The following is a 72,089-nucleotide window of genomic DNA, read 5'->3' as shown; positions in this document are numbered from 1 at the left end:
AGGAGTCTTAGCTGGGTCTTCCTTGTAGGTTCCTGGGAGTTTTGCTTGCAACAGGTTTCTACTAGACCCAGAAATGTCTCCTTACTAGTAATTTCTTTCAGTACTCTCCCCCAAACCTGATTCTTCGTGTTCCCATCCCCACTGCCTCCAGGACACCCACAAGATCACTTCTATTTCCCCATACCAGGGAACACCCCTAAAATAGTCTTCTTTATATAACTACTCAGGGTCTGTGAATTGCAGAATTATTATTATTTTTTTTACTTGACAGCTAATATCCACTTATATGTGAGTATATATTATGTTTGTCTTTCTGGGTCTGGGTTGCCTGATCAGGTTGATTTTTTTTATAGTTCCACTCAAAACCCCTTCCATCTAAATTCACCCCATTTCTGGCTCTCCTTTTAAAACAAACAGTCTTTTAAGGGATAATAATAACAAAATAAAATAAAATATATCACATACATTTAACCTTAAAAACAGTAATTTTAATTCAATATTCAAATGATATTACATACAAAAATATATACTTATGTGTGTTGTATACATGCATAGGTATATATTTATATACGCATATATTGGACTCATATAAATTTATATATGTTGGGGTGATTTAAGTGCATTTTTGTAAAAATATGTGAATATATATTCACATATATATACACAATTTTGGAGAACCAGAAATGATTTATAATCTTTCTGAATATGGCAGAATCTAGAAAAATCTGGTAGATGAGCATCTGAGAATTGCTATAGATAATTATATTAACTAATATAGGAAGATCCATGTTAACTGTAGTTGGGATCCTTCTCTGAAAGGTATAATGGACAGAGAGAGAGAGAGAGAGAGAGAGAGAGAGAGAGAGAGAGAGAGAGAGAGAGAGAGAGATGAGCACTTACATACAGCATTTAGCCTCCTCTGCTGCTCTGTTGCCACCATGACTATCTGACATGATGAAATCTACCCTTGAACTGTGAGATAAAGTCAGAGTATTCTATCACAACCACCCAACCACCGGACAAGGAACTGAGAGACACAAAGAAACAGAGAGGCATCTAGACGGAGACTTATCTTTCCCTTTCAAGTGGACCCACCTTTAAGAGGCCAATAATGTATACATGATTTTCACATTTTTTGAAATACCCAAATCATGCTATTACTATAGATTCATGGCAATAATATCACACATATAATGTTTGTATGTATGTATATATATATGTGTGTGTGTGTGTGTGTGTGTGTGTGTGTGTGTGTGTGTGTGTGTTTAACCATATATGTATCATCATCTTATTTATTTTGATACACCATAAATTTCCCTCTATGTGTATAATTTTTGGCAGCTATTTTTGTATCTCATAAATATGCCATGATTCTCATCTTTGTACAGATTCATATAGTTGACTAAATGTATTTTTGAAGAATAATTCATGAATTGGAAACAACTGAGCTAATGTGTAAACATCAATATTTAGTTGTAGGCTTGCATCTAAATTTCTTTTGTGATGAATCAACTTCAGTTCAATCTTCAAGTAGGTGGAAATATCCATAAACTACAAAGAAATCAAAACTAACACTTTCTGTTCTTATAGGGTGAAAAAGCTGGTTCCAGGATGCCACTGCTCACTGTTCCTAAATAGCCCTCAATAAGGGTGTGATATGATATTTTAGTAAGGGTTTTTAATGCTTATGATAAAACTCTATGGCCAAAAGCATCTTGAGAAGGAAAGGTTTTATCTTACCATACAATTCTCCTGTCACACTCTATTGCGGGCACAAATCAGAGCACAGCCTCAAGGCAGAAGTCATCGGGAGGCAGGTACTGAAGAAGTAGTCCAAGACAAATGCTGCTAACCAGCTTATAACTCTCCATGGTTTCGCCAGACCTGTTTCTTTTAAAACACAGGACCAGTTTCTCAGGGTTGGTCCTACTCTGTTTGCTGAGACCTCCCTCATCAATCATTAACAGAGCTTCCACAGACTTGCTCACAGGCCAATCTGATGGAACAACTTTACTATCAATGCTCCTCTTCTCAGATAGCTATGGCTTTTACTAAGTGAACAAAGCAGACCAGAACATCTAACCATGAGGACTGTACCTTTCTTGTGATTTAATTGACATGTACTCAGGAATAAATAAGTGTCCTCACAGATTATTGTGTTTGTATCATTGCTAGTTATTTGTTCTTGAATTGTGATTTGTTTCAATAGGGTTGTGTATTTCTCCATTATACACTTGCTTCACTTCTTCGACCAGAAAGTAAAGTTGTCATTTACTCTTTTGCTATCGACATTTGGCCCAGTGCTTATTGATTATTCCTTTTTTGCCATTGATTATTCTTTTACTAATTTTACAAGTTTTATTTATATTATGTGGTATTTATTATTTTTATAAAATCTAATATGACAGTGCATTCTTTTAGGTGTACAATTTAATGAAAATGACCAATGAAAACACAGATAAATGCATTAATGCCCTGTATGTCAAATTTCTTACCTGTAACCTAGGAGTGAGTACCAAGGAGGCAATTCTGACCTGTTCCAGGAGTAGAAACTCTTTATAAACACGTCTCTTTTAGTCCACTTCAGCTTGGATATTTTTCGGAGAGTCAAGGCTTACAGGAAAAAAGTTCACTCAGAGAAATAATCCTCCATTCAGGAGCAGTTTACTTGAGAACAAGCCTTCAGTTGTATCCTATTTCTATTTCTTGACAAATACATTGGTGTGTGGAAATTTCTGAGCAAAAAGGCTGCATTCTTTGCTCAATGAAATCAGAGCTCAATTAATGATTCCAATAATGGGAATCTTCTACCCTAATAAAAGAATATCTAATAAATGAATTTTATCATAATTAACTCAGATTTTTATTTTATTATTAAATAAAATCTCACCATGTATTTCTTCTGTAATGTTTCTGAATTGCTTTCCTATCCATTTTAATATTCATCTATTTCATAAAACAAAGGTAAGGGCAAGTATAAAATAAGTTATTTGCAAATCCTGATTTCCTAGCCTATTTCCTTGCTATTGATAACAAATAAGAAGATTGCCAATCTTCTATTTATCTCCAGGTTTCTATCTATGTCTTCACAAATCTGGTCCATTCACTTGTAATCTACAATCAATTTGTGATTCATTTGCTCTCTAACACTGAAAATATATATTTGCTTAATGCCAGTTAGGGCCCAGGTAAACTGATTATATCCTTATTGGTGATAGAAAACATATTTAAAGCAAGAGTATTAAAGAGTATCAAACAGCAAAGCATACATCCTGGAAGGTTAAGGAGTCCTAGTTATAAAAAAAAAAAATCCTATTTTTTTTTTTATAATAGCTAACCTAAAATGTTGTTTTATGTTTAAATCTTTCTTTCTGTTGTCATTCCCCTTTGTGATTGCTGCTGAGGGTCACCCTGGGGCTGTACTTAGAGAAGATGGGCCAAGGGGTACAAGGAATATGAGAAAATAAGGAAATACTGGTCTTTTCTGTGTTCACTCCATTTTCTAACTGTAAATTGACAGGCCTGCAGATCTAGTTACACAAACTATGACTGAACTTTTCTTCTTTCTCTTTCATCTTCTTCAGCCTCTCTGTCCCTATTCCAGCCAATGAGAAGCAAATTCTAACTCCCTGGACATACAGAAGGGTGAGGGGTGAAAGCAAACAGTGCATACCTTACAAAGGCTGGAAGAGGAAGGCAGGGGAATACTGCCTCAAAGGGAGAAGCTGAGGAAAAATACTGAGGAAGAAAAGGAGAAAACTGAAAGAGTAGGAGGAATTTTGAGGACCAGGGGAAAAGCATTAGAATTGGCTCTTTGTTACACTTAAAGACAAGTGTATCCAAAGTCTTATACTTGTGAATTTTAATAGTAGCTATAAATCTAACTTAGAAGTCATTTATTAGGTTCAGGAATTCCTCTTAAAATATCATTTTGTTTGTTTCCATTAAAACTGAGGTCAGTTTTAACAGAACTTTAAAGGATAATTCCACGGCAGGTAAGCTGTACATCATAGGATCTTTCCACAGGAGGAAACTGGAAAAGAGAAAAGGGGGGGGGGGAGGCAAGCCATTTCAGTTAAAGGAGTAAAAAGGTCAGTTAAATGTTGATAAGGAAAGTGAAGCAGATAAAGCAGAAATAAGGCCAAATCTCAGTGTTAGGGAAAGCACCCTTAATGCACAGCTGGAATGAAGATAGGAAAGTTCCAGGGGTTTTGTTTGTGTGTTTGTTTTTGTTTCAGAAAAGTAGGAATGGCGTTGAAGTTGCAAAGCTATGGGCTTGTTAACTACAATGCTTCCCTCAGCATGGGTGTCCTGGGAAAGAAAAATGCAAGATCTCATTAAGGAGATAATTATTTCACCCATCTCTTTAGCATGGCCTAAGATGAACCAGCTTTAAAATGTTATTTTTTTTAAAAAAAATAAAAGTTGTCCAGGCAGTGTTTGCACAGTTTTATTCAAGAATCAGCTTAGCAACAGTGGTCATTTTTTGTTCCAAAGCATGTAACAGAGAAGGAAGTGGCTGGACACCTGGGCTCCATAGAGGGGTTATTTTGTCTCCACTCCCAAGATCCCAATACTAAGAGATACTTAGGCAACAAATTGGATGTGTTTCTATTTCAGGATTTTTATGGTGACACAATGGCCAAAATAATTGAACATTTTCAACATTGGGCCAAGAAAAATCATAAAAATTACTTAAGGCATGCCAGTACCTATCCACATCTTGCTGAATCTCAATAATTATTATGATTAACTATAATTAGGTTGAATAATGGCCTTTATTGAACTAACATGATTCCACGTGAACATTCAACTAATTCCTCTTAAAGACTGTCAAGACTGTTAGTAGAGAATGAAAAGGAAATCTATATAGTAGCTCATAATTATACCACCACCTTTCTTTGTAATTCTGTCACAAATTTAAATTGCAGAGTTTTGCTTTCCAGGGTCAGTGCCAATTTACTAATCTCTGCTTTGTGCATATGTATTACTATAGAGTTCATATCCCACCTGCTTCCATTATTGGAACAGCTTAGACACAGCTGAAGAAATACAGGTATTTTGATGCTGAGCTAAAGGTCAAGCTCATGGAAAACCCAAAGTCCCGGGCACCATTTACCCATCTTTAAAACAATTCGACAAAAGAAATCAGTTATCATTATTAATAAAAGGAGGGCAAACCTGAGAAATGAGATTTTAATGATTTTTAGATTATTCTTTATTGATGTTTACTTTCTTTTACAGACTAATAGTTTATGATGATTGTTCCTTTCAACAGACAATAAGCACTGAAAAGATCATCACTGGCTGTGAAGCGTATGTTGCACTTCCTTCCAGGGACAATGTCTAAAAGGAAATGTAGATGCACAAATTTATAATGTGTGTCAATATTTTTAAAAAGGAAATATAAGTATAAAAATGACCCTATTGACCATTGTGTATTCTCCTCCACACACATACAAATAAATACACGTGTCTATACATCTATATGTCTATCTATCTATCTATCTATCTATCTATCTATCTATCTATCTATCATCTATCCATCTACTTACCATCTATCTATAGTGTTCTTCATATCACCCACTGAGATGGTCATATAGTGAAACTTCATTTAACTTCCTCTCATCTTTGCCAGAGATACTGTACTAAATTTTCTGACTATCATTGAAGTCATTTTTGTTAGCCAAATGTCATATACTATGTTTCATCAAAGAAATTCAATGTAGTTTGAAACATGAAGAAAAAATCTATTAAGCTTTTATTTTTCATTAATTTACTGAACTCTAATTTTAAGCTTGTAAGTTAAACTTAAAATGCCTTTGTTTTTACTGTTTTGTTTTAGCTTTGGGACAAAGTTATTAGAGTTTAATGGAAAAACTCTCAAGGAAGACATGTTACAAATTGCAGTAGCTTTTCAGAGGTAAAGAATAAAGAAAAGGAACATCCCGCGCTGTTTGAGTTGCCAACATAGGGTCTGTAATATGAATGTAGTAGCCCCATGGTGAAAGCAAGGAGTGGGGAGTGTTTTTTTTTATAATGTGAGGAAACCCACAGTATCAAAAAAAGGCATTATTAAGCTCTGGCCAGAATTTAAAGAAATAAACATAGCAAAGAAAAAGAAAAGGTGTGTCTTAGGACTCTGAAGTGTAGGCAGAACCAACTGAACCTTATGGATGCTTGATGTATAGAAATTGCACTCCAGGGTAGGACTTTTGGTATGGGAAAGTATAGTACTTTCTTAAAAGCATAATTTATCCCTCCTATCTCTTCAGCATAGATGAGACAAGGAGTTATACTATAACCCTTTAATATAGCTCCTCAGGTGATGGTAACTCCCAAACATAAATCTGCATTCATTGCTACTTCATAACTTTAATTTTGCTACTGTTGTAAATTGCAATGTAAATATTTTTGAAGATAGAAATTTGATAAAGAGGTTGCAGCCCATAGTTTGAGAACTGTTGGCATAACCATGAGAGTCCTCCTTCTTAGTATCCTCTGTCTTCCTGAGGACTGGTCCAATAGCCAGGTCATTAACCTTTTCTTATTAAAATACTAGGTCTCCATGCAAGTCTGAGACTCCACTTATTTACCAGGAGTTTTCCACTCACAAAAAAACATGTAGCATTCCAATAATTCAAGAACCGCTTTTCAGACTGGAGTCACCAGAACACTCGTGGTATGTCTCCGACAAGGGTAAGGTCCTCAAGAAGGCCAAAGATATGCATGGCTTTCAGTGAAGAAAGAAACTGATTGTTTTTCATCTGGATATTTTTACCTTAATTGTACTAATTTCTGCTTCCTGTTCATATCCCTCTCCTCTCTGAAAAGGTAGTCATTGTTGCCTTTATGAAATTATGGTAATAGCCAGTCTGGCTTTTTCAAGTTGAGTTAAATATCATATGTGGCCATTGTGGTATTCTTCCATTCTGCTTGTCTAACATCCTTAAGTCACACAAATTGTTTTATCTATATAACTGTGCAATATATATGAAAAAGTAAGTCTTCAATTAATATCTGGAAACAGGCGATGTAGAAGTAAAGACAAAAGTTGTTAACATCATAAGTCTAAGTCAAAGAAGCAGAAGAAGTCATATTGGAATTTTTTTTAGTATTCAAATGAGAGTCCATTAGAATTGATAGTCTCACAATAATGCCCATCCATTTTTTCCTTTCATTTTCTTCTTCTTTCTTCTTCTTCTTCTCCTCCTCCTTCTTTGCCTTCTTTCTGAATGTAGTTCTAAAGGGACACTTTGGTTTTGCAAACGGCAAAATAACATTCCTTTTATTTTCCTCAACCACACAATACAGACCACCACAAATGGTGGTGGAACATCTAGAAGGTTAGTTTGTCAGATTAGCTACTTTATCATCCTAAGATGAAGCTCAGGAACAAGCCAAGTACTTCTAAGCAAACTTTCAATAGATATACAACTGTTACCAAGTGCAGATCAAAATCTTCACTGGCTTAAGTGATGTTTCATACTAGCGTATTAAAGTTCCTTTGAAGAACATTCCTGCTTTGGGTCTCATCTTTTTCTTTCCATGATGCTAATTGAGCTGGGAAGGGGTTCTACAATAAGAGCTTTGCTTTGGACTGCTCTGGACAGCAATGTTAGCTTGGAGTTCAGCCTTGCAGAACACTGTAGAACTACACTGTAGTATACATGTCTCAAAAAGAAAAACAAAACAAAACACAAATCATCATAGCAAAAACACTTGCTCTCTTCCCTTTTACAAGTCAGCACTTCTCTGTTTTTTTTTTGTAGTGATAGATTTCTCACACCAACTTCCACCCTGCTTATCCAATTTAATCCCTTAATTACTTCCACAGATAAGACTTTGAATAATTTTCCCATATGGGAATGTGCTTTTCAAGATGTATAAACAAACATACCAAAGCCCTCATGAAACTATACCATCTTTGGGGTGGGGGTGAGGTGTTAACTGTGTTAAAATAAATAAGTAGAAAGGGTTAAAAAGGGGAAACATTCTAATAGAATGCATTTACAAATAAATAGAGCCTGAAATATTTCAGATAATGATCAGATATTATTATACACATATAGTCAATACTCTTATAAATATATGTACTTTTGAGCTTAAGTCATCATTTCTACATAAGTAAACTGTAGTTTGGAGAATGGGATACAGTCAGAGTTTTTCATTACAGACATGGAAGCAGTGTTCAGGAGTCATAAAACCACTTGTTATTGCAAAATGGCACAAAGTACCTCAAGCGAAAAGGGAATGACCAAAACTGTCACTAAAAATTGCACGTTTCATTACCACAGGCTCTATCATTGATCTTTGCCTCCTACTACCTTGCCAGTCCTCCCTATTTTACAAGTAACCTTCAGTTCCTTATCTGGACACAAACTGCCTGGATGCAGGAAGACAAGCAGAAATTGACAAATCTCACAAAGTGATAATCTATCAGGATGTTTTAAAGTCTTTCAAGATTCTGTTTCATTTACTCTGGACAAACCGGGCCACAGGAGAGATACATTGCTGGATGAATTTGTTTCACCCCACGTGAGACACAATAGCTCATAAGTGAATTGACTGCTGAGAGAAAAATGTAAAACAATCTATTGTAATTCAATCATATTTGATAATACAAAACTAAAACACAAGTTAATGAGACTAGGGATATAATTTTTTCTAAAAAAATTAAGTGTAGCAATTTGGATAATCTCCTTTAAAATATTCTTATGATCTAGAAATCATAATGACGTTATATGGCATAAGTAAAGTCTATACTCCACAATTCAGATAACAATACCTTCAGATATGGAAAATAAATAAATGAGAGTAGAGAAAATAGTATCACTTGTATGATCTAATATAATATAAGTAAATGAAAAACAAAGGAAATTTCCACTAGGCTCTAATACCCATAGTGTAAACTCAGTAAGAGGCAGTTCAGGGTGCAATATTGAAGGAGACACAATGTAGGGCTTTGGGAGTATATAGAACAAGTCTTTTTTGAACTAATGATTCTCACTCAAATTCAGATACATGCTGGATGTGCATCGATTAAGTGATCATATAGCAGTCAGGAATGCTGTGAATTAAATATGCAATGAGTTTCGACAAGCTTCTAATTTCCAAGTAATTTGTCAGTCATTTTGAGGGGTTCTTTATTATAAACAAACCTGACTTAGGAAAGTATAAGAAGAAATGTACCATGGAGTCTGAAAGCCAAAGTTCAGAGGTTAAAATCTGCTTCCTACTTCAGAAGCCAAGATTGAATATAAAGCATGTAAACTCAATATAATGCAAACTCATGAGAGTAATATATTTTATTTTGAAAGTGGATGCTAAAATTGCAGACGTTGAATTAAGGGAAAAAGCAACATACAAACAGGAGTATCTGAAAATAATTTAAATGGGAATAAAAGGCAAAGCAATAAGAAGATAAACTTTGTAATAAGTGCACATCCAGGTTTGAGTCATTAGATTCATACTAGAGTGCCATGTGGAATAAAAACAAAGGTCAGAACAGCCAGGGTCCAGTCTACTTATGGCTGATCAACATGTCATTGTGCTTATTTACCAGACTCTGCTTGTCAACTCATCCTTTTGTGTATATCTTAGCTCACCCAATAACTTGAGTATAATAATAATTAGTAATGAGGGAATACATGTGTATGCTCCAGTGTCTTCTTGAGATAATTATTTCGTTCCCCTTGGACACCAAACCAGCAGTAGTTTAGCTATATTACATTATAGTTGCATTTTTAGTTTTAGTGTAGTATCAATGTTTTTTTTTTCATATTTTATGTAACTTTCATAATTTAACTACCAAGAAGAGTTCCTCCTTTAACATATCTTCACCTGCATTTTGTGTGCTTATAAAAGCAATTTGAGTAAAACTGATATAATATGTCATTGTAATTTTCATTTTAATTTTCCCTAATATCTGCTAACATTAAACATTTTCTCTTATAGGTGGGTATTTGAATGTCTGCTCTGAAAAAAGGTTATACAGCTTGCTCATTTAACCATTTTCAAATAAGTTATTACTCAAACATATAAAAAATATTATCTTGTCATTGGTACCAATATAGGTGAGATTAGAAGACATTTAGCTTAATGAAACATATACAAAAATAAATACTGTCATACTTCCTCATTTATAAAAACTATTAATATTAGTAAAACAGAAAGTGTAAGATGAGGCATGATAAATATTTGAATAATTGGTACCAAATACAGTTATAGAAGTGACTAGTTCTTGTGTTATACAGGATATACACTGTAATAGGATATATTTCAAAATATTTTTAAAGGAGGGGAATAAATTTTCACATTATCCAGAAATGTAAGTACTTGAGTGGGTGAAAAATCTCAATTGCTATATTTCATTCAATTGTTGGACACAAGCCAATTTCTTACACAATATACTTCATGAGTGTGTAAGTAACCTAAATAAACTTTCTAGTACCTACACCATAGTGGGTAAAATGGTTTGCTCTGTTGTCACACCAGTGCTTGGCAAAACCTGATCATGCTCCTCAAAAAATCCACACATCTATGAAATATGAATTTTGTTTCTGAGGAACATTGCCTTTGAAAGTATAAATTAAAATTTCAGAATAAGAAAGAAGCATGGATGACCATGCATGGAATATTCTTATTTGTGTTCTCTAGCTCACAGCCGACTGGCTTATAACTCTAATCCTAGATACACAGGAGACAAATCAGCGTATGATAAAAATAATGGGAATAAATTTTGTCATCATCTCTCAGTCTTTTCCACAGGGGAGAAAAAAAGAATAATATTTTACAACTGTCTCTGGCCTCTTTTCAAATAAAAAGTAGTTTTAGAGTAAGTGAAAAACATTAACACTGAATTATTATTAAAAGGAAAGAGGAAAACTCTAAGGACCTCATCTCTAGTCAAAAACTTCAGGCAACTGGGGGAGGGTGAAGTAAAACTTAACTATTCCCCGGAAAGAATGCCCTAATTGGATTTTCAATAACAATTTGACACCTCTGAAGTCCTATACATACCTGTAGCATTACATGGACTGAACATGAGATTATATATACATATATATATATGTGTATAATATATGTTATATATTATATACAATGCTATAATATATTTTATATATATAAAATCTCTGACTTAGAACATTAAATGGACTTCGAAACACACACACGCATATATATTGGATTTCAAAGAAAAAAAAAGAGTCCATGAATTTGAAAAAGAGCAAGGAGCAAGGAGGGATATATGGAAGTGGTTGTAGAAAGGACGGGGAAATATTGCATTTATTATGTTACCAAAGATTTATTATACAAAGTAAATACTGTATTTCATGTGATTTTTTTCCTAAAGGAAATATCTAATCAAATCTTGATAAAATACTGATGAACAGAAGAAAGAAGTAAAATTACAAATTGTTGAAGAGAATTGAAAGCAACCTTCTCAGCACAAAAATGGAAATTTTTATCTTGATCAGGCAGAATTTACATTTCCATAGTTTATTAATACTCTGATCAGAGGTGAAAAAGAGCATAGAGGTTGAAAACAACATATACCTGTGCCACTACCACAGTCTTGAACAGATGAAAAGAATACTCGAGTATAAAACACCTTAACTGGCCTTTGCCCATGGAAAAAGGAGGCTGGAAGATATGGAGGGAAGTCACAGAGGTTCACTTGTAAAGTCTCATCACCTTATCTGGGAATGTTTATGGCCACTGTCTGTTTCAAACATTTTCTTTGCTGAAATGCAATTTGTCTCTGTTATCTTGCAGCTTTCCTTGAAGTTTGCTTTGGAGTTATAGCAGGCACCAAACAGTGTTTTGTGGAATTCCGAAGAAGTCTGTTCCCATGTTTTGGATGAAAATTCATGGACAAACTGACCGAAAACTGGGAAAGCAGGTACCCTTAGGCTAGCCGTACTGGGTAGGAGGTAAATACTTAAATATATAAACTAATACCTTCGTTTTTTTATATAAAATTGTTTGTTTTACTTTCCAAGCAAAGGAACTTCTCTGTTATGTGGGATGGCTAGGAAATAGACTGCTCTTTATAATACAATATGGTCCTAGCACTGTAACTTGAGTCATGTCTTCTTATGTTTTGAGACAACACAGGTTCAGGTTCAGGGCTTTAATTCTCTTGCCCAAAGTAACATAATAACTGATTTATGTCTTGTTTTCTGAAAATACAATTATATACATTTCTTCCTGGTTTTCCAAAGAAAGATTCATGTGCTACATTTATGCTGATAACCACAAATATTACTTTTTAGCATTTTGTTGTTTAATAAAAATGTCAATTTATTTTCTATACATTTATTTGAATATTTACCCATTGTTGCCTCAAGAGAACAATAATAACATTTTCATGTTAAAAGAAAAAACTATGGCTTGGAGCTACATCGACATTTTTCTCAATTAGTCAGGGAAATGTGTGCTTGCTGCTGTTATGAGGGAGGGCAGAGGGTTTTCTCATCTGAATCACTAATCTAAACAGTAGAGGTGTTAATCAGAATTGTATCCAGTCAGTGGCAAAGGTTAAAGTCTGCTTGAAGCCATGAAAATAATTTAAATTAAAAAAATGGAACTTGGACTCACTGTTTGCTCTATAGACTTTCAAGTCGAAAGCACAAAGTATTTATTTAAGAATGTTAGTGAGTTATCAAAATGCAAAGCAAAAATATGATATTTAGGTAGAAAAGGTCAGATTTACAAAAAAAGTAGGTGTCAAAAACTTGAAATGTCAGGATAATGTAGAAAGCTATGAAGTAATTTTACAAACTTACTGTTTGATTGATTGAAAGTGTTTCTGAGGAATTTGCAAAGCAGCACACTTGGAGGAATCTCCTGTGGAAGGCGTTATTGATAAGTTTTCTATAGGGAGGGAGTCTGAGTGTTTGCTAAAGGTGTGGATTTTCACAGCAAAGGTTACTTCGTTGTTAATTTTGTGGTTTGGGAGTAATGTGTCATCTGTGGAATCTTTAATGCAAAGTCAACACTATGATCATTTGTGAAAAACATCTACAGCATCAGTCTTTTAAAAGTAAAATAGTTTGAAACCAGATTAGACTGGCTACACAGGGTGTGGTTTTTAAGAGAAAAAGGAAAAAATGATACAAACAAGAAAAGAAATATTTTCAAGAGCCAAGCATTCACGTAAATTCTAAATAATTTTGTTGTATAACTTGGTCTGTGATTGCCCATGAAACGACTAAGCCATTTTGGTTTGTCATCGTCTGAAGAAACTGTTAAGTCTTGAACTACAGTTTTAAGTGGTCTCCTTTGGGGCTTACAGAATCACAATATATTGCATGTGGATTTTGTGATGTTTAAAATTTGATATCTCAGTCTCAGTCCACTATCTGTTATTTTATAAACAGATACTCAGATAATATAAGGGAACATTAAAAGGATGGGCAAACTGAGAGGGTCATCAAGTCAAAGGAAAATTATTCTGTAAATCAAATCAAATCTATTCTCAGGACCAGATGGTTTCATTGCAGAATTATACCAGAACTTCCAAGGAGACCTAATACCTATACTCCTTAATGTATTTCACAATATAGAAACAGAAGAGTCATTGCCAAATTCCTTTTATGAAGCTACAGTTACCCTGATACCAAAACCACACAAAGACTCAACCAAGAAAGAGAATTACAGGCCTATCTCACTCATGAATATTGATGCAAAAATTCTCAACAAAATTCTGGCAAACCGAATCCAAGAACACATTAGAAAAATTATCCATTATGATCAAGTAGGCTTCATCCCAGAGATGCAGGGCTGGTTCAACATACGCAAATCTATCAATGTAATCCACCATATAAATAAACTGAAAGAAAAAAACCATATGATCATTTCATTAGATGCTGAAAAAGCATTTGACAAAATTCAACACCCCTTTATGATAAAGGTCTTGGAGAGATTAGGGATACAAGGGTCATACCTAAATATAATAAAGCTATTTACAGCAAACTGACAGCTAACATTAAATTAAATGGAGAGAAACTCAAAGCCATCCCACTTAAATCAGGAACCCGACAAGGATGTACACTCTCTTCATACCTCTTCAATATAGTGCTTGAAGTTCTAGCAATAGCAATAAGACAACATAAGGGGATCAAGGGGATTCGTATTGGAAAGGAAGAAATTAAGCTTTCGTTATTTGCAGATGATATGATAGTATACATAAGCAACCCCAAAAACTCTCCCAAAGAACTCCTACAGCTGATAAACACCTTTAGTAATGTGGCAGGATACAAGATCAACTCCAAAAAATCAGGGGCCTTCCTATACACTAAGGATAAGGAAACAGAGAGGGAAATCAGAGAAGCATCACCTTTCACGATAGCCACAAATAACATAAAATATCTTGGGGTAACTCTGACCAAGGAAGTGAAAGATCTATATGCCAAGAACTTTAAGTCTTTGAAGATAGAAATTGAAGAGGACACCAGAAAATGGAAGGATCTCCCTTGCTCTTGGATTGGGAGGATCAACATAGTAAAAATGTCAATTCTACCAAAAGCAATCTATAGATTCAATGCAGTCCCCATCAAAACCCCATCAAAATTCTTCACAGATCTGGTGAAGACAATAATCAACTTTATATGGAAAAACAAAAAACCTAGGACAGCCAGAACAATCTTATACAATAAAGGATCATCTGGAGGCATTACCATCCCTGACTTCAAATACTATTACAGAGCTACAGTATTAAAAACAGCTTGGTATTGGCATAAAAACAGAGAAGTCGACCAATGGAATTGAATAGAAGACGCTGACATTAACCCACAAACATGTGAACACCTGATTTTCGATAAAGGAGCTAAAAGTATACAATGGAAAAAAGAGAGCATCTTCAACAAATTGTGCTGGCAGAACTGGTTGTCAACCTGTAGAAGAATGAAAATAGATCCATATCTATCGCCATGCACAAAACTCAAGTCCAAATGGATTAAAGACCTCTATATCAGGCCGAACACACTGAAACTGATAGAAGAGAAAGTGGGAAGTACTCTACAACAGATGGGCACAGGAGACCACTTCCTATGTATAACCCCAGCAGCACAGACATTAAGGGCCTCATTGAATAAATGGGACCTCCTGAGACTGAGAATCTTCTGTAAAGCAAAGGACACTGTCACTAAGACAGAAAGGCAACCCACTGACTGGGAGAAGATCTTCACCAACCCCGTAACAGACAAAGGTCTGATCTCCAAAATATATAGAGAACTCAAGAAACTAGACCATAAAAATCTAATCAACCCAATTATAAATTGGGGCACTGAACTGAACAGAGAATTCTCAACAGAAGAAGTTCAAATGGCCAAAAGACACTTAAGGTCATTCTCAACTTCCTTAGTGATCAGGGAAATGAAAATCAAGACAGCTTTAAGATACCATCTTACACCTGTCAGAATGGCTAAAATAAAAAAACACCAATGATAGCCTTTGCTGGAGAGGTTGTGGAGAAAGGGGTACACTCATCCATGTCTGGTGGGAATGCAAACTTGTGAGACCACTTTGGAAAGCAGTGTGGCGCTTTCTCAGGAAATTCGGGATCAACCTACCACTGGATCCAGCAATACCACTCTTGGGAACATACCCAAGAGAGGCCTTATCATATAACAAAAGTGTATGCTCTACCATGTTCATAGATTTTCCAAGAAACAGCAGTAAGCATCAATGGTACGGCTCTGTGAAAAGGCCGTTTGCATTTTCTCTCTACTTCTAAAGAAGAGTAAACAAGCAGGAATTAAAAAAAACATGAATGTGTACATATATCTTCTTGATTCTTGGTGTTATACTTGGAGTTTCAAAAGGCTATATAGCCTCTTTTTCATCTTTTCTTAAAACAGTGAAATATTGCTATATCTTTCGAGTTAAGGATTAGAGTCAATTTAGCTATGAGAGTATTTGCTGTTGCTCCAAAAGCCCGATGTTCGTTCCCAACATGTACATTTGGTGAAAACCAACTGTCTGTAATTGCATCCCTAGGGCACCTGCTCACACATGGCATTCACAAAAAAAAAATGAGATTTTGGAACTAGGAAGGCTGAGAGGAGGAGAAAGAAGGAGTGATGGAGAGAGCAACGGAAGGAGGAATTGCAGAAAGAGGGAACAGAAGGGAAGTGATCCTTTTGCTCGGCATTTTGAGAACATATCACTGTTTGTTCTCTGTAGTAGCAGCACCACTTGTATTTCTCAGTACTTTTCCCCGCTCTCCAGGCTTCGTGTGCTTCTCAACTTCTCCTTTATAAATCTTACATCCCTTCACCTTTCACTGAATGGATAAAAAATTGTTTCAAACTTGTAGTTTTTCTAGTCAGCTATGCACTTAATAATAGCATTCGCGGCATTAGATTGTACATACTCAGGAGCTGAGTCTATATAGGAACTGAACCTGATTGATAAATATATATTTTGTATTATATACATAAAATACTTAATGGCTGTGCCTGCTATTCTTCTCTATAATTACAGAATTCTCTTCAAGGGCTATATTAATTTTTTCACAAGCTCCTGCCAATCTCTGAAACTTAAGTCCTATTTCTTCATTATTATGGCTCTAATTGAAGATGAAGCATATTGTTTCCATCACTCCTGAATAGGAAGTTTCCATTTTCTGTGTAATCATGTGCAGAGCAGGCATCCTGGAAGCACTCAAATGAGTGAAAACAAGTGGCATACATGACAATTGTACATGAAAAGGAGCTATGTTTCAGTTAAGGAAGGGACCCTTGGATATAGTCTCTTTTATAAATAGGTATTCATAGCAAATTAAAGAAAATGTTTTTGTGGTAGGAATATATATATGGACACACACACATATACATACATTCATATATATATATATGAATATATATTCTTATATGAATATATATATGAATATTTATGAATATATATGAATGTATATTCATATATGAATATATATGTGAATATATATATATATATATTAGAGAGTCAAATGGAATAACCCTATATCAAGGTCACAATATACAACCTAGACACAGTAGGCTAACAAATAAAAGCCCAGTGACAGGAATGACAATATTTTTGAGTTGTTGGTCAGTGAGGTTCCATAGAACTCAAAATTTACAGACTATGGCCATTTTTACTTATTTCCCTGAAGAAGTTGAGAGTAAGATCCTATTGTTTAAGTCATCACCTATAACATGGAAAAACAAAGATTTTACTGTCTTAGAAACTACATCCCTCTTGCTTGCTTGAACAGTGCTGGAAGGAGAAGAAATATCCATTCTGCAAAAGGAGAAAAGCAATCATTTCCCATAAACGTCTATGAACACTGCAATGACCACCCTGGCAAAACTTCCACACTGATATAATAACGACTTAAAAGTCACAGGAATGACTAAACACTTTCTGATTGGACTTAAGTTTCATGACACAAGATGAAAACTACATATGGCAACATTGTCAAGAAAGAACCTATAGTAGACAGGTCATAGACCCTAGTAGAGAACTTATTAAGATTATTTAGTAAAATGTCTGCAGTGTTAAACTGACCCCTAACGACTTAGCATCATATTCACTGTTCAATGCACATCTCAACTCTCATCGAAGAAGATTCTATTTGCAATAAATATTGATTGCTAGGCAGAGACACAGCTGGACTAGGTGCAGAGAAAAAGACAAAGCAGAATATCCAGTCCTAAATGGAACATATAGTTCACCTCTTCCCATAAAGCTTAAGGATCATTTTGAGAAAAGGTTTGGAGAAAGTTCAAGTTCCTAATATAGTGAATGACTAGACAAAACAATGTATTCTGGACAAGGCAGGGAATCTGTAACATGTTGTACATAGTGGCAACAGTACGAACAAATCCTGTGCAAGCCATAGGCAGGCCAAAGTTCAGTGACACGCTCGATAGTGCTCATAAAATCCCACTTCTAGCTATAGAGTTGTAGCAACTGTTACATGCTGGGAGAGTAAGAGAGACTTTTCTTATAGAGTGTAGCTCCAAGCAAGCCAGTAGTGCTTTGTTGGAAGACTCCACATCCAAGAATAATTGGAAGAGACTAATTGGTCATCATAGACTTAAGGATTCTTTCAAATTTTATTCATTTGAACTAACTCTATTAATTTTGAGATTATAATGTAATTATATAATTTCCTCTATCTTTTTCCTCTCTCTAAACTCTCCAATAACTTCCTATCTGCTATCTTTCAAATTCATGTATGGCCTTTGTTTTCAATTATTGCCATTCCATACATATATGCCATTGGTAAGCAAAACGAAACAAGTTCCCTCAATACCACTGAGTTCATTTTTTTTTTTTTTTGGTCCAACTACTCCTGGGTTTGCAGCATGTACTAGAGTGTGTTAAAATACTCCATTAGAGAAAACTGATTATCCCTTTGCCAACAGGTTTTGATTGTAGATATATTTTTGGCTAGGGATGGTAACCCACTGTCCTCTTCTCCCTCACAGTGCTGAGACCCATCTAGCTTGATATTGCACAGACTCTGTGTATGCTGTCACAATCTCCATGAGTTAATATTTGTATTAAAATTTCTGTGTCTAAAAAGATAGTCTTTTCTTGTAGTTGGTAACTTTGGGGGACATAATTAAAGGACAATTCCATCCTACTACTAAGATACTTGCACATCCATGGTCATTTATGCTCAATTAAAAGAAACCAGAGATTAGAAACTGTCTAGAAGTACATCATCAGATGAATGGACACTAAAAATGGGAATAATTTATGCAATAGAATACTATTAAGCTGTTAAGACAAATAAAATTATGATGTTGAAGACAATGGATGGAACTAGGAAAAAAATGGCTAGAGGGAGTTAACCCAGACTCCAGAAGATAAACATTCTAGGTTCTCTCTTACATATAAAGGTTAGTTTTTAAGCTTTCAATATGTGTGCTCAATCTGAGTAACCACTGATAATTGGTAACTAATAAGGGAACAGGAAGCTCTCCTTAAAAGGGGATGTTGAATATAATTTAGGGAGAGGTATGAGGGAAACTTAAACAATAAGAGTAAGTGAATTGGATTATGGAAGAAAAATATAAAGGAAGGAGTATGAGGACAGAAAACTAACAACTAACTAAAAGCGACTTTAAGAAACCATATTAAAATCTAATGTAATAGAAGATTCCTAAAATATGTACATAAATGAAAGTAATTTAAGTGTAGTCTACAAACACTATGGGAGTCAGTGCTCCTGTGCCAAAATTATATTCACCAAGACTTGAAAATATATATTTAATTTAATTAATAATTCTCAGTAAATTTAAAATATTAAAATCTAAAATAATTTTCTTGAAGACAATATTTTCTGGTGTAAAACTTTATTATGTTTAAAATCTAATCATAGCACCTTTGATTTATATCTATAGTTATGGACACTTAATATTTGTATTATTTTTATTTTAAGAACCAAGTTTTAGAGAGCCAGTATTTGTTTAAGTACATTTATCAATTAATAATTTTATTAATATTTTTCATATACTATGTTTTCTTCAAATCCCTACCTATTTCAAAGCTCCTCTTAGCTCTCTCACTTAACTACTCGCCTGACTTCTTTTTCATTATCTCTCTTTCAAATAAAAATTTAAACTACACAAAATGCAAAATGCAATATGAATACTTCAAAAAGAGAAGTAAGACCAGTAAATAAATAAGCAAAACCACACACACATGCAATACACACACGTACACACATATACATAATGGATCATAGAGTCTATTTTGGGTTGCTATACTAATGCTCATTGAGTTTTCCTTGTTATGTTGCTAATATGACACACTATTGAAGAAAACTGTTTTTCAATTTCACTCACTGCAAGTATAATTGTGATGCTTTTTTAGTTGGGGTAGACTTATGTGTTAATTTCCTGCTGGGATTTTGTCTAGCTTGAACTTGGGCAGATAATATGCCTGATGTCACAGTATCTGTGAGTTCATAATATCATTTCCACTATGTAAGATGCATGATCTGTCTTTGGAGTCATTCATTACCTCTGGCTCTTAAAGGTTCATTCTGAGCCATTGCTCCAGTGCATCTTGCAGGCAGGACAGGTTGTGGATCATAATTTTTGTGATTGTGTTGGGGTCCCAGTTTCACCTGTGGTACCTAGCCATATTGTGGAAAATGGCAATTTCAGGCTCCATGTCCTTTGCTACTAAGAGTTCTCAGTAGGGTCACTCTCCTCCATTCTAGGAAGTTTCCACTGTAGTAGGTTTCCACATTGCCCCCTAAATGCTCACCTTTTCATTGATCTTTTCCCATACTTTCTCCATCAATCTCTCCATTCTCCACCAGATCATTCCTATTTCCATGTCCCCGCCCTCTGTCCACCTACAATATCTATTCTATGTTCCTTTCCCAGGGATATCCATACACACCCCTCCAGACCTTTTTGCTTCATATAGCTTTCCTGGATCTGTGGATTGCATTTTGACTATCCTTTAATTGACAGCTAATATCTAATTATATCATGTTTGTCTTTTGTAACATGAGTGGCCTGCTTGTTGGGGTTTCTGTCACACCTGGTACCCCACAGCCAGCAAGCCCAAAAGAAAATCAAACAGAGGTTCTGCATAATTATAAATTGATTGGTCCATTAGCTCAGGCTTCGTATTAGATCTTATCACTTATATTAACCCATTATAATTCTTTTTTTTTTTTTTTTTGGATTTTTCGAGACAGGGTTTCTCCGTAGCTTTTGGTTCCTGTCCTGGAACTAGCTCTTGTAGACCAGGCTGGCCTCGAACTCACAGAGATCCGCCTGTCTCTGCCTCCCGAGTGCTGGGATTAAAGGCGTGCGCCACCACCGCCCGGCTAACCCATTATTCTTATCTATGTTAGCCACGTGGCTTGGTACCTTTTCTCAGTGGGGCAGATCACACCCTGCTTCTTCAGTGGTCTGGGAAGGAGGACTTCCAAAAGAGCTTCCTTCATCCCAGAGCACTCCTGTTCTCATTGCCCCACCTCTACTTTGTTTCTGGTTGACCCACCTATATTTCCTGCCTGGCCAATCAGCGTTTATTTAAAACATGATTGACAAAATACAGACAATTCTCCCGAACCAGTCTTTCTTGGTCTGGGTTGCCTTGCTTAAGAGGATTTTTTTTTCTTCTCCTGGTTTTACTCATTTTCCTGAATAATTCATAATATCATATTTTCTAACAGCTGAGTAATAATCGATTGTATAAATCGACTCCAGTTTCTTATCCATTTGTTGATTAAGGAACATCTAGGTTGTTTCCAGTTTCTGGCTATTAAAAAAATTAAAACCTCTATGAACATAGTAGAACAAGAGTCCTTGCGATAGATGAGAAGTCTATTGAATATATTCCCAAAGTGGCTCTTGAAGTAGATCAATTCCCAATTTTCTGATTTCAATATGGACTGTAAAAGTTTACACTCTCACCAGCAATGGAGGACTGTTACTCTTGTTCCACAAACATGCCAGTATGAGCTGTCATTTGTGTTATCGATCTTAGCTATTCTGACAGGTGTCAGATGAAATCTCAGAGTAATTTTGATTTGCATCATCCTTATGGCTAGGAGTTTGTATCATTAGCCAACCAATGGCAGGCCTAACTTGAGTCCCAATCCATGAGAAAGAGTCAATGCCCAATACTGCTTAGATTTCCAGAACCAAACACTGCTTAGAAAAAAGGAACAGAGAAGAAATAAAAAAGACAGAAATAAAAAAAGAAAGAAGAAAGAGTCAGTCAATGAAATGATTCCTAAGAATATTTTGATATATACTCACACATCATTGCCTAGAACAAGAGTCATCAGAGACGTTTTCTCCAATAGATGATGGGAGTAGAGACAAATATTCCAGATGGCTTTACAAAAGGCATCTTGGGTTAGGTTTTCCATTCTATTTTCTTTTTTTTACCTTGCCCTTCCAGTCACCTTCCCCATTTAATACTCCTGTTCTACTTTCCTTTCTATCTCTGTATAATCTATGCTCTATTCCCCTTTTCATGGAAGATCTGCTCTTTCCTACTTATCCCATAAAAGTGAACTAATATAACGTTTTTTTCCATTGAAATAAACATATCTGAAGCTTATTGCTAATATCTACAAATGAAATAATAGATGCAGTGTTTGTCATTTGGGGTCTGGATTCCTTACTTGGGATGATTGTTTCTAGTTTGGTTAATTTATTTAAATTTTCTTTTGCTAACACTTAAGTAATATCCCATTGCTTCTTTACAGTTCATTCTTCATGCTGGATATAATGTAATTCCACATATATTTTATTTAAATCTATACATTTGTGTATATATACATATGCTTGCACATTTTTTGAGTGTGCATATGTATATGGGAGGGAGCATATAAATATGGGAGGATCTGCAATGTGAAGGACAAAAGAAGGTATTGGTTATCTTTCTTTATCATAACTTAACTTATTTTCTGAGAAAGAGTAACATACTTAATCTTTAGCTTACCAAATCTGCAGAAATGCTAAAGAGAAAGCTTCAGCTCAGCCTCTCATCATTAGCTCCCTACCCCTAGGTTGCAGGCAAAGGCTTATATTCCCAGATCTCTAAATGTGTACTGAGTATCACACTCACTTCCTCATACTTACATAGCAAGCCCTTTACTGACAGGGCTGTCTCTAGAGCCTCTTATACTTCTTGCAGTAAACTTTGTATGGAAGCAAGAGTTCTATATAGCAACATTTGATTCCTACATTGTTTGATCACTTACATATAGCCTGTTCTTATTTTATTTTTAATTAAGCAGAAAATAATGATTAATGTTATATTTAAAAGACAATGCTTAGAAGCTATCTTTTATTCACACTGAATGAGTTTCCATTGATAGCTAGTTTCCATAATGTTTTGAGATTCCCCTATAGAAAAGTTAAGTATGAGAATTAAGAAAACCAAATGTAATGTGCTTTTCAATCCTGAATTACTTTTAAAGAAAAAGTGGCTCATTTCTATAATTATGGTGAAAACATTCATTTGTGTTTTAACTAGCATGAAATCACAGAACAGAACATAGAATCTTTTTACATTGTCAGTTAACAACCTTCAGAGCAGAACTGCAAGGCTACTTGCTTCAAGAATTATATAAAGTGAGTTGTTCTAGGTAATCCCAGTTGTTTTTCTAGCTGCATCACAGGATATAAGGGAGACTACAAGCATGGTCATTATTTTAGCCTAGTAATAATGATAATTTACTGATAACTAAACTAATCATCCTGAATTTTTAAACACCATTATACACACAAAAATGAAATCAAGAGAGGTACATGCATTGCCTTCCATGTCTTCTCATCTTAGTGTAAATGTACTTTGGAGAAAGCATTTCTCTACAGAAAAGGATAAAGACCGGTATTCTAATTAACCCTATCCATTATCATCCTTCCAGCACTTAAAAAAGCAAGAATATATTTTTTTTCACTTAGGTAGTTTTGACTGAGAATTGAAAAATCCTGAATATGTATTACCATTACAAATAATTAGGTCATACTTTAAATGGGCATTAATTGTAAAGCAATTATAACATAGTTTCATTTGATTATTAAAAGAGCAATGAGGAAAAAGTCTATATGAGACCATTAGCATGTACTCATGCAGTTGTTAAATGATATTGAATTAAAACTTGATCAATTGTCAATGTAAAAGTTATTACTAAGAATTTTTTTAAAGTATGATAGTTATGAATTTTATGTTTATATGGAAAATAGATGTTTTGGCAAAGGTTTTGTTTTTTTAAAAACATTTGCAAATATATTTCATTTCAGTGAATCAAATGATCAAATAGGAGTAGTTGCAAGAAAACAGTGAAGCAAAGAATACTTGCTTGTATTCCAAGAGACCGGAGAATATCTTCACTCACCAGGTTCCACCCTATGGTACAGAAGGTTAAGCTTTTGATCTTTAACAAAGTAATACATGTAGTTTGATCCCACAGATATGATATTTTTGTCAGCAATTGTCTACCATTTTCTATAAATATCAATCTTAGTAGTCAGGAGATCTGAGAATAGAATGGCTTATAACCTGCTATTCCTTCAATTTTTTATTTGTACTTTTATCTCTTCAGAATATAATTAGGGTCACTCCATCAATGTCCATATCTTCAACAGTGACTTAAAATGTTCTTTAAAGCTTAAAGACAAGATTTACCAAATCCCATTAGATGTCCCTAAGAGCTAGTCCATCTCTTGGGTCATATTTCCGTTATATTGACATAAGAGTCGATGCCTGGCAATATCCTGAGTCAGCTTCATTATGAAACATGTTTTGTACTTTTTACTTTAGTGAAGAGTTTACTTACCAGTGCTTACTAAGAATGCAACATTAATTATATTAGTACTAAACTCCAAAATTATGCAATTCACCAGTTACTGCTTTGTGGCATTACATTATTTTCTGTAACAATTTAAGATTTTTTAAGCTATTGACATTTTTGTATATGTTTATGGTGATGCATTATAATGAAAATATCTCTTGCATTCTAAGAGAGTGGATTTTTTGCCAGACCTCATATTCAAATTTAATTGTATACCGTGGGATTACTTAAGACTTAAGAATGGTATTCTACTATGTATTCAACTTTTAACTTGTTTAGTGTGCCTTTATAGAGGAATGTAACACTCTATCTTAGATTCTTGGAAATTCACATTAGTAAATGTTATAGCCTAAGCTAATATATTGCTATAATCTTAAATTATGTCTTCTAAGCCCTAACCCAGGAATAAAACATGAATGTCTTTGCATGTATTATGATAATCATTCACTGAAAACAGAAAATGTGCATTTAGAGAAACCTTTTAAAAATGATTATCTACCATAAATATTCAAGGAAATATACATATATATTGTACACACACACACACACACACACACATATATGTATAGATATATAGATAGATAGATAGATAGATAGATGATAGATAGATAGATAGATAGATAGATAGATAGATAGATAGATGATAGATAGATTGATAAACCTGTTTCTCATAAAATCATTTGTTATCTGGGTGGGTTGTGCTCATTGGAGTAACTGAATTAATCCCTTCTAAAACTATGGTTACAAGGATTGCATCCACACAACTCACTGAATTTAGAGAGGTTGAGCTGGTTCCTGCATGGACCTTCACTCCTACATGCTAGTGTATTTGACACTAAAATGTTCTCTACAGCCTACAAAAAGAGAAACCTAGACACCAAATCATCCACAAAATGCTCAGTCTATAATCTGGCCTGACTGTAAGATGTGCTATGGAAATGGTGGTACAGAACTTCTGGGAGTGGCCAATCAATGTCTAGTTTAACTTGAGGTCCATGCCATGAAACGAAGTCCATGCCCTACACTGTCTGGATACTGTATAGGACAGAAAACTAGGTGAGAACCTACTGATATTATGCTATTCTCAAAACTCAATATCTTGTCTAGTCACCATCAGAGAGGCTTCCTCTGGCAGCAGAGACCCCTAGCCAGACGCTATGTAGAGAAAGATTAAAGTGAAGTTCTCCATCAGGTCACTCATCTCGGAGTTCTGTGTACAACATGGTAGACTAAGAGGAAAGATTTTAGGAGACTGAGGGGATAGAGGATACCAGGAGAACACGGCCTATTGACTCAAGTATTGTATTTCACCTTCCATATAATTTTAGAGTCATAATGCAAAAGAATTTTTGATTTATATCAACATGACACAAATTAGTTCTTTTAGAAGAGAGAACCTTACTTATGAAAGTGCCTTAAAAGGACTGGGATGTAGGACAACATGTAGGACAGTTTTCTTAGTTAGTGATGGATGAGGTAGACTACTGTTGGTAGTGCCATCCTGGGCAGGTGCTCATGGGTTTCATAAGAAAGAAGACTAAACAAGCCATGATGGACTAGCCAGGAAGCAGCACTTCTCCATAGCCTCTGCATCAGCCACTGCCCACAGGTTCCATGCTCTTTGAGATCCTTTCCTGACTTCTATCAATGATAAACTATAATTTAGAAGCATAAGTCAAGTAAATCATTTCCTCTCTAAGTCTCTATGGTCACAGTGTTTTATCACATAATAGATACCTTACCTATGTACCTATACTGTAGAAGAAACTTATTACCATTATTCAAGTTACATAAAATATTTGGAATAGTAAAATGAATAGAAAAAGAAAATATAACAGTGGGTGACAGAATTGGGGAATGCAGAACAATAGTTTGTTAATGGGAGTAAGGAAATTTTACAGAAATTAAGTGGTTAGCCATGAGGATATTTCAACATTCAAAATAGGCATTCTTCATATTTTTCAAAGATTATAGAATATGGCATTTTAAATATTTTAATAACTTAGGACTTTTCATGACAATGAGATACTCTGCTCCTGGCAGCACCAATCTACTTCAAGAGGAAGATGGGCATCAAAGAGGCTCGTTATGGAGTTTGATAGCCATTTGGGCAAGAAATTGCTCTTGCCTGGACTATTGCATAAACTGGACACAGAGAATCCACAGAGAGAGGACTACTGAACTTGCCTAAGGTGAGATGATCTTTCGGGGTTCCTGATTCATGAGTCTGCAAGACATTCTGCAGGACACAACAGATAGTGACTGAACTGACTTTGAATTTTCTTGCTTTATGGAAATGTCTGCTGGATAACATGTGCCTGAAGGCTGAAGATGGATGCCCCAATGGTACAGAGGAACTTTGGGTGACTGTCCATGAAGCAAGATGTCTCTGTCATTTCTAGAGTTTTAAAAGTTGTTTTTTTCTTGTTTGTTTAGGTAGTATTGTATCTTTCTGGAGTCTTTGATGGAGTTAAGAATAGTTAGTTATAGTTATAGTTTTTCCTTAGTTATGATAAAGATTATTGTAACTTTTACTTGATAACTGTTTTGTTATATGTAATTTTGCTATGTTAAAGTTAAAGCCTTTTTTTTTTTTGTTTAAACCAAAAAAGGGGAAATGATGGAGGAAGGTCATTGGTTAAATAAAAAGAAACTGCTTGGCCCTCATTGGTTAGAAGATAGGTGGGAGGAGTAAACAGAACAGAAAGCTGGGAGGAAGAGGAAGTTAGCTCAGACTCCACAGCTCTCCTCTCGGGAGCAGACGCCTCAGAGAGACTCCATGCTCCCAGCTCCCAGGCAGACACACGCGATGAAGCTCCGACCCAGGCTGGACATAGGCTAGAATCTTCCCAGTAAGCGCACCTAGGGGCGCTACACAGATGATTAGAAATGGGCTAAATTAATATGTGAGAATTAGCCTAGAAGAGGCTAGATAGAAATGGGCCAAGCAGTGATTAAATGAATACAGTTTGTGTGTTGTTATTTCGGGCATAAGCTAGCCAGGCAGCCGGGATGCTGGGGACGCAGCCCCCCCGCCCTTATTACTACAAATAAACTATACTTTTGAAGATGGTTGTGATACTTATATATTTTGCATATTTTGTCAACATAAACAGTGAGAAATTTGAATTTCAAGAGTATGATTTACTGGAATAGTAGATTTCTACAAAATTTATACATACTATAATTTTGTTATACATTTCATAAATTACTGTGAAAACCAAACTGAATCCCTATTTCTCTATAAGTTATCTTGCTTTGTTTTAGTGGGAGGCTGCCTATTGGTTCTGGCTGCCCAGCTAGCTTATACCCAAAATAGTCACACAGAAAGTATTAATTAAATCAATCCTTGTTCCATTAGCTCTAGCTTCTTATTGATTAACTCTTACATATTAATTTAGCCCATTTCTATTAATCTGTGTATCACTGCATGGCAGTGGCTTACCGGCAAAGTTTCGGCATGCTTGTCTTTGGCTACGACTCCATGGTTTCTCTCTGACTGCCATTCTTTTTCCCAGAATTCAGTTTAGTTCTCCCTGCCTACCTAAGTTCTTCCCTATCAGGCCAAGGCAGTTTCTTTATTAATCAGTGGAATTCACAGTATACATAGGGAAATCCCACATCACTTTGTTACTTTCAAAATAATCCCAATTTACTTTGGTTTTATTTTCTCAGCTATAATATTGATTTTCAACAGGGCAAATCTCACAGTTTTTTTTACATAATACATGTTCAGACATATGGCATTATTGTGATATAAGTGACAAATACGATAAATTTAATTTTTCTCTTGTTTACAAACATACTTTTGTCACAATTTGCAATGATATCTGCAACATTTTCATAAGATACAAACAAAGTTTGTGTAGGTTTATAGGGTAAGGGATGCATAAAATGTCTTAACATCTTTATCATAAGAATGCAATTAGTGCATAATTTCTTTCTTATCCAGTCTTTTTATGTTCTCCACATCAAACTTCTTTTCACTCTGCAATGAACTTGTACTTTATCCATTCTGTATCTATGTTCTTTGTGACAATAAAAAGACCACATTATAGAACTTTTTATTGATGATGGATTTGTACCATTATGGTACACAAAATCTAGGAAAAATATTAGAAAAATATCTATATTATAGCCATTCCCTTTATGATATCTGGACTACAACTTTGTAAATGTTATTATGCTATGCAATCTCATGATTAATGTATTAATAACACAAATCAATTTCTGGTCTCTTTTCCTTTTACTCTAATAAGTTGTTACTTTTATAAATGAAATATAAACGTTTGCTAATTTATACTACTTTGGGAATAAACTTCTTCCATATCTCTATGGCTGATAACAATAAATTTCCTTTCACCACAAATAATTTGGACCTTGTGCATCTGAAAAGGCCTTGCCCTTGTCATTTTCATTTAGAAGTCTAGTATGATGATGTAATACACACATGAGACAATGCAATCACCTGGCCAAGAGAATAAACACTAGGTGAAAAACACTTTTATTCAATATGTTTCATCCTCTGAAAATTTGCTTCTCAGAACAAAACACACAAGTAGTAACAGCTCAACAAATATCTTTTAACATGTACAACTTTCATATTCTTTAAGCAAAGCTTTGTTTTTTTTTTCTATAGGAAGTGATGGAAACATGTAAAATAAGTTGATAATTTTAAAACAAAAAAAAATGCAAGTCAAAACCAAAGTTGTTTAGGCAGAACTGTAGAAAAGTTGGAGATTTGATAAAATAATTGGTGAATGAATAGAGGCCTAAATATAGTTCAATTTCATTTCTAAAAATATAAGCTACAAAAAAACCCCCAAAGAATCTTGTATGTTTACTCATCCTCCATGCTCTCTGCTCCCTTCTCCCATGCTCTACCATGTACTTTATACTGCATTACTAATATAGTCCTAAATATAATAAAGTAGTTTCACATGGAATTATCAAAAGCCCTATTATCAACAGCCAAATTTAGATACATATTTTAGTAAAGAACTTTAGAAGTTATTATGCATTTCAATATGGCAGTTTTCAGGTATTTAACATTTTGTGACATGTCCAGGTTAAATAAAATCTCCCCTGTGAAATTTTTTTCTCTCCTGTTTTTTTTTTCTAAGAAATACTCATATTTTGCATCTTTATTGAATCTACCACAATCATATGGAATCTTTAACTAGTTTCTAAAAGGTCATATTATTAGGATTACAATTTCTTTTCTTTTAAATAATTGCTGTTTCTTTTTGTAGATCTAATTCTATAATTTAAGAGAGATATTACAGAGAGCAGGGCCCATTGTTATGCCCAACCAGCTAGCTTACACCCAAAATAATCACACAGAAACTGTATTAATTAAAACACTGCTTGGTCATTAGCTCTAGCCTCCTATTGGCTAACTCTCACATCTTGATTTAACTCATTTCTATTCATCTGAGTTCACCACGATTTCATGGCTTACTAGGAAAGATTTAACATTTCTGACCTGGCATCTCTATGGTGGCTTTCTCCTCTGCTTTCTTCCTCCCAGAATTCAGTTCTGTCTTCTCCACCTAAGTTATGCCTTATCAGGCCAAGCAGTTTCTATATTGATTAACTAATGAAAGCAACACACAAACAGAAGGGCTTTCCACATTATTTCCCCTTTTCTATTTAAAAAGGAAAAAAAGGCTTTAATTTTAACAGTAAAATTACATATAACATAACAATTATCAAGCAAGAATTACAGTTACAATATTTATGTCTATTTTATTTTCTTATCCCAACAAAGGAAAACTATAACTATAACTATTTTTCAATTCCATCAAAGTCTCCAGAAGGATATAATATTACCGAAGTAAACAAGAAGTAAACAACTTCCAAAACTCTAGAAATGACAGATATATTGCTACCTGTACAGTCACTCAAAGTTCCTTTGTACCATTGGGGCATCCATCTTCACTCTACAGGCCCATAGTATCCAACAGACATTTCCATGAAACAGGACATTTTAAAGACAGTGTCCTGCAGAATGTCTCACAGACTCTGTCATGAAACAGGAACCCTGAAGAATCATCTCACTTTTAGGCAAGTTCAGCAGTCATCTCTCTGTGAGTTCTTCACGTCCAATTTCCAGGCAAGAGCAGTTTCTTGCCCAAATGGCTAACAAACTCCATAAGGAACCTCCTTGATGCCCATCTTCCTCTTGAAGTAGATTGGTGCTTCCAGGAGAAGACATGTTTTCACAGAAGATGAGACCATGTGGATTACTTTCTTTGTCATGAAAAGCCCTAAGTTATTAAAACATTTTAAATGCCATATGCTGTAGTCTTTGAAAGATATGAAGAATGCCTATATAACTGAAATATATCTTTATATATCCAGAAAATCTAAATAACATGACTATAAGCTTGACTATTCCATTAACAACCTATACTTCCTAATTATACATTATATTTTTAAATGAGCTAGACAATCATACTATCATAATCAAGTTCAGAAATATATATACATATAACAAATTGATCTTAAATTTATATCAAAAAAGTAAAATTTATACCAATTTAAATTATTTGTATCTATATCATATCCTCACTGCTTGGCCATTAGCTCTAGCCTCTTATTGGCTAACTCTCACATCTTGATTTAACCCATTTCTGTGTTCACCACGATTTCATGGCTTACTGGGAAAGATTTAGCATATCTGACCTGGCATCTCTATGGCAGCTTTCTCCTCTGCTTTCTTCCTCCCAGAATTCAGTTCTGCCTTCTCCACCTAAGTTATGCCCTATCAGGCCAAGCAGTTTCTTTATTGATTAACCAATGAAAGCAGCACATAATCAGAAAAGGACCTCCTACACCAGAAAATTAAAAAAAATAAAAGTTCCTTATAGTCCTTAAATATACATAATCTAAAATATTTTATATATTATAAAATAAACATTATTAGTTTTTATATTATACATAATATGTTTTCTGACCATGCAGAAATTGAGCTCTAACCTAAAAAAATGAAGATGAAAATACTCAACTAATTTAAAATTAAAAGCATAGCTACAAAAATCCTTTGAACAAAATAGAAATCATAAGAATAAGTAGAAAATAATTGAAACTAAAAATAGACAAAAATTCAATATCCAAAATCTATGAGATATAAAATAAACAATATTTTTCTTAAAAGAGCATGATTTGAGGTATCCTGAACAGGTAGATTATACCTTACCAGAAGTAATATGTACTTTTTGGACTTAAAATGTGTGTGAGAGTAGAGGAAATATGTCTCAATACATTGCATTCATGTATGATATTTTCAAAAACATGCAAATAAAATTTTAAAAATAAGCAGTACCAGCACACCTCCCCAAATATTTTAAATAAAAACTGTCTCAGAAGGAAAGTTCTCTTATGCTTTGAGGTAACTTTAGAGATTGTGTCTTACAAGACGAGATTCAAGAAGCTTATATGCACCATAGGATGCATAAAGAATGTGCTATTATGTGTATATTTAAGTATCTAATCACACACTAATATTAGATAATGTTTTATAGGTGCTTTCACATATAAAGGACAGCATATCATCCAAAATGTTAAGAAATTATAGCTTTTCTTTCTTTTTAATATGAGTTAAATTAAGAGATCAAGTATGTGAGTAAGCAAAAGTATAATTTTAATTCTTTACATAGAATAAGATATTGTAGGCAGAGACTGCATTTTGTTTCTCAGCAGCCCAGACCCACATAATTATACAAAACTATATTAATTACAACTCTTCTTGTTATAACACTTAGGTGTAATACAACACTCAGGTGTATTTCTAGCTAGCTCTTATATTTTAATTAACCCATTTCTGTTGATTGCCACGCAGCTGTGGGTTACCGAGCAAGTTTCCCGCATTTGTTTTTTTCAGCCACATGACATACTCTTGACTCTGCCTACACAGTCTCTCTCTCTCTATTCTGATTTCCAGCCTGGCTTAACTCTACTAAGCCATTGGTTGAAACAACTTTATTCACTAACCAATAAAAGCAACACATAAACAGAAGGATATCCCATGTCAAGATATGTTATATTTGTGGATACGCATATAATCTATCGACAGAGTAGAGTTGAAACAAATACATCACTAATCATATCCATCACTTTAGGGAGCTTTTTAAATCTAAGATTCCTCTCCTGAGACACTTAACTATGTTTTTCATGCCATAGTGTTCTTCTGAGTATTAATTGTGAATACATAGAAACCCTAAGAAGTGTCTGATAATTCTCTGTTCAGATCAGTGCCCCATTTTTTAATTGGGTTAATTAGCATTTTAAAGTCTAGTTTCTTGAGTTCTTTTTATATTTCGGAAATCAGACCTTTGTCTGTTGCGGGGTTGGTGGAGATCTTCTCCCAGTCAGTAGCTTGCCTGCATTTCACCATAGAAACTCTATCTGGCGATGGAAGAAGCTAGACACAGAGACCGACACTGGAACACTGGACTGAGCTCCTAAGGTCCAAATGAGGAGCAGAAGGACGGAGAACATGAGCAGGAAGTTAGGACCGTGAGAGGTGCGCCCACCCACTGAGACGGTGGGGCTGATCTAATGGGAGCTCACCGAGGCAAACTGGATGATGGACCATGTGATCAAACCGGACTTCCTGAACGTGGCTGATAAGGAGGGCTGACTGAGAAGCCAAGGACAATGGCACTGGGTTTTGATCCTATTGCATGTAATGACTTTGTGGGAGCCTAGTCTGTTTGGATGCTCACCTTCCTAGACCTGGATGGAGGGGGGAGGACCTTGGACTTCCCACAGGGCAGGGAACCCCGACTGTTCTTTGGACTGGAGAGGGAGGGGAAGGGGGATGGGGGGAGCAGGAGGGAAATGGGAGGAGGGGAGGAGGTGAAAATTTTTAATTAAATAATAAAAAATAAATAAAAAAGAAAGAAAAAACGAAGTGTCTGATATAACTGAAGAACTATAAAGTTGTTAATGTTTATCATGCTCAGAACTATGCTTACGGAACAGAAGCAACTTATTAGTAGCTATGAGAATGAAGAAAATAGCTCCATTAGGCTTGGAGGAACAGCTTAGAAGTTGAAGGAAGTTGACACTCTTCCAGAGGGCCTGAGTTTTGTTTCAAGCACTAATGCCAGATATCTTGCAGCAATCTCTAGTAGTGGCTTCACAGGATATAAAAAACATACTATAATACTGGAAGCTTATATAAATCAAAAGAAAGCCACTTAGCAATTTTGTAATGAAAAAATATCCTTAATATTTAGACTGCCTTAGTTACATTAAATATAATTAAAAAACAATGCCATTTACTTTTGATATGTATTTTATATATTATTTTAGTGTGAGCTTTACCAAAATTATTTATTTAACAAAATTATGTCAGATTATGTGCCTTCACTGCTTAAGAAGTGAAAACCAAATGTGTACAAGTCAGTATTACTTTGTTTTATGGCAACAAAAATGGTTCTTGAAAAAGTTTTATTACCTAAGTAATTGACCAGAAGCATATTCACATATATATTCACAATATTGAAGTTATTGGCTAAGAATTTGAAATATTATACAAATAGAAATAATATACAAAGTAGATATTTGTTGGATTTTGGAGACAGTGTTTTTTTTTTCTTTCTTTCTTTTTCTTTTTTTCTGTATCCCTGGCTATACTGGAACTCACTCTGTAGACCAGACAGGCCTCTAACTCAAAGAGATCCTCCTGTATCTTCCTTGTGAATGCTAATGAGAGAAGTGTGGTAGCATTCACAGGGCCTGCACAGGTCTAAGATGGGTTTTGAGCCCTGAAACTGCAAGTGGACAAAAGACTCCATCCCTAGCCCAGGAGTTATCCCCAGTTGATAACTACCAGCAGATGAAAAGTTATTTTCTACAATGGAGTCTCACTATTATTTGGTGTATGCCTGATGCCCAGCAGTAAATGGTCAAAATGAAATTAATTCTACAATGATTTCTAGGATTTTGTGTAATAATGTCTTGTCTTGGTATTTTTTTTTAACCTTACAAGTCCGTTATGTGTATCTTATGATTTCCAATTTTGGGTTTTCAAGAGATTTCAGTGTTTGCAAATATGTATGCCACTACATGTGAATTTCTTGTTTATTTTTTTTCTTGGTAATTCTTTTCTGTTTGTTTAGTCTTACTTTTGTTTTTGCTTTTGTTTTCTGATGTGTGTTTTCTAATAAATGAGAGGGCAAAGGGGGATGGATTTGAATAGGTGAGGAAGACCTGAGAGGAGTTGGGAAAGGTGAAAGCATAATCACAATATATTTTAGGTAAAAATATGTTTTTAATTAAAAATTATAAAAGAAATTTTGAACTAAGTAAATAGAAGAAAAAATAAACATGCAAGTAGCATGATACAAAGTCAATAGGTTAAGTTTGGGGATATATATATATATATATATATATATATATATATATATATATATTCATGCATTCAATAGTGATGAAAAAGCTGTAATTTAAAGGTAAGCAGAGAAAAATTTATGGGAAGGGTTTGGAGGGAGAAAAGATAAGGGATAAATGTTGTAATTAAAATATATTCTCAAAAACAAAAAGCAAAATTTAAAAAATATGTATAATACTTAGCCTAATTAATGACACTTATCCTACAGTCAAGAAACAAAGATGTAAACAGACTACTGATCTTTATGAGACTTTAACCTTATAATTTTGATGTGATTAGCTACAGGTATATGTTTCCAGTGATTATAACATAATTATCGGTAATAAATTTATGTCTAGTCCTTAATTTAATTTGTTGCAAGAAAGAGTTGTTACAACATATTACCAAGCATTTTAAATCTCTTTAAAAAGACCAAATCATAATGATACTCCTTTAACTATGCATGACAGAGTAATAAATCAAGGTATAAATTACCAAGGAGAGATTTATTCTAAAAACGACTACCTCAGATTTTGTTCCATCTCAATATAGTCATCCAAAGAGTTTCAGTAGCTTTTTTCAGAACATTGGTGATCTTACTTGAGTAGTTTCTGTCACTTCACTTAATTCATTATCTAAGCCAAATGTAAAGATTATATTTGTCTACTTATTTTTCATTTTCAGCATAAACTTAGCAATAAAATTTGTTTCCTTCATTAAGACAAATTTTTGTAGAAAATTTCTTATTTAGAGATATAAGAACCTTAGAAAAATCATTTTAATTGCTTAATATAATAAATATCTAAATTTATAAATATGTTGCTTAGAAACTTAACAGTTTCTAAGGCTAAGCTATAGCTGACATAGTTAATTAATATCTGTTATGCCAGTGAATTCATTTAATAATAACATTAAAAACTAAAACACCAAAGAGTGTTCCTTTCCTTTTCACTTATGTTTCTCCTCTTTTCTGTTCAAACTGCTAATTGCTCACTAATGAACTGCATTCCCCAAAATTCATGTAATAGTTTGGTTATCAATTTTTCCATTGAATGACATTTTTATTACTTCCAATTTGAACTTCTAAAAGCCAAGGAATAAATTGAAACAGCTGTCATTTTTCTGAAGTAATTACCCAAAATTGCTGTGAAATACTACAAAATGATAAAATTTAAATCTCAAAATAAATTATGCATAATTTCAAAGGTTTTATAATTTTATATTTTGAACAATCCTATATGAGTTGTCTAACTTTTTTATATTCTCCTGATTATTTAGTGTTGATACTATATTTTGAAAATCTCATTCTTGATTAATGAATTTTGACCATACCCATCCCTTCCTTACCACACAGTATATGCTATGCTCCTTACATCGCCTTCTCCATTCATGCTGTCTTATCCAACTAGCACACACACACACACACACACACACACACACACACACACACACGTTCTTTGTCCTGTTGACATTGTCTTTAAGCATATGATGGTAGGACAGATTACTTAAGCATTTCTCAGTTTTATCCCTGTATAAAACATTCTATTCCTCCTTCAGAAGTTGTTGGTTGTGTATATTTTTCGAGTTGGAGTGTAACCTGTTGAGTACCTCCGTGCCATGATGTGGACTAGTACAGCCTTGTACAGGTCTGTGTAGACAACTGTAGATGTTGAGAGTTAATAGATGCAATATAAATGTTACACCCAGAAAAGAGTATTTTTGAACAATCCTATGAATCCATTGGCTCTTGCAATTTTTCTCCCTCTGTATCCATAATGTTATCTCGGTTTATGATACATACTTTGGATTACAGATACTTGCTTTAGAATGAACTCTCCATAATAACATTATCTCCACATTTTGTTCCATTTCCTTCCCTGTAAAAGCTTCATCTGCTGCAAAACAAATTTTATTCAATGAGAAGAAGTGTTGCATTTTTCTGTGAACAAATGTATTTAGAAGACAGCTAGATAATATATACATTTACTAAAGTAGAAGTAGAAAATTATACTTTAGGGTCTATGATGTCTCTGTCATGAGTTATTGGCTCAGCAACAGACATGAATGTTCTCCGACTGAGTGGGATCTATGTCCAATCAGACTGCTATTGTTGTTTTTCCATATGAGTACCACTCTTGTACAATTGAGCCTATCTTATAAAATGTTCATTATTAAAACTTGCAGGATTTAAACCTAAATAGGACTGTTGGAAATCTGTCTCCTTCAGCTGCTTGTATGGGAACTTCCAACACTATGACTTCTAGCAATCAAGCAAGAGATTGCCAAGTATGCAGTAGCTTGATTTATCCAAGTACTCTGAATTAAGTGTATCTGTTTAGAAACATAGCTTCTCTCTAAAGGTTTTCTGGTAAACAAGAACAATGTGACATTCTCTTATATTGTATAGGAAGTCTCTTGGACCCACTGAGATAATCAACTGGAAAAATGACATCCATTGTCAGTGATGGGGTTTTTACTTGATAATCTATACCTTCTGCAAGGAACATTCTACCTTGTTTTGTAATTTCAATTAAATTATATATTTTACATTGTAGCTTGCTAAAACATAGTAGACATGCTAATTTTTTTATTTTAGATATTCTAATATGTTTATTTTAATCTCTCATTATAGCTTCTTTTTAGTTTTCTCTCATACATGTTTATTATTCAATATTTAATAATCATATACTCTCTTAAGAGTCTTGATCATGGAAACTTTTTCCTTGTTTTCTTCTCAAAAAGTTACATGACTATGACCATTTTTTTCTCAAATGCCATGTAGATTATAAGCTTCTAATTAAAGGGTTAATTGATATGATTTATACATATATGTATATGTATAGCTATCCAGATGTTGTAACACTTTTATAAAGGAAAGAGAAGCTATGATTCTCTCTCTCAAATACTTAGTAGCCTTGTCCAAATCCTGTGATGATGGATAATGGTTATTCAAAAACTTACAGCTGGTCAAAGTGCTGAGAATCAGTGACTCTGTGGTCATCTGCCCTAAGTAGAATATTTATATAACTCTCTAATTCCCAGGGCTCAGGAGACATTAAAGAAGGAGAAGAAATGGAAAGAATGTAAGAGCCGTAAGCCTATTATTATCTCCTTAGCCAAATTTAACCTATGAATGTATCCTAAAATGGTATTCTCTAGTGTAGCTGCAATGCATTGGATTGCTACCATCTCTTTTTGGTTCTTAGGGTTTTCATTACTTTCATTTTATTGTGTGCTAGCTATTTATCTTCCACCAACTTAATTTCTCACTTAGATCACTAGACCTAATAGTTTCACTAAATATAATTACATAATAAATAAATAATCTTATAAGAAATATAAACAGGTATTAAAAGTTATAGCATGTTTTGATAAATGAGTGGACTTGCTATAGGGAAATGTTAAAATATTACTTAGGACTTCATGATATTCAAGGTCCCCTTTTCCAAACGTTTCATCATATTTCCTATGGTTCTTTCAATTATTTGTTTTTCAGTTTGCTTCCTGCAATGGCTAGTTTTATGTCAGCTTGACACAAGCTAAAGCCATCTCAAATAAGGAAACCTCAATTAAGATAATTCTTCCATTAGATCTGGTATTTTCTTAATTATCAGTTAAGGGGGCATTACCCAGTTATTGTGCTTATCTTAGCTGTGGCTCTGTAAGAAAACTGGCTGAAGAAGTAAAGAGGAACAAGACAGCAAGCAGTATTTTTCTTTGATTTCTGCATCTGTCTTCAGGGTTCTGCCCTGTTTGAATTTCTGCTCTGATTTTATTCAGTGATGATCAGCGATTTGGAATCATGAGCCAAATAAACCCTTGCCTCTCTAGGCTGCTCTGGCCATGGTGTTTTCATCACAGCAGCAGAAACCCTAACTATGATTCTTCTACTAGATAAATTTGTGAACTAAGGAATGGGTTATCCCTCAGCAGCTCAATGTTTTCTTAGAATGGGTTGGCACCTATGTTTCCTTTAAAGAACCATAAAAAGAAAACTTGAACACATATGAAAGAAAATACACATATCTTGAATTATATAACCACTTGCCAATTATTTTTAAGAATTTTAATCCATAAAAACTGATTTACTTAGCATTAAATAAAGCAAGTGCAGGTTTAATTGAATTTCATTCTAAGACCAACTAACTCAATCTTAATATTTGAACTGATCCTAATAGAAATCTATAGAACATTAACATATAATATTGTATATCATATTGAGTTCAACCTGGCTGAGTTTTTCTGCCTTAATTTTTAAAAGCTGAAAGAACCTTTAAAACTACTTATTTATTATTTCAACACTTCTTATTTCTCTTTTATTAAATTTCTCAGTATTTTAAAGGATATTTTAGACAGGCTTTGGCTACAGAAACCTGAATAGCTTCAATCTAAAAAATAATCAACCAAGTGTGTTCTAACTAATTATTTATGTTCTTGCATTTGAATAAGCTTATGGAAAATAAAATTCACTTTAAAAATACCAAGGATCAAATTTATAAATATTTAATAAAGAAAAATTTTAAAGCATCACAATTATAGAGTCATATGGAAGTTTCATTATAAATATTGATAGGCATATTTTTATACCTAAAAAGTAAAGTTTTTAAATAATATTTTGTTTGTTTTTTCCTTTGTAATTGCCTTTTAAACATAAAAAAAGATTTATTTCAATGTATACAATATTCAGCCTTCATGTATCTATGCAGGCTTGAAGAGGGCAACAGATCTCATTACAGATGGCTATGAATGAATCACCATGTGGTTCATTGGGACTGAATTCAGGATGTATGGAAGAAGCAGTCAGTGCTCTTAACCTCTGAGCCATCTTTTTTTTTTTGTTCTAATTTATAAGGTTGAAAGACATAAAAGTTTAAGTTGTTTATTTAAGAAAATGTTTTAAGGTATAAAAAGATTTTTATTTATTTATTTATTAAAGATTTCTGCCTCCTCCCCGGCACTGCCTCCTATTTCCCTTCCCCTCCCCCGATCAAGTCCTCCTCCCTCATGAGCCCTAAGAGCAATCAGGGTTCCCTGACCTGTGGGAAGTCCAAGGACTACCTACCTCCATCCAGGTCTAACAAGGTGAGCATCCAAACTGCTTAGGCTCCCACAAAGCCAGTACGTGCAGAAGGATCAAAAACCCATTGCCATTATTCTTGATTTCTCAATAGTCCTCATTGTCCACTATGTTCAGCGAGTCTGGTTTTATCCCATGCTTTTTCAGACCCAGGCCAGCTGGCCTTGGTGAGTTCCTGATAGAACATCCCCATTGTCTCAGTGTGTGGGTGCACCCCTCGCGGTCCTGAGTTCCTTGCTCGTGCTCTCTCCTTCTGCTCCTGATTTGGACCTTGAGATTTCAGTCCAGTGCTCCAATGTGGGTCTCTGTCTCTGTCTCCTTTCATCGCCTAATGAAGATTAATATTCAGGAGGATGCCTATATGTTTTTCTTTGGGTTCACCTTCTCATTTAGCTTCTCTAGGATCGCAAATTATAGGCTCAATGTCCTTTATTTATGGCTAGAAACCAAATATGAAGGCAACTGTTTTTTTTTTTTTTTTTTTTTTTTGGAGTTGATCTTGTATCCTGCCACATTACTAAAGGTGTTTATCAGCTGTAAAAGTTCTTTGTTGGAGTTCTTGGGGTCGCTTATGTACACTATCATATCATCTGCAAATAACTAAAGCCTAACTTCTTCCTTTCCAATACGAATGTCCTTGATCCCCTTATGTTGTCTTATTGCTATTGCTAGAACTTCAAGCACTATATTGAAGAGATATGGAGAGAGTGGACAGCTTTGGCTTGTTCCTGATTTTAGTGGGATGGCTTTGAGTTTCTCTCCATTTAATTTAATGTTAGCTGTCGGCTTGCTGTAAATAGCTTTTATTATATTTAGGTATGACCCTTGTATTCCTAGTCTCTCAAAGACCTTTATCATAAAGGGGTGTTGAATTTTGTCGAATGCATTTTCAGCATCTAATGAAATGATCATATGGTTTTTTTTCTTTCAGTTTATTTATATGGTGGATTACATTGATAGATTTGTGTATGTTGAACCAGCCCTGCATCTCTGGGATGAAGCCTACTTGATCATAATAGATAATTTTTCTAATGTGTTCTTGGATTCGGTTTGCCAGTATTTTATTGAGAACTTTTGCGACGATATTCATGAGTGAGATAGGCCTGTAATTCTCTTTCTTGGTTGGGTCTTTGTGTGGTTTTGGTATCAGGGTAACTGAAGCTTCATGAAAGGAGTTTGGCAATGACTCTTCTGTTTCTATATTGTGAAATACATTAAGGAGTATAGGTATTAGGTCTTCTTGGAAGTTCTGGTAGAATTCTGCGTTGAAACCATCTGGTCCTGAGCTTTTTTTGGAAGGGAGATTTTTGATAACAGTTTCTAGTTCTTCGCGACTAACAGGTCTATTTAGATAGTTCACCTGGTCTTGGTTTAGCTTTGGTGTATGGTACTTATCTAAAAAAAATGTCCATTTATTTTGCATTTTCCAGTTTTGTGGCATACAGGATTTTGTAGTAAGATCTAATGATTCTCTGAATTTCCTCTGTGTCTGTGGTTATGCCCCCCCTTTTCATTTCTGATCTTATTTATTTGCATGTTCTCTCTCTGTCAATTAATTAGTTTGGATAGGGGTTTGTCAATCTTGTTGATTTTCTCCAAGAACCAGCTTTTTGTTTCATTGATTCTTTGGACTGTTTTCTGTGTTTCTATTTTGATGATTTCCACCCTCAGTTTGATTATTTCCAGTATTCTACTCCTCCTGGGCACGTCTGCTTCTTTTTTTTTCTAGAGCTTTCAGGTGTGCTGTTAAGTCCCCAATGTATGATTTCTCCATTTTCTATAAGTGGGCACTTAGTGCTATGAACTTTCCTCTTAGCACTGCTTTCTTCATGTTCCATAGGTTTGAGTATGTTGTCTCTTTATTTTCATTAAATTCCAGGAAGACTTTAATTTCTTTCTTAATTTCTTCCTTGACCCAGGTGTGGTTCAGTAGTTGACTGTTCAGTGTCTGTGAGTTTGTCGGCTTTCTGGGGGTAGCATTGTTGTTGCCTTCTAACTTTAGTCTATGGTGATCTGATAAGACACAGGTGGACACTGATATTTTTTTGTATCTGCGGGTTTCCTTTGTTTCCGAGTATGTGGTCAATTTTCGAGAAGGTTCCATGAGCTGCAGAGAAGAAGGTATATTCTTTCCTATTTGGGTGGAATGTTCTATAGATGTCTGTTAAGTTCATTTGCTTCATTACCTCCATCGATTCTCTTAATTCTCTATTAGGTTTCTGTCTGATTGACCTGTCCATTGGTGAGAGAGGTGTGTTGAAGTCTCCTACTACTAGTGTGTGTGGTTTGATGTCTGCTTTGAGTTTTATTAATATTTCTTTTACATAAGTGGGTGCTTTTGTATTAGGGGCATAGATATTCAGGATTGAGACTTCATCCTAATGAAATGTTCCTGTTATGAGTATAAAGTGTCTATCTCGATCTCTTCTGATTGATTTAAGTTTGAAGTCAACTTTGGTAGAAATTAGTATGGCCACACCTGCTTTTTTCTTAGGACCGTTTGCTTGAAAAACCTTTTCCCAACCCTTTACTCTGAGTAGATGCCTTTCTTTGTGGTTGAGATGTGTTTCTTGCAAACAGCAGAATGTTGGATCCTGTATTCGTATCCAATCTCTTAGCCTGTGCCTTTTTATAGGTGAATTGAGACCGTTAATATTAAGTTATATTAATGCCCAGTGGTTGCTTACTCTGGTTATTCTTATTGTTTTTGATAGTAGAGTTTGTGTGTCTCCCTTCTTTGAGTTGTGCTGGTGAAGGGTTGCTAGTTGTCTGAGTTATTGTAGGCAGTGTTGGCTATGTTGGATTCCTTGGGTTGTGATTTTCCTTCTATTACTTTCTATAGGGCTGGATTTGTGGCTACGTATTGTTTAAATTTGTTCTTTTCCTGGAATGTCTTTTTTTCTTTATTGATAGTGAACATTAGCTTGGGTGGGTATAGTAGTTTGTGTTTGCATCCATGGTCTCTTATTTTCTAAAGTACTTCTATCCAGGACCTTCTGGCTTTTATGGTTTCCATAGAGTAGTCAGGTGTAAATCTGATCGGTTTGCCATTATAAGTTACTTGTCCTTTTTCCTTTGCAGCTCTTAATATTCTTTTTTTAATCTGTATATTTTGTGTTTTGATTATTATATGGCAAGGGGATGTTTTTCTTTGATCCAGTCTGTTTGGTGTTCTGTATGCTTCTTGAATATTCAAAGGAATATCTTTCTTTATGTTGGGAAAGTTTTCTTCCATAATTTTGTTAAAAATATTTTCTGGGCCTTTGAGCTGTGACTCTTCTCCTTCTTCTAGCCCTATTATTCTTAGGTTTGGTCTTTTTATTGTGTCCCATATTTCCTGAATGTTTTGTGATGAGAATTTGTTGGCTTTGCTGTTTTCTTTGATCGGTGTGTTTATTTTCTCTATGGTGTGTTCAGCTTCTGAGATTCTTTCTTCTATCTCTTCTATTCTATTGATTATGCTTGTTTCTGTCGTCTCTGCTCGTTGACCTAGATTTTCTATATCCAGCTGTTCCTCAGTTTGTGTTTTCTTCCTTGCTTCCATTTCAGTTTTCAATTCCTGAACTGTTTCCATTACCTGTTTGATCGTTTTTTCTTGGTTTCCCAGGGTATCATTTACGCATTTACTCATTTCTTCAAACTTTTTGTTATACTTCTCATGCATTTCTATAAGGGTGTTTTTTACATGTTGTTTGAGGGACTCTATTGCTTTCATAAAGTCAATTTTTTCCACTTCTTCTATGTTAGGGTGTTCAAGTCCTTCTGTTGTAAGATCATTGGGTTCTGGTGTTTTCATGTTGTTTTTCAGATTGTTGGGTGAATTCTTGCCTTGGCACCTGCCCATCTCCTCCTATTGATGCTATCTAATGGGTCTTTTAAAACAGGAACAGGTTTTCCTGCAGACCAGGGGCCCCGCTTACAAAATGCCTTCTCTCCGTTTCCTGGGTCCCGTTGCTGGCCAAGATCTCTTTCACCACTCAGAAGGGTCTTCAGGACCAGGACCAGGCTTCCCGTTCGCCAGGGACCTCACCAACAAAAGGCCTACCCCTCTGCAGGCCAGCCACCAAAACAGAGGAACTCCCACTGCCCTCTGCCCCAAGCTCCCTATCCAGTGCCCAAACAGGCTAAACTGGGTGATCCTGCGGACCCGCAGAAGGGACGGGGAGTGAAGGAGGCCCCTGGGCGCTTGCTGGGATATGCCAGGGAGAGAGAGGTAGCAGCAGAGGAGGAGCAGCCCCAGCAGAGGGTACCAGCTCTTGCAGGCTAAGGGGGGGTCAAGGGGACTGGGGAATGTCCCCGCTCCATTTCCTGCGTCCCGCTGCAGGCCAAGAACACTCTCCCCAATCAGGGTGGTCTTCAGGGACAGGACCAAACTCCCTGTTCACCTGTGGACCTCGCCAATAAAAGGTCTACCACTCTGCAGGCCAGGCCCACCAAAACTTACTTGATTTAGTTGTAGTGTGGCGATCTGCTCTCAGTGTGGGCTATCGCCGGTGTCCCCCTCTGAGCCATCTTTCCAGCCCAAACATTAACCTTTTTTTCTAGATCATTGCTTATTTATTTATTTATTAAAAATTTCAGCCTCCTCCCGGCCTCCCTTTTTCCTCACCCTCCCCCCACTCCCCACCCCCAACTCCCCTCTCCTTCCCTCTCCAGTCCAAAGAGCAGTCAGGGTTCCATGCCCCGTGAGAAGTCCAAGGTCCTCCCCACTCCATCCAGGTCTAGGAAGGTGAGCATCCAAACAGGCTAAGCTCCCACAAAGCCAGTATATGCAGTAGGATCAAAACCCAGTGCCATTTTCCTTGGCTTCTCATCAGCCCTCATTTTTTGCCATGTTCAGAGGGTTTCCCAGAGGTTCAGAGAGATGTTTATTTTTTTAATTGTTTTTATTTTGCTATATATTTTTCTCCTCTCTCCCTCCTTCTTCTCCCCTCCCCTTCTTCCCTCTCCCATTGTCCCCATGCTCTCAATATATTTGGGAGATATTGACTTTTTCTATTCCCATGTAGATTAGATCCATGTAAGTCTCACTTAGGGTTCTCATTGTTGTCTAGATTCTCTGGGATTGTGAATTGTAGGCTAGTTCTTCTTTGTTTTATGTCTAAAAGCCATGTATAAGTGAGTGCATGTGATAGTTGTTTTTCTGTGTCTGGGCTACCTCACTCAATATGATGTTTTCTAGATTCACCCATTTGCCTGCAAATATTAAGATGTCATTATTATTTATTTATTTATTGCTGTGTATTATTCCGTTGTGTAAATGTACATTTTTCTTATCCATTCTTTGGTCAAGGGGTTCCAGGTTCTGGCTATGAGAAACAATACTGCTATGAACAAAATTGAGCACATGTCCTTGTGGTATGATTGAGCATCCCTTGGGTATATACCTATTAAGTGATATTGCTGGGTCTTAAGGTAGATTGTTTCTTAATTTTCTGAGAAATTAGAGTGCTGATATTCAAAGCAACTCTACCAGTTTGTAATCACACCAGCAATGGAGGAGTGTTCCCTTTACCCCACAACTTCTACCAATAAGTTATTATCAGTATCTTTGATCCTGGCCATTATTATAGGTGTAAGATGGAATCTCAGGGTTGTTTTGGTTTGCATTTTTTATGGCTAAAGATGTTGATTATTTCCTTATTTCTCTTTCCACCATTTTAGATTTCTTTGTTGAAAGTTCTGTGTTTAGGTCTGTACCCCATATTTATTGAATTATTTTCAAACATTAATCTCTTAATGATTTATTTAATAGTTGCCTAATTTTCAAAACCTACTAAAACATTATCTACCATCTTAGTAATTTCTGCACAAAATTTGTAACATGTTCCTTTCTATATAACAACAAATTTCCTTATGTAATAATCAAAACAATGTAAGTATTGTTTTACATACCTTTGAAAATAATATAAAATGTGAGAATACATTCTTTTAAAATGTTCCTTTTTCTCTATGGCAACAATTTTCAGCTAATATTCTGAACGTGCAGAAAATTGTTACTCCTGTATGTCTGAACTTCTGATCTTTACAACCATTTGTTTTCATGATATTTTTAGACAATGTCTGACTACATAACCCTGGATGGCTCACACACGCTATCTCTCTAACTTAACCTATCTACTGTTTGTATGACCAGAACCTGTCACTATTCCCAGTCTACTATAATATTTTTAGTCTTCTATTTACTTTTCCATGAGACTAAAATGATATTAACTTCAAAAATATTTCTATAAAATCTCTATAATATCATTTTCTCAGGTACAAGTAAAACAAGTAATGGGATGCAAACAGAGACTCCACTTTCATTTCCTGGCCACTCAGACTCAAATAATTATACAGAAACAATATTAATTATTACAATGTTTGGCAAATGCCTCATGCATACTCTTAACTAGCTCTAACGTATGAAATTAACCCATTGCTTTTAATCTATGTATCACCATGAGGCTGTGGCTCACCGGTCATTTTCTGGCATCTTTTTCTTTCAGCAGCTACATGGCATCTGCCTGACTCTGCATTCTTTATCCTCATATTTAGTTTAGTTTTCCTGCCTGTCTCTTTTCCATCCTGCCATAGGCCAAAGCAGCTTCTTTATTAATGAATTGTAATAAAACATATTCATAGCATGCAGAGAGAAATCCCACATTAAAAGGGAACTATTTTGGCATTTATCTGGGAATCACAGTTGTTTACTAGTGAGAAAAAAGACAAGATCCAGGCTATCATTTAAAGGGTTATAGGTTCAGCTTATGTTAAATCATGCCATTACAAACTTCATACTCTCTATGATAAAGCTTACACGAGATAAATAGTGCTTTAGAAAACAAATTACACAAGTGCGATTTTCAGAGATGCTGCCTAAAATCTTTTAATAATTTTGTTTTTGTGTTTCAATGTGGACATAAAATAAAATTTAACCTTCCTTATAGTTGAAGCAATAAGAAACCTGGATAGAAAACTATCCAGGCAAAGAAAGGGTATTCCCAGGCTTCTGATTCAGGAACCTGAAAAAGAACTCTGATATTAAAACCTAGTTAGATTGCTGGAGTGTTTTACATGAGGGAGAGAGCTAAACAAGACTAATCTACTGAAAATGATAAGAGTCATGATCATACAGGATTACATTGACAATGTTAGAGTTAGTGAGGAGAGACTATGCAGTGCTGCATTATAACTGAGCTGTAGGGATGGAAATCCTGAGGCATTGTGACATATCTGGCTCGAGTAACAACTTCAGTGGAAAGAAATAGAACTAATGAAAAAAAGCAATGTTCCACACAGAAATGAACACAAAAAATACTTTGAGTTCAGTTTAGTTTTGAATTTAATTGTCACTATATTTTAGATAAATGTTATTGTCAGAGACATATAAACAAACAAACAAAAACCCCACAGTTGACTTTGAGTAAGAAAAGCTATAGTCATTACATAAACATTCTTAAAACCTAGAAGATAAGTTAGACTGCACAGTACACCAGTATTGAATATTAGTATCAGGAAATGGAATTTGATTTTTCTATTTTTTTAATCTTTTTTTTTATTGAGAAAATGAGAAAAAAAAAACAAATTTCCACCTCCTCCCAGCCTCCCATTTCCCTCCCCCTCCTCCCCCCTTCTCCCCTTCCTCTCACCCTTCTCCCCCTCCCCCCACTCCTTTCCCCCTCCCTCTCCAGTCCAAAAAGCAGTCAGGGTTCCCTGCCCTGTGGTAATGGAATTTGATTTTTCTTTGGCAAACAGGATATCAAAACTCCTAGAAGAAACTGAAAAGAAACTGTTACAGTGCCAAAAGAAAATTTTCAGACTTGGAAGTATGCATCTCATGAGATAGGGACCTCTGAATGTTTTAAGGTCTGGGTCTTTCATCAGAACTAAAAAAAAAAAAAGTTACTCTTCACATTAAACACCCATTCCCTCATGTTCTGCATCTCACTTGAGATGTTTCCTTTTTAACTAATAAGAGAAGAATTCAATCAGAAATCCAAAGATCAAAAAGGAGTACTTAGGCTACAGAGAGGCGGATAGCAGGAGACTCTTGAAGTAACATGGTCTTCTGTCATATGTTATAACTTACTACAACTTCCTGCCAACTACTCAGACTGTCTTATCCATAGCCATTAACTTACTGGCAATGAGAGTCATTGAATCTAGAGAACTAATAAAAAAATCACCAGCTGGCATATACCATACAGAGTTTAGACAGTTTTGGTAAAAACTCATGTTTTTCTTCATTACCTTAAAATTTACAGCAATAAATTAAACATGTTTCAAAAATAATTCACTTACTTGTTACTTTCTTATTCTAACCCTTGGTGAAATACATCAAATTGTGAAATCAAATATTAAGATAGACTCTGACCAGGACACACCCATCTTTTAAATTTACTCCATTATTTTCCACTGTCCTTAATTTGCTCTCTATAAAAAAATGCTGTTCAGTTTATAGAATATCCTTTAAAATATACATCTTTCCTACAGACAACATGCCCGTGGCATCTTTCCTACTCTTTAATTTAATCTAAATATTTCAATATGACAAGTGGTTTCATTTTCCCAAGGCATACCCTCTGCAATATTTAATCTTCCTTCCAATGCACACTCTTTTTCTAGAACAAGAATATTTAAGAATATTTATTTTTAACAAAGACAGTTGGAATATTTTTATATCAAAAAATAGATATACCACCTTTGTCTATAATGTTATTCCTCATTTTTATCTCACTATAATATCAGTTTCTAAGGGGTCATTCTAGGTAACCCTTTACTCTTTACATGTTGCCAACGTAATTTCATCTTTAATTGTTTATGATCCCACTTTTTAGGAAACGTTCCTTTTTTTCCCCAAAATACATGCTTAATGGATAAGACAATTTGAGGTGAAGTACATGCTTATAAGTATTTGTCCAATTAAAGAATAAATTAGTGAATTCAATAAATTTAGTTTAAAGTAATTTCATGTGATTCACTGATATATATGTTCTAAAACTATGAATGTAGCATATATTAACTAACATAGGCTCATAAATCATGTTTTATTCATTTAACTTTCTTTATCCATTCTTCCATTGAGGAGCATCTAGGTTGTTTCCAGGTTCTGGCTATTACAAATAGTAATATTTGTATATTGAATATAGTTGAACAAATGCTTTTGTAGTATGATTGGGAATCTCCAGGTATATTCCCAAGTTGCTGGATCCTGAGGTAGGATGATTCTCAGTTCCCTGAGAAACTGCCACACTGATTTCCAAAGTGGTTGTACAAGTTTGCATTCCCACCAGCAATGGATGAGTGTTCCCTTTACTCCACATCCTCTCCAGCATAGGCTATCATTGGTGTTTTTGATTTTAGTCATTCTGACAGATGTAAGATGGTATCTCAAAGTTGTTTTGATTTGCATTTCCCTAATCACTAAAGAAGTTGAACATGACCTTAAGTATCTTTTGGCCATTTAAACTTCTGTTGAGAATTCTCTGTTCAGTTCAGTAACCCATTTTTTAATTGGGTTAACAAGCCTGCCCTTTTTTCTGTGAGGTCCCTGGTCAGCAAGTGGCCCTGATCCAGTACCAGGAGATCCATCCAGAGGGGTAAGTGTGTGCCCAGCCAGCCGGCAGGATGTTCTTAAATACTCACAAAAACAAATATAAGTATTTGTGTATTTGATTTTTTTTGTTTGCTTGTTTTTTTTTTTTTTGCTTCAGTATATGCAACATAAGAAAAGATAGTGATTGTTGGGGTGGATGGGCTGTTTTAAAATTGCCCAGTTTTGACTCGAGAGATGAATCATTTGACAAAGTACTTCCCCAGCAAGCATAAGAATATGAGTTTAATTTCAAAAGTTCACGTTAAACAATATTTAATGTTATTAGGAATAATTTTATGACTAAGCTCTTTTAACGGAATAAATGGTCTTCCCTGGGTCAATGGTCAATTTAGTCTAAGGTTCTTAGCCTTATTGACAATGACAAATATAGTTTCTACCTCATTGTATGGGCCTTAAATATATATATATTTTTTTTAAAAAATTGTGTCTATACCACTAACGTTTGAATCACAATTGCACAAGTAAGCATATCTGGCTAACAAGTCATGATTATAGTTCAAATCATTTGTAGGTGAACCAGGTTGAAGGTTACTTTTCTCTTGTGGTATCATGTATAACACCTGATAACATTAGTAAAACTAATACTTAGAAGTGAAGCCTTCAGATCTACAATATCTCTTCATTTTTTGTGTTTCATAAGTATGTGATATTCTCATCAATAAGTAATTATTATCAAGTTGTATATGGTAACCAGGAGTATTGGCAATAATCTATAGTCTTTCAGAGTGTCTATGGGGCACCTTTAGTCAATGAATAAAAGTTTCAAACCACTCTAAGTGCTTGGGATTTTATTCAATAGGAAGAAGATAATGTCAGGTTAAGGTATTGTCTCCCCCATTATATGGTATTTCCATTAAAAAAAATTTCACATATCTATGTTTTATGCAGCTTCTGCAGTAACAAGTTTTAATGTAGCTTTCTATTAAAAATTTAAGTTTTATTTATCATTCCCCCTTTTCCTCCATTACCTTGTGTTCCCATCATCTTACACATTCAACCATTGTGTTCTAATTTTCCTTTACCTTGTTATAAAGCTGAATTACACATTCCCCTTTTTGGACAATCTCTTCTTTCCAGTTAGATAAGTGCATTGTTCAGATCATGACACAGAACTTTGTTTTTAGAGTAAATGGGAATTGACACAGAGCACTGCAACTTGACAGCACACAAAGGGAGAGAGTCTCTGAAGCACTCATATCAAATCTTTCCTCTCAGGGTTCAGGCAACTATACAGAAGAGCAGACAGAAAGAAATATTGTAAGGGCCAGAGGTTGAAGACATTAATGGCACAGAATTTTCTACAAACAACAGGGCAGACACACATATGAGCTCAAGGAAATGGTGACATTATACATAAGGCCTGCACAATAAATTCCCAGCAAGGAGGACAGAAAGTGAGCACAAAAACATTCTCCTAGCCAAGAAGTTATTTACCTGTGATGACTGTTGGGAGAGGGACCATTAAACTTCTTCAATCCTAACACTGATATATCTTCCATGCTCCACTTAAGGTCTCATAAACAAGGTCTCCAAACTTCTAGGAAGTTGTTTTCTTTTCTAATTTTTTAATCTTCCTTCCTCCCTTTCTCCCATTCATCTTCCTTTTTTGTCTTTCTTTAGAGGGAGTAATAAAGCATGAGTATTTATGAGTAGAAACAGTGCTTATGGGAAGAGTTCGTGGTTCAGAAAGAATATGATAAAGGTATATTATATGAAAGACAGACGTTGTCCAGGAAAGACAGTTCAGTCATCACAGTGCTTGCTATGTAAACACAAAGACCTAACATTTACCTCCATTATCCATGTTCAATATTTTTTAAAGTGCTGAATGTGGTGGCTGAACTTATAGACCTCATGCTGAAAAAGTAGAGGGAAATAAATCCCTGGAAATCATGGCCTGGTTACCTTTCCTACATGGCCAGGTCCAAGTCAGGAAGAGACTATCTAAGAAAGAAATGGTAAATAAAGCTCAAGGAACAATTTCTGACAATGGCTTTTACACTCCACACACACACAGGAGCTGCAGCTTGCAGTTTATGTGCCACTCACAATATGTAAAAAGTCCTAATATGGTTCAGAAATTACCATTTATTTGTTATTAATTATCAATGGCATTATGCTTACAGGAAATACAGTCTTTGAAAACATTCATGGATACAACATAAAAATCAGGAGAAAGGAAAGTTGGCTACTGTAAAGTGGCAATTTCCAAGGTCGTACCAGGAGAAGTCATACGTCATACCCATTGCTTGTTAATGCTCAGGCTTACTTTGACATCTTTGTCATTTTGGTTATTGTTACAATCTCCTATTCATACTGATTTGCCACCTGCATTTCTAAGAATATTTGCTATATTACTCATTTTAAAACTCCATTTTCACTTAAGTTTTTACATTGTAGACATTAAAGTATACCATAATAACTATTTAATATGATTAAATAAAACAAGATTAGTAATTTCTAAAAAAAAAACTGATACAACATAGCAAGTTTGAGGTCAATTCTTATTATTTTACCTAAATACTTTACAAACCCTGGAAAGTATCTTGGCACACTGTAACACAATTTGTGTTACATATATCTTATTTTAATGTTGGCCTGACAAGATTGTTTGAAGTATTAAAAAAAATTATTGGATATTAAATCCTATTCTGGGGTAAATGGCTTTGTCTGTTTGTATTGTTAATAATGCTACTAAAAATTAAAAGATATAATATAAATCTAATATAGAAACCCTTAAAAACCAATATCCTGGTACAAATAAGTGTTTTGTGTTTGTCTAATGCTATACCAACACCTAAGTTTCACAATTTGAAAGAGAAGTAAAAGCTAACACAGCCTTATATCTATAAATAACTTGTCTTAAAAACATTATGAACTAAGATATTTTCACATAGAAATTAGATTTAATGTGTTAATTATTATGAAAATTGAGGTGGAAATAACATTGCCTCTAACAATAGCACTAAAGTCACCATAGTGGAAAAGTTCATTATCATTCTAATATCACCCCCACTGATTTAATAAAGTATTTTATTGAATAATGTATTCACATCACTTTGATTAAGAACCTTTACATTTACTTTATCTTCTTCTTCTTGAGTAGCTATGGTTACCTGACTCCAACAGTATGGGTTGGGATATTTGTCATATCACAATGCACTTTAAATACACATCACATAAAAAGACAATCGATGATATAAGTGAATACGTATTTTATCCTTTATATCTCATACCTACCAAGGCCCAACTAACAAAAACAAATCTGCTTTCTGAAAATTATAGAAAATTTAAATCTTACTAATAGTTTTTCTGTTATATTTGCAAACCTATAAATAATAACTGTATCTATAATTTTATGTCTATAGCAATAGTTACTTAACACATCCTTTCTTGTTTAAAAACATAGTTTTCACTATTCTTTTATAGATTTTAAAATGTTTTTAGTATATATATATATATATATATATATATATATATGAAACAAATTACCTCAGAAAATAATTTAACTAGCTGTAATCTTTAAATGTTTAAATAATATATGGTGCAGGGATATATGATATGAATACAAAATACAAAAACTGAACTGTATTCATCTTCTCATTAAAGCATATAAAATATACATTCACCACTTTTTAAATATTTATTTTGACTGTAATTTATGCACTCCAGAAGTCTGCTCTCATTTTATAGAGCACTAAATTAGGGAATAAAAATAAGACTTTATGGAAAACTTGCATAAGGAATCAATGCATAAAACAGTGATTACGGGCCAGTTTTTAAAATATGACTTATATTTTACTTTAATTATTCTATTCTAAAAATTGTGATTCTAGTTGTAAGCATATTTGTCCTCTCAGGACTTTTGAAGATGCCTTTAAATTTTTAACAGTGATCTAAGAAGAGACACATATTGCCCATGACAGAAAAGAAATAAAGTCATTTTCTCGCAGTTCAAAGAATTTTCTATTAAAGGATTTGCAAGTTATATCAATGAAAATCATCTTATTTATGATTACATACTCTTTTTGGAATCTACTATCCACTGTATCACATTGGAAGAGGATGGTGAATCAAGCTATCGAGTAAATATTTCAACTGATTATTACCACAAGTGTCAGTGTTTTAGACTCAAGAATACAGATATTACTTAAAATAATCCTCTGTGGATATTCTTATGATAGAAATTACATGTAAATTTAAAGAGAAAGTTGCATAAATTGATTGATAATATTTAACTCATTATTGATTCTTTGTGGATTTCACATCAGGCATCCCAATAACACTCATCCCTGTGTATATACTCTCTTCCTTTGCAACCACTCACATACAAAATAAAAAATTTAAAAGAAGATTCAAAATCAAAACAAATCAACAAGAGCAACAACAAAAAAAGGAATCTCATCACGGAAGCTGTACTGTGACCCAGTGAATACCACAGTATACCCTTTAATCTATATATCATTACTTATAAGGATTCATTGCTGTGAGTCATTGGTCTGGTTCCAGGCCTCTGACTTTTGCTACACTATATATAATGGGATCTCACTGGAGCTGATTTTTCTCCTCTTTGTTTTTAATTTATTTTTTTTTATTTTACATATCAACTCCAGTTCCCCCTCCCTCCCCTTTTTCTGCATCCCACATCCCCTAATCTCAACACCATACATTCCTAACAAGGGTAAGACCTCCCTCAGAGACTGGACGTTTGGCATACCAAGTTGAGGCAGAATAAAGACCCTCCCCTACTACATCAAGGATGAGCAAGATATCTTACCCTAGGGAATGGGTTTGAAATAGCCAGTTCATGCACCAAGGATAAGTCCTGGTTCTACTTCCCAGAGGCCACCAAAGAATTTGGCCACCTAACTATCACCCACATTCAGAGGGCCTAGTTTGATCCCATGCAGGTTCCCCAGTTTACATTACAGAGTCCTCGAGATCCCACTAGCTGGGGTCAGCTGTCTCTGTGGTTTATCCCATCATGATCTTGACCCCCCTTGCTAAAATGATCCCTCCTCGCTCTCTTCAATCAACGTCCAGGATTTCAGCCTAATTCTTTGCCGTGGATCTCTGCATTTGATTCAAAATGTTACTAGAGGTGGGCTCTGTAATGAGAATTAGGGCAGTCACTAATCTGACTACAGGGAATGTCAGTTCAAATACCCTCTCTACTATTGCTATGAATTTTAGATGGAGTCCTCATTGTGGATTCCTGAGAATTTCCTTAGTCCCAGATTTCTTCATAACCCAATAATGGCTCTTCTATCAACATATTTTCTCCATTGCTTTCTCTCTCTCTCTCTCTGTCTCTCCCCTACTCAGCCATCTCAATTCCTCATGTTCCCAACCTCCATCCCCTTCCTTCCACCCCTTCCCAATTTGATCGGGAGATCTTAACTATTTCCCTTTCCTGGAGGTCTCCATGCTTGTCCCTCTTAGAGTCCTCCTTGCTGCCTAGTTTCTCTGGGGCTGTGGATTATAACCTGGTTATCCTTTGCTTTATGTCTAATATCCATTTATGTGTGGGTACATACCTTTTTTGTCTTTCTGGGTCTGGGTTACCACACTCAGGATGATTTTTTTCGAGTTCTAATAATTGGCCTACAATTATTTCATGATGTCATTGTTTTCCACAGCTGAGTGATACTCATTTGTATAAATATATTACATTTTTTTTGATTCTTCAGTTTAAGGGCATCTAGGCTGTTTTGAGGTTTTGGCTTTTACAAATAATGGTGCTATGAACAAGTTACTTAAGCAAGTAACTTGGAGTGTGATTGAGCATCTTTTGGGTATATGCCCAATAGTGGTATTGCTGGCTCCTGAAGTAAGTTGATTCCCATTTTTTTGAGGAACCACCACACTGATTCCAGAGTAGCTGCAGAAATTTGCACTCTCACCAGCAGTGGAAGAATGTCCCCTTTATTATTCATCCTCTCCAACATAAGCTGCCACCAGCGTTTTTTATCTTAGCCAGTCTGACGGGTATAAGGTGGTATCTCAGTTGTTTTGATTTTCTTTTCTCTATTGACTAAGAATATTGACATTCTTTAAATGTCTTTTATCCATTTCATATTCTTCTGTTGAGAATTCTCTGTTTAGATCTGTGCCCCACTTTTAATTAGATTATTTGGTATTTTGATGTCTAGTATCCCTTATATATAATGTTATTGTCCCGTGTCTTAGAGACTTTGACATTTTTGTCTCTACAGGTCAAACCCTTAACATGTTCCAGCAGTTCATAGGTGAGATGGATGATGTGGTGAGCCAACTCATACCCCTGCTTCTAGGCCTGAGTTGTAGCTAGGTTGTCACATCTTCACTACCCCAGCAAGCTCTCCAGCACTACCTAGGTTAGCTCACCCACTGCATCTTGCAGCAAAGAGCAGGGTCAATTCTATTCTTGGGTCCTCACACTCACTTCCAGAGCCAGCTCTCCCAATTTCTGTAGGAAACAGGGTCAGTTCTCCTGCTCTCATGTCCTCAGGACAAACTCTTCTGCACACTGTCAATCAGGCTTGTTCTCCTACATGCTGCAGCAGGTAAGGGGCAGGACAAGCTCTCTCACTTTGTGATCTCTGTGCCAACTCTCTTGCAGAAGATAAAAAGGTGCAAGTAGAGGGAGGGCATCTTTCCCTCATCCATGCCACCATACGGAAAGTGATGGGAGAGGGCAGGATCAGCTCTCCTGCTCTCTCAACTTCAAGGTTGGCTCATCTGTACATAAATGACTGGAATATATTCAACAAGGGCTCCTGTGAGAGGCACCCAAAGGAGTTCACCTATGGTATCAGGACGCCTTGTCTGTCTTTTGTTGATCTACATTTATTTATACAATGTGGGCCTTTTGCCACACCTCCTACATATTCCAGAAGGCTGAGACTACCAATTCTTGCCATTCCCATAGGAGACAAGAAATTATTTCTAGGAATTCTATGTGTATGATCCTTTTTCAGATGTCCCATTCTACCAATATTAAAATGTTTTTCATTTTGATGTTGCCTCATACCTTTGGAAATTGTTTCTCATGCCAGAGCCTCAGTATTATAGTCAATGTCTCAACATTCCTTGTATTCAGGATTTTATTCAGCACCCATTGGTGCTGATCTAAATTTTTAAAGCCCATGTAGCTTTTTGCATTCTAAGTCGGCATTTTCAAAAGCCAGAAATTCAATAAGTATACATCTAGCTTCTGGATCTGTTACTTCTACATGTACAACCTTATTTTTAATCTTTGTAAAAGAGTCATTAAGCATTATATCTGACCCTGTTTAACCCTGATACATGATTCAATTCTCTTTCCTAGTTCCTGAATCCTGCTCCAAGCATTTAAAGGTGCTGTGCTACAGAGAGAGAGAGAGACAGAGAGAGAGTTTTATGGTATAAGCATTTATGGTATAAGAGGCCCTCCCCAAGTATCTTAAAGGCTATTGGCTGAAGGAGCTCCTACAGCAAGAGGTACTAATTATTTTTGATGATCATCTTCTTTGCACTAGAATTTAAATTCAATGAAGACTAAAATCATTGTCTGTGTTGGTAATTAATCTGCCTCAAGTATTCATGACTAGAGAATAATTGATAGTATTAATTAGGCCTTTTTGAACATAATTAAACTGATGCTCTTTATGCTTTATAAAGTATCTGCTCTTAGCTTTAGGTTTTTTGAAATGACACATTTTAGTATTTGAGATAAGTATAATAAAAATACAATAAGCCATAACCAGTACAAGAAATTTAAAATTATCTACCTTCTCTTTTTTAACCAATAAAACTGTCTTTCCTTAGAATACTCAGAATATTAGCAGACTAACTAAACTTTGTCTGCAATTATAGGTGTTCCAAGTTAGCAGACCTACAATTATTCATATTAAACTCATTAAACAACTAAAGATGAAAAACTTGTTATCGTATATGATTTATTTTGTAGTGAGGAAGAAAAATTTGGTTTCTATTTTCATTCCAATTTACAATTTACCTTACTGTGCCAGGAAAATATAGTCATTTTAGAAAATATCAACACTACAGTATGGTTACCAAAAGATACATTCATTAGTGTATTAACAATATAAAAAACACACTATACTGGTTTCCTTTGCTGTATGTCTAAAAGCCACTTATGAGTGAGTACATATGTTATTTGTCTTTCTGGGTCTGAGTATCTCACTAAATATGATGTTTTCTAGATCCATTTATTTGCCTGAAAATTTCCAGATGTCATTATTTTTCTGCTTTGTAGTATTCCATTGTGTAAATACACCGCATTTTTCTTATCCATTATTAGTTCAAGGGGCATTTAGGTTGTTTCCATGTTCTAGCTAAGACAAACAACGCTGCTATGAACATAGTTGAGCACATGTCCTTGTGGTACAACTGAACATTCTTTGGGTATATACCCAAAAGTGGTATTGCTGGGTCTTGAGAAAAGTTGTTTCCTCATTTTCTGAGAAATCGTCATACTGATATCCAAAGGGGGTGTACGAGCTTGCCCTCCTAGCAGCAACCTTTACCCCACAACCTTTCCTGCATAAGTTGTCATCAGCATTTTTTGAACTTAGCCATTCTTACAGATGTAAGACGGAATCTCAGAGTTGTTTTGATTTAGTTTTCAAAATCACAGAGAACATAGACAACAGTGAGTGCCCTAAGAGAGACATACATGGATCTATTCTACAAGGGAAGTATAAAAATACAAGATCTTCTGAGTAAATTTGGAACATGGGAACCATGGGAGATGTTGAAGGGGAGGGGAGAGGAAAGGAAGAAAGCAGAGAAAAATGTATAGCTCAAAAAGTCAATTAAAAAAAGACATACAAAAAGAAAAAAGAAATCCCCCCAAAAGATTTTAAATTAAAAATAAGACATTTACAATTAAAAAAGACATGACAAAGCCTTGTATGTACCTAAATTTTAAAGGAGTGAGTTGTTTCATTTTGCTAGACAGTAATAAAATGGCTAGATGCAACTTTTCAACATCATCTTTATCTATATCTATTCACAACATTTGCAGCGCTGGTGACAAGTAAAAGAAACATATTCCTACAAATACAGGTTAGTGAACCATGAGGCAAACATTGAGTTTACTGACAGGAGTATGGATCAGAGTTTACTTACAAATACAGGGAGTTATCTCACTTAAAAGCCCACCTTCTATAAAATGACCTATAAAAGCTTTTTCCACGTAGTTATAGGTATATAAGATGATCAGAGAGTCTCCTCATCCTAGAAATTGCTACTGATTGTATGAACATTAGAGAGAGGCATTGTGGAGTTTGTAAGTTTCAAAAGATTCCTGAAATTTATTATTTTATTTCCTAAGCTTTATGTTTCATTTATTCTTTTTGTATAGAACATACCCCTTGGAGAAAATGTTTCAATTCAGAGGAAAGAAATAAACAACTAATAAGCTTATATTTTTTTAAAAAAAGAAGAGAGAAACAGTGTGTGTGAGAGAGGAAACATTAATATGCCAAGATACACAGTACAGAAGACTGCTTTTACTTTTGTCTTGTGTCCTCAGCATTACATTGCTGTAAAGAGACATCAAGACCTCAACAACTCTTATAAAACAATCATTCATCTGGTGTAGTTCACTTACAGTTTCAAAAGTTCTGTCATTTATCATCACAATAGAGAGGATAGAGGCATGCAAGCAGGTGTGCTGGAGCTAAGAGTGTTACATCTTGTAGGCAACATGAAGTCAATTGAGACACTAGAGAGTATGCTGAGCATAGGAAGCCTCAAAGGCCACCCCCCACAGAGACACACTTCCTCCAACAAGGCCAGATCCACTAGAGCAAAGCCACATCTTCTAACAGTGAGACTCCCAATGGAATTATGCAGGCCAATTAATTACATTCAAACTATCACACTTACCTTCACCCTATAAGAGGCAATTAAGGGTAACAGAAGTAACCTGTATTTATTTGGAAGTTTCTTAGACTACTCTGTCCAAGTCTAAGGGGCTTTTCCACGATTAGTAAAGGGGGTAATTTTAGAGTCTATGTATAACATTTTGTGTGTTTGTGTGTGTGTGTATTCTGATCATGATCTTAGAACCAAATTTCTCTCTAAATATAAATATTTTTAAATATGTCATGAGAATTTATTTTCAGTAATAGTGGTAGCAGCATCAATGACAGTACTAAGCATTAAATCCAGAACCTTCCTGTAATTCATAGTTATTTTCTGATTGTATTAATTATGGAGGACTTATGACCCTGACTAGTGGTTACTTAAAAGATTGGAATACATTTCTTAGATATTCAAATGTCTGGCTTAAGAAGAGAGGATTCTAATCAGGGAAACTACAAAAAATCTATACAGTTTGGTGACACAACTATCTCCAGCGTTGTCAATGGTCATGAAGCCTTTCTCATACACCAAGAATTATAGCCATCTAGTCCATGGTGGTGCATGTCTTTAAACCCAGAACTTGGGAGGCAGAGGCAAACAGATCTCTGTGAGCTTGAGGCCAGCCTGGTCTTCAAAGCAAGCTCCAGTACAGCTAGGACTGTTTTACAGAGAAACAATTCTTGAAAAACAATAACCAAAACAAACAAATAAATAAAGAATTATAGGTGACTGTGGAAATCTTGGAGAGGGAAAGATATTCTTCCCTGGGGAACAGTTCATTAATTGGTTGTCCAATACCAAAATCACAACCCTAAAGAACACAGACATGTAATATTATATGGACTCAACAGGATATATGGGAGTGTTTAGAAAGAAAAGGGAGAAAAGCAATTAAATTATAATCTCAAAAATAAAAGTCAAGAATTTTTAATTTGTTTGAATTATCAATCCAGATCAATGATAAGAAAAGGTCACGGTAATTTAAAAGTGTTATTTGTAAGAGTGTAGAAGAAGCATAGGAGAAAGCATTGAGGGTGATAAGAACAAAGTATCATTATAGGTTGGAGGTATAGCTCACTGGCCAAACACACCCAAGGCTTCACATTCAATTCACAGCACAAAAAGCAAAAGAAAAAAAATTATATAGATAGATGATAGAGAGACAGACACACAGACAAGATAGATAGATAGATACATGAATAGAAGTTAACAATGAATTCTAAACCTCTCATTTGCTCCTGATAGGTCCTTCAGTTTATTTGATATTTCAGACATTATTTTCAAAGTAAATAATAGAAAATCAGTCTCCTTTAAAAGCCTTAACTTTCATCACTCTATTTTTAAGAAGACAAAGAAAGACACATGAAGGATCCTCAAATTTTTTCACTATTTTTATTTGAGAAATTTTCAGATCAGCATGTTTGCATGATTTAAGGAAATAAACTTATTTTCACATATTTATAACTCCTTTAAGCTAGGGGCAGAAGCACACAGGGTGACAAAGTTTTGAAATAAGCTATATTGATGTATCAGGAAAAATGCAAGCAAGAACGGAAAAAAAAAGTCTAATAGGAAGAATAGGAAGAGATTTAGGAGCTAAAAGCCAAGGACATCTAATATTCCTTGAAGGTGGTGATGAAAGTAAAGGGGTTGAACATATGGGGTTTAAAATATTGGATGGAAAAAAGAACAAAGTGTCAGATATTAATTCAAGATTTTAATGTATGAACATAGTCATCCTTAGTCACACACTACAGACCTAGGAATAGGAGAGTATGATAACAAAATTATTCATTTTACTGAGTTTGGTTGAACTGCAGCATACACAAATAACAAATAAATTTATGTGATATTAAAGAAATATTGTCAAAATATGAAAATATTTCAACTGAATTTTTTAGTAGAAAGAGATTTTATATTTCTATCAGTCATTTCACATATTTCTTCTAGAAGGAGAAGAAATCATTCAGCATTTAACAGATAAAATATCAAGCAAATATTGTATAACAAATCAGAGAAAACTAATCTAAGTTTGTATTGCTCAAAAATTGTCATTAAAGAATTTAAAACATCTGGCTTTTGAATACTGATGGATGATGAATGAAAAACTCTGGTATATAATATTTGATCTGGACAGCTTCATCTTCTAATGTTATCAGCTTGAGTATTTTTCTTTGGACTGGCTAGAGGAAAGCCAGTAATACTTCTTATCAATAGAATGTCAAATGTCATAAACAAATAAGATGCTATTTGTCTTCCCTGCTAGCCATTTGTTTTTATAAAAGAAAAGTTAACTGATACATCAACAGCTTCCATATACATAAGTCAAACTGCCAAAGAAATAATCATAGTTATAGTAAACAGGTAGTGAGAACCTGGGGTGAGAAAAAAACTTTGCAAATGAGTTTAAGAATGGATTCTCAACCATTAAGTTGATATAGAGATTTACAGTGCCTTGACAACTTTCTCTGGCAAATAATATTTTTTAAAAAACCAAACTGCGTATTACATGAAAATTTGACTTCATAAATTACTTCCGGAGTTATCTTCCCCTCAGATCAGTAAAGATGGCAATTATACAAACAAAAAAGCAGAGGAAAATTAAAGAAAGTCAAGCTGAAAAAATGGAGAATACTAAGAAATTAAAAAAGAGTAAGGCTCTTTCCTAAGAGTAAAATGCGTTTTCAAGAAGGAAAAGCCTCTGATAGTCCTTGTCTAGGGATTTTTAATGGGCTGTGGCAGAAACTGCACTAAAACTGGGGTGATTACGAGGGAAATGATTAATTATAAAGACGCCCTACTGGTGGAGACAATGAGATCATAGCCTCCATCCACCTACGGGTGACCTTGCGCTGCTTGTTACTACTTAGAGGAATTGAAGACAGGTTGTTTGGTTTCTTTTCTACTCTGACTACTGTTTTGTCAGCTGTTGAAATTGACTACTCACTGTTAGTCCTGACTACTATTAAACCCTCTGAACTTGCTGATGTCTCACATGTTAAATAAACTTACCTTTGCTCTCATAGCAGCCAAGTAGCTGTAGTTGTTCTTAACTATTTGTTTATGGAATAGTTTGCATTTTAATTTCTGAATTAAGTAGAGTGTAGCTTAGAATCTCCATTTAGGCCAACAAAAGCTGTGATAGGAAGCAAGGATATATGAAAGTACAATAGTGCTTTACATGTAATATTCAAAGGCTTGCAGAAGAACTCAGCGTGCCTGCCATCACTTGCCCAGGGCTCTTTTCTTCCTCTTATTCTTTACGGTAGTGATTTAAAACCTAGTTATGAACATTCTTGTTCATCTTCCTCAGTGTTCTAAATTCATCATTCTAATCTTTAATCTTCCTTTGAGCCAGCATCTCTTCCCACTGCAGCATTTATGAACAAGTTACAATTTTCACCATAGAGCTTTCCCCTCACTACCTATGGTAGCTAGCTCTTCAAGCAGAATTATTGATATGATTCTAATTGGCTACAAAACTTCAATGATAGCCTGATGAGAGACACTGAGGTGATGGCCCAGTTCAGCCATACTTTAAGGCTTTATTGGTAAAAAAAGGCAATAAGAATTCTAGGTTTTAAAGTTTTGTTTGTACGGTAAAAAAAAATACACTAAATTAGAAACATGAGGAATAAATGCTACATGTGGTAATTTAGGTGGAATTTGCAAAACATGTGTTTTTAACTTTATTCTACATTTAAAACTTCAAATTCTATAGATACAATTTGCCTAAACTCTCATTGGCATTTCTTTTTTATTTACAAGTATTAAACCTGTGTTTAGTTTATTTTAATATCAAATTTTAGTTTCCAACCTGTCTATTGAATTCTGTAAGGGAATAAATAGCCAGAAAGTGATAAAATATATAATATAGTTAGAAGGTTAACAAATATAAGAAATGTACAAATATCTTTCCATCTATTCATTTTGGTAAAGTCATGTCAAATATATTTGAACAATGTATTTGTGGGAAATATTGCATTGTAATGGTCACACATCTAGCCATAGAGACCACTAAGTCATTTTATCTTACAAAAATTTATTTGAAGAGAAGTGATAGTAGCATGCTTTTTTAAAATTCCTTGTCAAGAAGAAAGGTTAACTTTTTAAACAATGCTTTCCATATCAGACCCTCTTAAAATAAAGGTTTGTTGGTAGAGATAGTTCCAGTGTGAATGGTAGGCATACACCATGTAGAATAAGACCTTTGATCAAAAAGGTACCTCTTGGTCACATGAAAACTATCAGGCCATAGCTAGAGAATCCAAAGTAAAGATTTCTTCAATATGCCTTAGTCAAGAAAACTCTAAAGCCAAATTTTAATAAGTAGTATTATTTCTTGCAAAATTCTTCAAAATGGGAATATAAAATTAAGACATAGTATGCTCTGTGTTATAAAAGTAGAAGAATTGATTATCTTTGGGGAAAATTTGAATGATTTAAAAACATTTCCATTTATTATTTTTGTAAGACTTATCTTGGTATCTATATCCAGTATAGTCTATACTATAATTTGTGTGTTGACTTATTAATAAATGTGTGGTATTTGCTTGAAGAAAATCGATGGAATGTAGTAACAACATTTAAAGAAAAATAGAAAAATATAAACCCTTAGTAAGTGTGCTGTGTAGCTTGAGATCATAGTTGAGTGGCATCTGATTGGCACCTGAAAAGCCCAGAGGTCAGAGATTGGATGGAACTGATAGTAAGAGCAGAATGTTAAGGGGAAGAAACAGAAATGAACATTTTATGGGCTACATGGACCCCAGGAAGAAAGTAAAGCAGGTACATTTGTTAAAGGTCTAAAGCATAGCTGACTTGATTTTCAAAATATTAATAATCAACAATAACAGAAAGGTCTAGAGACAGACAGTTGTACTCAGAAGAGCTAAGTCAGTTCATCTGACAGCGCAATATCTGTCGATTAAGGTAGTATCAATAACTGAGATCAAACTTTAAGATGGAAAACTTTTATTAGAGAGAATTAGCTAACATAGTCTCTCAGAAATAAAAAATGTGTCACTATTAGCTGACACTAGTTTTATATTATATAATATGCTAGAATTTTTTGCCAGATTATTAATTTTAAAGCTCCACACTTTAGTCACTTTTGATTTTCTACTGTGTATTGTAGTCAGAGAATTGATGTACCAATGTGTGATAGATAAATCCACATAAAACCTGAGAGAACCTGGAAAGGAATTCTAGACACAAAAGTACAGAGTTACGCACAGATTCTAGATAACTAGCAATTTTATTTATTTATTTATTTATTTATTTATTTATTTATTTATTTATTTATTTATTTGGATGAACTCTGTTTGCTAGCAATGAGTTTAAGAGTGGTCTTCCTGACTCAACAACAGTAGCAAAAGAACACAGAGCTCATTTAAAAAGGTTTACTGGTTCATGCTAGTTGCACACACAGTTCTGCCTATTTCAGGAGAAGCATTTAAATGTTATAAACCGCTTAATGGTGTGTCATAGATCTGCTGCTTACTTGGAACTGAGGCAGTGTACATGGCTCACAGAGGCAGTGAACACGCCTCAGCCATGTTAGACTAGGCAGAACCAAAAGGCAAATCAGCCTTAGTCCTAGCCACACCTGCTTAGCATTAAAAAAAAAGGTGCGCCTGTTAAGAAAATAATTATAGATACACAATAAAGAGAGATTCAGATTTTTTTAAAAAATCCTCTAAATGGGTCACAGTGTTGGATAAATGTATGTATGCTTGAGAGAGGAAAAAGAATATAAACAATTATAGAAAGAAGTAAATAGATTTTTTTTTAAAAAAATGGTAAAGTCTTTAAAGAGTAAAAGTACAGACAGTCATAGATTAAAAGGAATAAAGAAAAATAAGCCTCGTAAACAATATAAACAGAGAGTCTGGATTATATATATTATTGTGTTTTCTTTAAAATTTTTGACTACAGATAGATATTTGATGCTGGGGGCTGCTAAGCTAAATCAACGTACATATTTTAAAGCTATCTTGGTTTCAAATTTTGGGTTTAAATATATGTTGCTTTGGAAAAGAGGTTCTGCTTTTGTTTCTACAGAGGGTGAAAACCTGTGGCTTCCTTACAGACTAATATGGAACAAGACTCCCTGAGAGGTCTCTGTGAACCCTAGAAATGCTTCACCAAATAAACAGCAGAAAGTAGTTTGGAGAGAACTACACCCAAATTCCCTAAAGGGTTGTTTATAATTGTTTGTTTAAATGTAAAGGGGATATACTATAGAGATGTATACTTTGCATTGGTATGGATTGTGATACATTGATTGGTTTATTGATACAATTTAAGATCAATTTTGTTATATATATATATATATATATATATATATATATATATATATTTCTGCTCTTGATAATTTTGTTTGTGCAGCTCACTTAAATGTAATGTATAATTAAGAATTCTAGGTTAATAGATAATCACCTATAATAATCAAGCTAATAGTCGTGTTAGTTAGGTTTTCTAGATATATAGAGATATATTTTAGTTATATAGCTATTCTTCAAATCTTTCAGAAACCTGCAAAATATGGCATTTAAAATATTTTAAGAAGTTAGATTCTTTTGGACAGTGAGACATATCTGATGCTGGCAGCACCAACCTACGTCAAGAGGATGATGGGCATTGAAGAGGTTCCTCATGGAGTATCTTAGTCATTGGGAAAGAAACTGCTCTTGCTTGAACTATTTGACTGGACTTGCAAGAACCACAGAAAAATGACTGTTGATTTGCCCAAAGGTGAGACTGTCCTTTGGGGTTCCTGCTTCATAAAAGAGTCCGCCAGACATTCTGCAGGACACAAAAGAAAGCACCTGATGGACTTTGCCATTACAAATCAAAACAGATCTTCAGATTTTCTGTTCCATGGTACAGTGTGATGGATACTATGGGCCTGTAGGCTGAAGATGGATGCTGCAGTGATACAGAACTTTACCTGACTGTCAAGACAGCAAGATGTCTCTGTCAATTCTAGAGTTTTGGAAGTTGCCTACAATGCACTTTTTGTTTACTTAAGTAATATTATATTCTTCTGGAGTCTTTGATGTAGTTGAAGAATAGATTGTTATAATCATAGTTTTCCTTAGTTATAATAAAATAAAATAAAATATAATATATATATATATATAACTATTATAACTATAATCCTTGCTTAATACCTGTTTTGTTATATGTAGCTTTATTATGTTAAAATTAAAACCTTTACTTTTATTTAAACAGAAAAGGGGAAATAGTGTGCGAAGTCCTTCTGTAAATGTGTTGCTTTAATTGGTTAATGAATAAAGCTGTTTTGGCCAATGGCTTAGCAGAATAGAGCTAGACAGGGAAACTAAGCTGAAATCTGGGAGAAAGAAGGATGAAGTCAGTGAGCTGCTACAGGAGATCTAGCAGCTAGAACCTTGCCATTAGGCCATGGTAAGATATAAAATAATAGAAATGGGTTAATTTAGGATATAAGAGCTAGCTAGCTATACACTTACGCTATTGACCAAGCAGTGTAGTAAATAATATAGTTTTTGTGTGTTTACTGTGGGACTGGGCAGGAGAGAAACCACTGCCAACAGTGTATTTTTGTTATCTCAGTGCTAACTGATATATATCTTGTTAAGGTCAAGCAGATAATTTTAAAACAGCCATGTAAGGAACTTGCTGAAACTTAGGCTTATTTTAAGCAAGAGTCCGTAACTGAAGTGGAAAATTCGTAAATGGATTATTTCCTATAAATAGATGTTTACAAGAGTTGAACGTCTGCAGACTGAAATAAAACACTTCAAGACACAAAGGGTCAAAAACTGACCTTTTCTACACTCACATGGCTTCACAGAATCAATATTTTTCATTTTCTTTACCTGAAGGAAAGCACAAAGTTACTATCCAGAGATGTGATGTCTGAATCTATTACTGTGACTGCTTCCCTAAAGTACATTTTGGTATTAATAATTTACAAAGTACACTCAAATTCTTCAGGAAACATTTTTCTTTTAAAGGAAAGAAAAATAGAACCAAAACAATTATTAGATTTGTTTTTATATAAAATATGTACTTTTCCCATATTCTGTCACACGAAATATTTCTTTAGACAGTGTACTAAGTAACACTATAGAAATATTTAGCATGAGTGTCACTAAATTGCAGATTTATAGTGTTTGAAAATATACTGTTTGTTATTCTGAAATAGACTAACCACACTAAATATATTAGCTTATGAATGAGTTTTTTCCAGTTTTTAGATGCAGCTATCATCTGTATAGCAATGCATAGTCATTCTCCTCACTAGGCATATTTTGAAGTTAGAGTGGAAAAGTGCTTGAGTGATGACTCAGTTGGCAAGAGATAACTATACAAGTCAGAGTACTTGAGCTCAGACCATAAGACCCACATTAAAATCTGGACATGGAAACATGTACTTATAATCCAAGTGGGCTGTAGAAGTGTACAGAGGGGTACCTGGAGTTCAACAGTTGACTAATCTAGCCAAGTTGGAGAGGTGTGTATTAATTAAAAGATTGATGGTAACTCAAAAATATAGACACACATACATATATAAGCATACACATGGACACATATACCATAAAAGATACATGCACACACATGCACAAATATATACATACACACAAATACTCAATGCACTTAAAAAGACTGTGCAAGCACTGACCAATTTGGAAAAATAAATTATTAACTCTTTTAAATGCATTGTTACCTTAATAGTATTTAAATGTTTCAATCAACATAACTTTAGAAATATAGAAGTAGTGTTGAATTAATTATAATACTGAAACATAGACTTTAGAGAGATGGCTATAAAGTTAAGAGACCTTACTGCTCATCCAGAGGGCACATGTTCATTCCTCAGAACCCAAATGGCAGTGAAATAACACCTATAATTACAGTACCAGAGATTCCAGTGTCACCTTCTGATCTCTGCATTGAGCAGTCATTGCACAAATGTGTTACACAAACATACATAAAGGGAAAACATCAACACATATAAAATAAAAGTAAGCAAATCTTTTAAAAACAATATGCATATAATGCAATATATTATAAATATACATAAATAGATTACATAGACTCTTTATATTTGTGTTCTCAAATCATTTGAGCATCCAAAATAAACCTTCCTCCATTAATTACTTCTTGTCAGGTATTTGATGATTACAAACAGAAAAATAACCAATACATAGATGAACCGAGTGATCAGTAGCATTTCCACATTAGTGCATAGAAAATACTCGACTTTATTTCAGAACAAAAGAAAAAGAAAAGAAAATTTGATAGACAATACTTCTTAAAATCAAATACTTTCTGTTAATCAGACTGTTATGTTGCAGCTAACAAATCTGGTGCACATTGGCTCTGAAATATCCCATGAGGAATAGCATTATTTTTCGTCCTACTTCTAATTGAACATAGTGTTGCAGGCAACCACTCTACCAACTAAACCTTATCCAAAGGCATAAGAACACTTTTTACTCTCATTTACACATCTTGAATTGTACAACTCACTAAGATTAGATTTTAAAATTTATCTTAGAAATACTTATAATCTTTGGCACAGAAGTAAGCACTATTATTTATCAATTTTATTTTTCTTGAAAATTATTCAAAATAAAATATCTTACATGTACAAGTCTGGATATTTGCTAATGAACCACTTTTTAGCAGAAACACACCTCAGCAGGAGTTGAGGCAATGCCTTTTCCCAACATTGCAATTTCAGTCGTTTGAGAGAGGACAGAAGTATAAAGATCCAGAAGATGAAATAAACAGATAGGGGATCAAACACAGAAAGAAAAGATAAAAAAGAGGAAGGTTGAGTAAAAGAAATAAATTAGAGAACAGACAAGAAAAAATAAGCATCAATTTAATAAATTCTTACTGGCATTACAGTGAGATGTTTATAGAAATTACTTTGTTCAGTCCATATAATAGTAGTAAAATTTAATTAATTTCTGGATATTACAGTGGAGAGAAAATTGACATTCAGAGAATTTGAGTAGCTTGATGAAGTTTGTTTAGGACACTAGGTAAGTTTTCTGTTGGATCTCAGGTTTTCCTGTCCCCCAGGTATTTTTTATTTATGGCATCAGATATCTGTCCTCTATCTCCTCTGTTGGTTGCCTCTGTATTTTTGTCACTTTCAAAACGGAAATATGAAAACAACATGTGTAAAATGTCTGATACTGTGTCAACTCTTCTAGCTGTTTTAGTGACACCAAAGCTAGAAACATTATCATCTTCCTTTTGTTGGACAATAAATTATTTGCACATAGTTTTGTGAACACTTTAATAAAATAAATGTTAAAATTGCTTATTTTTCTAGTATGGAACATTCACCTTAAATGAGATGCCTTCATCAAAGTGCTCCTCTCTCAGTCACTGAATCCTGTAAGAGGAGGAAGAAAGAATAAGAGAGTGAGAGGAAATGGAGGGCACCAAGAAAACAAGGACCACTAACTCAATATTTTTGACACATATATAATTGTCACAGACTGACACAGAATGCACAAGGCCTGTATGGAACTGCACCAGATGAGGTCCTACAGCTAAAATGAGAAGTGGACAGATGCCACCATCCATAACCCAGAAACCATCTCCAATTGATGACCACTTGCCAATGAAATGTAGTTTCTTCCATGGGAATTTCACTGTAGAAACAAACTACTTTGAAGGACAGGCTACATGACCAGCTATAGATGAACTAAAATAAACAAAGTTAACATTACATTTAGAGGTATCTTATTTCATAATATGTCAAGAGCCTTGCTTTTAAAAATAATTTTATGTTATTATTTTTATTTTCATTTATTATATACGTGTTATTATTTTATCATTCTTTTTCCTCTGAAGGTCCTTTGCATATATATTATGGCTTCCAGTTTAGTATGTTTATAAGATTTCAGAGTGTGCAAATTAGTGTTTCTCTGTTTCTTGTGCCTTTCTCCTGGGCCCTTTTCCTTTGGTTGTTTGTTTGGGCAATTTCCCCGCTCCAGGGAAGATGCATGCTATGAAGCTCCGACCCAGGATGGACTTAGGCTAGAATCTTCCCGGTAAGACCAGTGCTACACAAATGATAAGAAATGGGCTAGTCCAGGTGCGAGAGTTAGCCTAGAAGAGGCTAGGTAGAAATGAGCCAAGCAGTGTTTAAATGAATGCAGTTTGTGTGTTGTTATTTCGGGGCAAAAGCTAGCCGAGCAGGCGGCTGGGGTGTTGGGGACGCAGCCCCACCGCAGCGCTTGTATTACTACAACATTGTACTAAAATTTTTTGTTTTATTATATTACCATAAAGCCTCATTTTCTAATAAGACAGAATTGGGGTGGATCTAGAAGGGATCAGAAATAAGGAAATACTGGTAGGAGTAGAGGTAAGGGAATCCACATCAGGGTATATCATGTGAGAAATCTCTTTTAGATAAAGGAAGAAGAAAAACAAAATGCTTTCTTTACTAATTTATCTACTTTTGTGTTTTTATACTAACAGATACACTGTATGTTTTAGGAAGTTTAACTATGATTTTAGTAAGCAGCATAAAATGGACAGAGAAACCTGTACAAATTTTAGTAAACATGAATTACTTTATCTTCATGAAGAAGAGAGTTATAGAAAAATCATGACTAAAGCATAGATTCAAAATATAACCTGAAACCATCGGGTCAGGTCTCACCACCAAGGTCTCCAGGGTAACAATGAACAATGAACAATGATGGGAGACTCTAATATTTGGTGTTTTATACTCAAAAAGAAGTAATCCCTTCCTCATGCTGAGTGTTATATTTATTAGCTTTAGGTATACGATGTCTAGAAAGGGTAATATCTTCACTATAGATTAATAATAGCACAACTCCATTCAGTCTCCCTCTCTGTGTCTCTTTCTCTCTTCCTCTCTCCCTCTCTTTCTTTCCATCTATCTACCTAGATAGATAAATATATAGATGTAGCTATATAGAGATTTAGAAATGCTAGAAACCCTCAGAAAATTTTGGTTGTTTGGCAGGTGGGGTGAATCTGGAAGGCATTAAAGACATAACAATGATAAAAATATAGTGTATGAAATTAAAAAGGAGGTAAAGGAATATTATTTAAAAAGGAGGCAACTGTACATAAAACATACACTCAAAATAAAATTATTAAAATAGAAAGTAACATTAAAATTCAAGTAATATATTCCTTTATTTTTCATTAATATTTATTTGAAGAATTACTTTAGCAATGAATAGATGTGCTAAAATAATAGTATGCTGTAGTATCATGAATGAGTCTCAGAATTTAAAATGCAGCAAGAAAACAACAAAACAAGAAAAAATAAAATTTAATTTTTTGAAATATATAATTTAAACATTCTAGAAGAATAGACTTCTACATAAATTGGATAATTTAATTAAAAGTTTAAGTTTATTCTCCAGTTAAAAATATGCATTTTTATTGTACATAATAAAATAAACCATTTCTCATTCAAGTAGTAAACTATTATGTTTTTAATCCAGGTTAATTCTAGGAAATGTGACTAAAATAACTCTGTAGTTGTTTAAATTGTACTTGATATGTCACTTCTTTTTGACAATTTTAAAGTACACATTTATAAATCTTAATAACAAGCACTTGCTTAATAAAAATTCAGGGGACATTGGCCTCTGGTCTATAGTGGAAGCAAGAGCAGAATATTCCTATTCTGTATGTTAAACTTATTTAGTGAAATTTTTACATAACTGAGATACCATTTTCATAATTATTATTACATGGACTGAAATTTATATTAAAATTATATGAGTACATTTGGCTTACATTTAGCAAACAATTTAAGCAAGAAAAAATCTTAGCATGTTAAATTACAAGAAAAAAATTATGT

The sequence above is a fragment of the Microtus pennsylvanicus genome, chromosome 6 (assembly GCF_037038515.1).
Source record: "Microtus pennsylvanicus isolate mMicPen1 chromosome 6, mMicPen1.hap1, whole genome shotgun sequence".
Lineage (NCBI taxonomy): Eukaryota > Metazoa > Chordata > Mammalia > Rodentia > Cricetidae > Microtus > Microtus pennsylvanicus.
Note: the sequence above shows the minus strand (reverse complement) of the source record.